Source organism: Adiantum capillus-veneris, chromosome 21 (assembly GCF_014529385.1).
Source record: "Adiantum capillus-veneris isolate H3 chromosome 21, ASM1452938v2, whole genome shotgun sequence".
NCBI classification, from domain to species: domain Eukaryota; kingdom Viridiplantae; phylum Streptophyta; class Polypodiopsida; order Polypodiales; family Pteridaceae; genus Adiantum; species Adiantum capillus-veneris.
This window is the reverse complement of record NC_140951.1, coordinates 21,857,818-21,929,906: the sequence shown is the minus strand read 5'-3', so window position 1 is coordinate 21,929,906 and position 72,089 is coordinate 21,857,818.

Sequence of the window (72,089 nt, the reverse complement as noted above, 5' to 3'; positions counted from 1 at the left end):
GAAAACATGTATATAGTATCTGTATTGAGCGTGACTATAGAAACTTTGATGATAGGTCCGTAGAATGGCAAAAATGCAACTTTATTGTACCTATTTTTTTTGCCCAAAAAAAAATTAGTGAGGTAAAAGAAACCATATTTTTTGGTCACCAACTCATTGAAGTTAACGGGGCATTTTATCTCATGTCCTACAAAAATCTCCACTCTTATTTATATGCAATCAACCGTAAGAAATTGCTGTTTTGGGCAAAATGCATTGGTCCATCAACTTTGGAGGCTTGTAGTGACCAAGGGATGAGAAAAATTACAAGTTTCTCATTTTTTCCATATGTAGTAGTTATTGAACTATAAGCTCATGAAAGGATTTTTCAAAATGAGTGGATCTACTATGGTTTTGGAATTTTTTCCCAAAACCCTGAAAGGACACTTTTATGTCCTGTTAAGTTACCATTCTAGTGTTAGTGCTAGTACACATAAATTACAAAGAGGAAATCCAAAGGAACCATGAGGCATACAATCCTAACCCATCAGTGATCATGGAGTCATATGACCATGAGAATATTTCTTTGTCCTCATGTGATCCTAAATCAAGAATAGAAAGCCTATCTAAAAGAAAAGGCATTTCATTGGGCCCGGGAACACTAATGTTCATAGACAATCAAGGAAAGGCTAGACAAAATGTGTATCCCTAGATACCATGTGACTAACAGCTAAAACAACAAAGAATCCTAGGACCTAGTTTCAAATGTCAAGGAGACCATTTGGCTAGAAGTTGCCTAACAAACCAAATCGATGATCCAAAAAAAGTTCCTAATGTGATTGCTAATGCTTTCCAAGTAGGAGACACTGCTTCACATGGATATTGTGATGAGTGTGGAATTCAACATTTGTATCCAAATTGCCCTTTGAACATAGACAAAGAAGGGAAAGCGACGGTGAACATTGTAGAGGTCATGCCCTCTTTAAATGGTTTTGGTTTAGATGAAATAGCTACATTGAAAGCGGTAACAAGAGTGGAAACAAAGAAAAAAGCGACAAGTGAGAAAATTAGTGATGACTCTAACAAATCTGTGAGTGTGAAATCAACAAAGAAGGATAAAAGGGGCAAAGTTAGAGCCGAGTACCATAAGAGACTAAAGGTTGTTACAATTGAGTTGTCACAAGCTCAAGAGAAATTATCAATCAACAAAGCCTTCATCTAGTGTGATACTACAAGAAGTACCCAAAGTAGTACCAAAGCCGAGTGGAGTAGAGCCAAAAGAGGTTAGTCAACAAATAAATTGTTCCTAGTCGATAAGAGGTTAGAGCCATTAGAAGAAATTCAGAAGGCATATGAAGAAAGACTGGACCATGGAGCATTGGTGGATGACTTCTCCTAATGCAAAGAAGTTAGAGCCATTAGAAATTCAGAAGGCATATGAAGAAAGACTGGACCATGGAGCATTGGTGGATGACTTCTCCTAATGCAAAGATAGAAAAGTTGAGGTTGGAAACATGCAAAAAGTTGATTGAGACTACTCAAGCACTTATGGGATCTCCACCAGACATGTTAACTTAGGCTAGGATAATACCACAACCACATGTTGATTGTAAAAAAACAAAAAAGGGAGAGTGAATGACGTGACTGAACAAGAACCAATGAAGGAAGTTGAGGTTTTAGTAAAAGATGGGGTTCACAAAATGAACTCGAATGAGAGAGATGGGAAAGTCAACAAAATATAGACCCAACATTCTCAAGGGATTGGGAAAGTGATTACTTGTGGAGAAAGAAAAGCCAAACAAGTGTTAGCAAACACAACAGATGAATCCATTTAGCATATACCTCCTATTGTGTTAGAAGTCAAAGATGATTGGCCTGAAGAACTTTGGGATGTAGTTAAGAAGGCGAGAGATGGCAGTCATCGCAAGGGGAAATCAGCACTATTGCAAAAGTTGACCTCAACAAAGACATGATAGACTTTGAGATGCAACCCATGTATGATAATCAAGGAATGGAGAGATCATATGATAGTAGAGAAGAAAACTTTAAGGAGATTAATTCCTACTTAGGACCTTCTGAGGAAAGATCTGATGTTATGGTCTTTCCATCTCAGAGATAACTCATGAACCAATTGTGGAGTCTCAAGGATTGCAAGAATTTATGTCAACACCGGTGACATGCACAGTGAAATCAAATGAGCTGTTATAAGTTAGACCTCGGATAAAGAGAGATGTCCAAAGATATCTTGAGAAAACGGGAATAATGAATCCTATCAAGATAATAGGTTGAGAAGTGGAGGATTCGAACAAAACCAAAAATGAGGAGAAACCGGCTCCTATACACAAAGTTTTTAATTATTGCAAAGGTGAAGGGTGTAAGAAATGCAAAATACAATAAGGATCTAGTAGCAAGGAGAGTAGAGAGAGGTACAATGCAAAGTAGATTAGTGGAAAATCAAAAATTTTAGATTAGCATACTATTACAAAGTGATGGAATCATCCACCCATGCGCTCTCAAGGTAGAGATTAGATGGAGATTTAGACAGCTAGAGAAATTAGGAGTACAAAGAAATAAAAATCCTTTAACAAACATGTACGTATGTGCATTAAGTATTCACACCATTCACCAAATTACTCATGAACATGCCTCCTTATATAGATGTAAACGCCCATGTGTAGCTGCCCTTCAATAGCCAAAACCAACTAGAAATCCATGTATCCATGTGTGTTGTTGCTCTTGTGTAACCAAGTCCAAGAAGGACTCTCCCATGCACCCATGTGTAGCTGCTTATGGGTAGACAAGTCTGCCTAGAACTTGAACACCAGCCCAGGAAATCCGACCACCGGCCAAAGACTAGCCACCAGCCAAAAACCACGGACAACCAGCCATCGACCATCGAACGACCATTTTCTAACTATCTTCCACCCATCGTCTGGCCCAGATATTCCGACAAATCAAAAGTCTCGGGGGCTTATATCTCCAAGGCCCCCAAAGGTGGCCCTGGAATTATTGTGTACCATCCACCATTAGAGAATATGCACCCCAAAAGGTCCCTATAGGGTCAAAGATGCTTTTGGAAAATACTCTCTACACCAAAGAGAATGGGCTTGTGGCCAGGATCCACCACATTTTTCATTCTTTCAAATGGACATACCTTAAGCATTTTAACTTCAAATTTGTCAGACAATAGTGCATCTGGATCGCATTAGCAAGCTCTTTCCATAGATTTGTGACATGATATAGTTTTGACGTACGTAGATATAGGCTATCCATGTCCCCCCCTTTTATGTCCTATTGTTGACTAAAATTTGATTGGTTGCTCTTACAAGGACCCTTTGGGTTTCATATTTTCCCTAATGCGGTCACAAATCGAGATCTCATTAGCATGCAAAGCTGAAATCCACCAAATATATGTGCACAATTGGCTTCTCCTCATATGGGGACGTTACACATTGTGCATCATATATTGTGGTGGAAAAATTGAGGGAGGTGGGCATTGTAAGTATACCAACAAAGATCGGAACACCTCATAGCCCATGGAGTATCAAAGAATAGTAACCATTGCTATTTTGGATAGTGATGCAAGAGCTGCCATTTCCACTAAAATAAATTGGGAGAAATGTGGAAAATCTACCCTTAGAAAAACACAAATTAAATTACAACTAGTTGACGGCTACATTGGAAAGCCTTTTGGTATATTGGAGCAGGCGGTGACTGCTTCTTGTGGAATTGAGTAGGAACATACATTTACAATAGTAGATTTTGGTATCAAGAATAACTATGATGTTATTCTAGGGAGAACATTCATGTGCCAATTGAAAATGGTTCAAGACTAGGGCTATGACTATATCTATTTGTGCCACATGGAAACCACTAGTCACATCAATTTAAGAGACCATAGCTACAGAGACATATGGAGGACTCTGGTAGAAGATTTTGATATGGTGATTGTTGCAGAGTTTGAAGTACCTATGTGGTTGAACTGTAAATCTCATCTATGGATGTGTGGATCTTTCAATTGTGAGATTCTTTCAAAGGAGGAGGTTAAAAGGCATAGGTCCTTTGAAGATCTTGATTATGTACCTGAACCTTTCCCAGAAGAAAGAATGGAACCCTAGAGTGGACTCAAATTTTGGCCACCTTAGATGTGTGTGTGTCAATGAGATCACCCCTAGGATGCTTTGTGATGAGGATGGCTATGACATAACTCCCTATTTTATGATAAAGTTGTTGAAGGAAGCTAATAAAAATTGTGATCAGAAGTTAGAATAGGTGATACAAACAATGTCATAACCTATGAGGAAAACACAAATTTAGGAAGCAAAGCAACCACAAGAATATGCCATCATTGACATACCTAAAGATTCAACAACAGTTGTTTCAAAGAAGTGGACTTCACAAAAATCACGAATGAAAGCAGGTAAAGAACCAAGTTTCACATTGGATGTTCAACAAACTCAAGATCAAGAGAAGGACAAGGATACAACAAATATTGATTGTCTTCTACGGCGATCAAATTCAGCATATGTGGAGAAACGAGACTCAAAATCACATGTTCAATGGTGATCAAACCTTACACAACAAAGAATCTACTGACTTATGTCACTTGGATAATGATGGAAAAAACCCCAATCAAAGAGCTAGAAGAAACAATGTACACAAGCTAAAAAATGCCAATACTTGTCTTTGATATGAGAGAGTCCATACTCAAGTTGGGTATTGGGGAGTTCAAAGAGCTAGAAGAAACAATGTACACAAGCTCAAAAAATCCAATCCTTAGCTTTGGTATGACAGAATCCATACTCGAGTTGGGTATTGGGGAGTTCAAAGACACTTTTTACATAATTGACTCCCATCACATCAAGGAGAGTTTAGCTTTGACAATCAATGGATCTCTTCTTCCAACAACAAGGAAAGATTCAACAACAACATCACCAATAGTCCCAAATGCATCTCAAGCCCATGCAAAAAAGAAACAGGTCGCCAAAGTAGAAAAAGGTAGTTTTAAGAAAAACACAAAATCATATCAACCTTGCAAGTCAACTTTACCTTCAACGAGTCTCCATCAAATTTCTTGCGTAGCCTCTACATCAACAGCCAAATCATCGGCAATGCAATGGAAACCTAAGAAAAACGTTTATCAACCAAAGTCTCCATCGCAACAAAGCCTCCAAAAGAAGTAAAAAAGAGTCAGCCAAGTGTTAGTATCCAAAGAACACATCAAAATCAAAGATCCAGTTTGAATACATCAATCACAGAGTCAACCTCAACAACCAAAGGTGATACAGTGGGTAGCATCCAACGAGTCAATCACTGCTCAAGGCTACTTTCAAGGAAACATTAATGTTTGGGCCAAAAGGCCTAAAGTAACAGTTTGGACCTACTTCTACAAAGAACAAGGCAAGCTATCAACGGAAGGCCAACACCTCAAGCAGGAGGAAGAACAACTACAAAGGGAAAAAGAAACCAACTTCATGGAAATAAGTGATTCAACAAGTATGGGTACCAAAGTCAAACTTCTACCAAGCTACCCAACAAAGATATGTGAAGTAGCAGATGATTCCGATCAAGATACTCAAAGTGCAAGGATTTTTTGAAGGTAATTCTCAAACATGGTTGCCAAAAATAGTATCTCAATCTGGAACAACAAAGACCAACTATGTCACACAAGGCTCTACCCCAAGGAAAGCAATGACAACTAGGAGCCAATTAAAATCAATCACAGTGAAAGGTAATATAACCTCTAGGTGGATACCATGTATTCAAATTCAAAAGCAAGGATTTACAACAATAAGAATCAGGTCTGGATACCAAAGCTTAGTGTTCATCCATTCATCAAGCAAAAGGAGAAAATACAAAAGAGTCACACAAAGAGCAGTAACAAGGTGGGTTTCGAAATTGAAATTGGAAACTCCATCATAGATAACCCACACACATATACAACCACTTTACATGGAAGATAAAGCACAAAATTTAGTCAGCATACGACAAGCAGAACAAAAGGAGCATAACTATGCCAACCTACTGGACAAAATGATGGCATCCAAACTCCATCCAAAGACCAACAAATTGAAAGAGGCCTCAAACTTAAGAACATATGGAATTGGGATTCGGGCCTTGAACAGGTACATCTAAGTCACCAATAAAAATACATGGCATAAGAGTCAGAGTCGAGCAGATAAGCTAATAAATGATTGAGGTGTTAGTCCCAAAGCTTCAAGTAATATTTTATGTGGTCTAAGAGTCTTAGATACTATGGGTACTACTCAAGCTAGAAGAGTTGATCATATTTATATTGTGTCTCTCATGATGGTATAGGTGAGCATAAGAGTCAAAATCTATGGATTTTATGTCTGGCAAAGTGAAGGAGGAAGTCCAAAAGACACTCATGCACAGAGCACAGTGAAATATGAGTGGAGAATCTTCTACATCTAAAACCCTTCTTGAAAATGTGGAAGCTATAAGAGACATCATTTGATGTCACATGTGCTTTTGTTTAACAAATTTATCATTTGCTTATAGCGTGTCCCATAATTGGCACTTGCATTAGACACTCTTCCTTTGTTTCTCCGAAGCACTCATTTTGCATGAATAGGTACTTCAAGTCCAATTGCTCAACTCCATTAAGAGCGTATACCAAAGGTATTTTTTTTCCCTTTGTCACCGAGGTTTGAGACCCTAATAACTAGCTACTCATCAGTATCCTCTTGTATATATTCCTTCTACATCAGCAATAAAGATAATGCTACCCACATCAATCGTCAAAAAATTGGAGAAACGGCTACAGTGGATATTGACCATTCTTGTTGAGAGAAACTTTGTCTTTAAGGGAAACAAAAAAGCTTCATCAAACAATGGTAGGTCAAAGAATGGTGTACAATGAAAAAAAATGACAATTTTAACAAGAGAGCTACCAGAAAAACCTGTATGTAGCTCCCACAAGGCTTAAAAGATGGTGAAATGCTACAAGAGAACTTACATTAAATTGGAACCAAAGCAAGGTCCATCATAAAGTCAACCATCCACAGAAGCTCAATTCCAACAAAGGTAGGGAACAATAACAACTATCTTCTGGCCAAAAGTGGCCACAAGCAGGAGATTGTGCAAGAAGAAGTAAAGTTTCCTTGACAATCAAACTCCAACCCACGCATTGAATAGCAGCGTGCAAATATGAATCACTCGCAGAGGGGGGAGAGCGTCATCAACCAACCTTGAAGACAACCTAACAACAACATTGCACATGGTCATGGCTGGGACGACATGAAGTAGGAGGGGGAGTGTTGGAAGATTCCAACAATAGATGCCATTTCCTAATTCACGAGAAGAAGAGGCTCAAGAGGTTTTTTGAGCCCTTGTAAATAGAAAGTGATTGTAGTTTCTCTGTAAAATAAAAAACAATAAGGTCTTGGATCACTTTTCATTTATGTGGAATCTAGGGCTATGAGCTTCCAAGATGTATCATAAGTTAGATAAGCTTCTAGGATAGGTCAATTTTAAAAAAAATAGTTTTGGCCTTTGTACATAAAAGACCCATAGACAGGTATAAAAGGAAACTTTGTAAGATTTTGAGAGAAACTTCATTATTGATAAAAAAGAGATAATGTAATCTTTGTATGTCGTGAGCTCCCTCTAACTGTTAAAATTTCACCTCTTTGCATTACACCGCATGGTTATCGTATTGACAAAGCGAGAGCATCATTGCATTAACCTCAAGGAGCTCTTCTTGTTGATATCTACTATTACAAGCGTCTTGCAAGATCCAAGCATTGACTCCCACGACCTTCCAAACAACATATCTCGCTATTTGAGTGTTGTTTTGACATTCCATTAGCTACATTGGATTCCCAACGCTTAGGAGTACCTAATAAGTGTGTTTGACACCATTTTCGACGACCTGTAATTTTGATGCTATAGAAAATTTTGATTTTTGTAAGTCTGTGTATTTGAGGTTTGCTGGTCCAGAACTGATTCTTACCTAGTAACAAATGTGTTTGTCAAGTTTGGTGTTGATTGGAGTTGATTTGCTTCTGGTTTTGCACGTGGTAGAATGATTGGACCGAAGAGACAGAAATCAGGTTTTTTGCAGTTAGAGAGTTCATAGCTCATATTCATGGAGTCTATTATGTTCAAACAAGGGATTGACAACCTCTTGGCATGCCTCCATGCCCTAATGGAGTCACTTGCTTCCAAGATTGACATTTTAGTCTTGGTTCCGTGTCTTTCTGAGATATGATAGGTGACAACATTGTGGTCTCCCAGACAGGAGGGAATGTGAGATGAACAACCACAAGCCAGGGGCTAGTTTGAACCAAGCTTGAGGATTGCCTATATAAGGGGTACACACTAGTAGGAGAAACATGTTCTAGATAGCCTGGTCTCACACAACTCATAGTGAAAAATGTCAAATATAAAAATTGTGCATGTGCAGAGGTGTTGCCCATAATTGTTGGACAAAGAACGTGCATATTCTGACAATCCTCTCCTTAGGCATGGACTATACTAAAGCAATTTGTGTCGATACTTAATGCCACATAGACTACGATAGTCACTTAGACTATAGTCATACAAACTAAAATACATCTCAATTGGGTCAAGACTTATTTCCACATAGATTAGTGGTCAAACACAATTGAATAGTTACTTCGAATATATTTGGGTAAAAGCATGAGTAAGTGGTACACTTTTCACGATGGGAAGCTAGTTCTCAATAGCTATTTTTTCAAAAGTTGAAACTAGTAGAATTTTTACAAATCAATTCTAGATTGTCTGTTGATTAAGATTTAGATACTTCTTTTGTAGAGCTATCTAGTAATATATAAGATGCCCTATATTTTTTTGTTTTGGTCAATCATATTTGGTGAGACACTCCAAAAATGACTATGTCTTAGACATAGCTTTTTTGTCCACCCACTCATGCTTTCACGCAATTACACACACTAAAATAGTTCTCAACTTATACTGTGAAGCAAGCTGGGATGAGACTTAAAGAAATTCAAACTAGTAGTCACACATACTAGGATTACTCACCTAGACCATAGTCACACAAACTAAAATAGGTCTCACTTATATGATGTGGCACAAACTAAAGAATCCTCCCCTTAATCATGAAAGACGGAAGACCATCCATATCTACAGTACATCAGTAAACTTGCAATAGGAATCAAGGGTGGTACAAACATGGAGACAACTAGTTTTCCTCCTTTGATGCTAAATTTTCTATAGAATTTATTTTTGTAGTTGTCTTCTCAGCGGGGGGGGGGGGGGACGGACTAAATGTTGCATTCAAGGACTATTTAAAAACTCCCTTGGCCATAAATTTTTTACCAATAAAATGGACCTTTTTTTTGTTCAATCTATCAATTTTTCTTTCAAGATTAATTTTTTAACACCATTTTGTATGTGAAAATGTAAGAAAATATAGAAGAAAATAATCCCTACTATTGGACCCACGTGATAAGCAAATTGTTTTATTGTACCCCCTCCCCCCCCAACCCCCCCTAGTAGTCTTTGGAAATATGTCCTAATTTATTGCACTCACAACATTTTTTGTTATTCATCCTAGCTTAGTAAGTTGCGTGCTTACATGATGATGCGATAAAAATCCCTACATTGGTTGAGGTTGTTTTTGCTTGATTTTTCTTTTGTTCAATCAATGCATTGATCACATGTTACAAAGAGGTGTAGGATCCTTATGTTCTAGCCCTGTGACAATATTGTCAACATTTTTGAGAACATCACTTAAAAGCACAACAAAGGCCGTTCAATTGATGAAAATCTTGATCTTCAACCATAGCACTCACGAAGCATGAGAGAGGGGTTGCCTTGGTAAGGCAAGAGCATTCTTGAAGATTGATTGAATCAATTTGAAGCAATGCTCTCAATGTCCCGTGATTAAGTAAGCTAATTAGTGGCTTTGAAGAGCACTAATCATGTTGTAATATTGATAAAAGTTTGGCAAATGGGGTTTCTTTGTGATGTTAATAGGATTACTAAGATTGTGGTGTTACCATGACTCAAGTTCCAAAGTACAATAAATAATAAACTAGCATATGTCATGTATAGAATAAGATTTATATATATATATCTAGAGATAGAGAGAGAAGATAGACTCAAGTTGCAAAGTGCAAGAAGTAATATCATATGTTGTGTATAGAATAGGCTTTATTTATATAAATCTAGGAGTATATATTGGCCTGATATCTCTCCAAGGAGCTTACGACTCATAGTAACATCTCAAATATTAAAATGATACATGCATAATGGTGCTTCCCATAGTCATTGGATGAAGGAAGATCCTATTCCAACACTTTGAAGGGTGAAAGGTCATCAGATACTGTTGTAGTTAAAAAATCTGTCTAATTCAAAAAGGAAGATTTAAAGACATTGTTACATTCATTCTCTCTCTCTCTCTCTCTCTCTCTCTCTCTCACACACACACACACACACACACACATTGATGATACAAGAAGAGTAGATGATTAGGTGTAATCCCTTTAACCCCTTCCAACCGTGTTTCCATCAATTCATGTGCACATTTGTGACATAAACCCATGTGCTCTCTCTATTATTTACTCGGATTTGTACTCTCTCAAAAAATATCTTTGGATAAGTACCTTACATTGATCAAGTTTGCCTACAACACCACCACTCAAGCTTTGGTGAGAAAATCTACATTTGAGATCATTGAGAGGACTCGTAAGGTTACTACCCATTGTACATACAAAGGACAGAATTTTCTAGGCCCACAAATTCATTGAGGACTTTGAGACTTCTTACACCACCGTCAAGAAAAAATTTAAAATCACAACCTAGAACTGGGGTGATAATTGAAAACCAAGGCCCCCACAAAGTGGCCAAGAATGCTTGGCCTGACAACATATCACCACCACCCAAGTCGATTACACAAGAGATGAGTCTCACCAGGCCAGGCACAGCCACATCCACAAGGAAACACTCTCTCCCCATGCCTTGACTGCATCCAAAGTACGTCGCAGATCGTGAATCCCTTCCCACTTACTGAGAAACCTATTCGCCGCATCTTTATTGTGCTCTCTTTCCTCTCCCTAAAAAGTTTGCGGCTTTGTATTTTTCAACAAATCATCCACCTCCTTTTGGGTGAGAGAATGTAGAGAATTTAAAGGGGGACCCTGTTCTTGACTGGAGCCTTGCTCCTCAATATGTGTATCAGCAGATCCCTTGGCCTGCTTTTGCATAAATTGCACTACTAAGGTCAACAATTCAGCAACATTACCATTCAAAGATGCAAAATTTTCCTTTATCACAAACATGCATGCTTGAAGTGCTCAAAACTCTTGAATATCAAGCAATTCATAACTATTATCCCCTCCCATAGCCATGCGGATACCCTCCATGAAAGTATCCGGCCGTGGGCCATCATTGGGAGGTTTGGGTTCATGATGCTCAAAATCAAACGTCATGTTGATGTCGAAATCCATGGCGACTATGTGTAGTGCTAGCAAGAGAAGAAAAAGTACCTTGGCTCAAGAGGCCTGATGAAAATTGTTCGTATCCACAGAAATCACCGTAGACATGTCAGGAATTGGACTTGATAATCACTTTGTCAAGTCATAAACGCTTGTAAAAATCGATGTAATCAAATTTTTTTGTTAAAACTTGTTACCATTGAACCTCCCATCGAGATTGTTGCCGATGAAGAAGATGCTAATGAAGTAGATGCTACTACTTGAAGCTTCGTTGGAATCCTTCCCTCCTTGCAAAGTTCAAATCAGAGTTTTTTGCTAAGTTGAGGTTTGATAGCTTGAATTGGTTTGAATACTCGCTTTCTTGGGATTCTTTGTAAATTTCAAAAGATCATTGAGATATTCACACCCATCATCAAATTCACTCTTGCTGAGGTTATCGGATTCACCCGATTGAGCTATTTTCACATGCTGGGGAAGTTGAAGGGGTGAAGGGTGTGTGTGTGTGTGTGTGTGTGTGTGTTTTTTTTTTTTAAAGGGGGGGGGGGGGGGGGGGCAGTGGGAACCCTCCCTTGATCCAATTAATTTTCCCTAAGGCCTTTGGCCTTGGGTGCTTGAATGTGAAAAAGATCTCTTAAATAGAGATATGGCGACGAGCAGCGCACGAAGAGAAACGAAGAGAAGAGAGAGAGTGCTTGTGGCCCTTTTTTTTCTTCCCAACCCTTGTGACATGACATGAACTACTCCCCAGCCTAGTGCAACCCCATTGAGCCCCTCTACATAGGGTTTGGTGCCGATCGACGTCACCTCAGGGTTTGTTGCACACGTCGGTTACGGCTTCAATATCTCCACGGTTCTTAAGTGTCTCAAGTGCATGTATTGCATGCACATGCAATGGAAGAGGACTACACCCTTGGTCCCAAAATTTCTATACTCTAATACCAATGTAAAGACCCTGGGAAACTGCTTAGCTGAATCCTCCTCCCTACCTCCCTATTTATTGGGGTGGTCCCCTACCCCCAATCGTACCTAGCTAGGTATGCGGTGCCTCTCGAGCAGAATCTCTTGATCTATGCATTGCATGAAAAACATTGAAAAAGACTCTGTTTTTCTACATGAGAAAATTTCTAAATCTTCTTGTGTTTCTAAAGTGATGATCAGAGCTTTCTTGAATTCTTGGGTTGACGAGGTTGCATCTGCACGGTAGCCTCAAAAGGAAAAATCCAAAAATTCCTTTCTGAACACATCCTTGAAGGTTATCCAAGTCTGTGGTATGATGGCCTTTTTCTTGAACAACATCCACCATTTGTAGGCCTTACCATATAGTGTCAGTCTTATTTGTAGTACCTCCACTACATATGGAGTGCATCTATGATCGTGATCCCATCTCGTTAAGAATATATTCATAGTAATTGTTGTGCTCCTTTTTCTCTCCTCTAAAAATCATGTCTTGGTATTGTTTAACAAGTCATCCACCTAACCTCTCTAGAGTGGAACCTTGCTCTTGCATACCAAGTGTGCTCCCACCAAGCATGAGTGTTGCAAAAAGCCTACTCTGCTCATTAACTTGACCCTTGGCTAATTGTTGCATGAATTTTACAAGCATATAAAACTCCTAGTGATAATCACATTCAACTATGAAAAATCAAACTCTAAACCAATCATACGTATTTGCGGTGCTCTAAACTCTTAGATGCCAAGCAATTCGATGCTATCATTTGGGGTGTCGTTGCTGTTTGGGCACCTGCACCCTCTAAGAGAGTAGCCGATCATGGGACAATAGTAGAAAGAGCTGGTATAGGATTCTATAAATCAAATGTATGTTGTATGTCAATATCCAAGAGGTTGTGTGCTCTTGGGACGCTGTTAGCGACAGAAATACATTGGGTTTTTATAACCCCCGGCGTCGCTAAAACCGTCGCTACGAGAGCGTCGCTATATGGGTCTCTATAGGCGTCGCTATAAGCGTCGCTATATAGCGACGCACATAGCGACGCTCATAGTGACGGTTATAGCGACGTTTACACAGAAGTCTATAGCGACGCTCATAGCGACGCTACAGAGCCATTAATAGCGACGGTTATAGCGACTTTCGAGAGAAATTTTTTTTGGTGACAGGGCATTGAATGCCCTGTCACCCATCAACCATATTTTACTTGATTCACTTTTTAGAAAAAGTGCAAGGGTAGATAATAGACCCAAAATAGTCACCCACAAGACGCATTGTTTGCAAAATTGACAAGCGTAAAATTGACAATTGTCCACATCATAGGCAAAATGAATTGATTGGCAAATGTAATAATGACAATTGTACAACATCATAGGCATAAAGAATTGATTGGCAAAATGAACTGCGGTGACAAATGTAATAATATACATGGTTCAAAAAGGCGTATTGATGCCGTCTCATGATACATAAGCTATGAGAAACCCTAAACTAATGCTATCTAGCTACGGCTAAACTGACGTCGTCTAGTCAGACGTCTCATCGCGTCCAAGCGGCGTATCTATCGGATTCTACAAAAAAAGACAATAAGACAGCTTTCAGTAAGTATAAACATATAACGACATTTATAAAACAATACAAAAAATAGAAAAGAGTAAACCCTAATACTAACCATGCCGCCGCGAGAAGTGAGAATGTCCATCAGGGCGTTTAAGCCCTTCCTGCCTGCGTACTCGCGCTCGTACGGTGTGGGATCACGTCCTGTCATCGACCACTGTCAAAACATACAAAGATTTCATTATGTTAGAATTAAAAAACTCATAAACCCTAAACTATCGAACATAAAGAGCAATGCGAAAACACTTACAAAATCGGCCTCAAATGATGCCCATCCACCGCTCCCCAAGTGGTGCGAGCTCCCTTCCTCTACTCGCGCTCTGGCTGCATCCTTTTGTTGCTTCCACTTGTCGGGATTCTCGCGCGCTGCTTTCTTCGCATTCTTCCAATCTTCTTTGGCCATCCAATCTGGCCTGTTCCACCCATGCTTGATTGCTTTTTGCACTTCGGAACGCTTGTGTTTGCAGTATTCGCGCATTCGAATCTTCATCAGGTCTTCATTGAAGCGCTGATCCCATGTTGAAACGGAAAACTCATCATGAAGTATGCTGATGACTCTGGCTTTTAAATCACTTGGTACTTCACTCCATTTGTTTAGTATGTAGTGTCTAAACAACTAAGAGCAAAGACCACGCATGCGCGAGATCACCTTCTTACCGTCATCATCCATGATGATGCCGCCGCTGAAGTCGACGGAGTAAGGCAAGCCCTCTGGCCGGTGACGCGTGAACCTAGGTGTCCCGGCAGGGGTCTCTAGCGGCGTGTCGATGGGGGTACGGACGTCAGGTGTCTCCACCGGCGTCTGGGCCCCGAAGCGAGGAGTGTCGAGTGGGGTGGCTCCTGGCGGAGTAGGTAGAGGTGTGTAGCAGCTAGGAACAGTCAGCCACGCAAAACCTGGCGTAGATGGCGATGCTGTGGATGGTGTGGGGGCGGGCAAAGAAGGGGAGGGTAAAGAGCCTCGTCGAACACGAGGCGGTGTGAAGGCATCGGCGGCGGAACCCCCACAACAACCGCCACCGCCACCACTAGAGCGCCGGTGTCTAGACGAGTGTGAAGATCGTCTGGTCGACACCGAAGCTTCGGAGCGCGCCGAATGCTTCGAAAGAGAGAGAGATGCGGATGGAGTAGGAACGCGCAATGATGCGCCAGAGCGATGACACTCCACGTACCACTGTCTCTGCTGCGGTGACAAAGAAGAAAGAAACTCCTCATCATCCATACCTACATTAAACACACGAATATTTAAACTTAATATTGAATGAATAGAGTAGACAATGACGCAAAGACCATTGAATACAATGACGTAATGACGCATATAAATACAATGACGCAATGAATTGAGTGATAGAAGAGGCAAGTCGAAAACTCAGAATTTTCAATCAAAAGATGTGAGCGCGAGTAGAAAAGAGCGTTATACATCATGGAAGATACTTAGAGAGACAGAGCTTTTACAACACGGAGCAAAATTGTTCAAATACAATATTTGTGGCTTTAAGAGATCTCTCTCTCATCCTCGCATAACTCAGCATAACTTCCTATATCTATATAGAGCTCTCCGTTTAAACACATATCCTCTGTTTCATTTTGTCGCTCCTCCGCATGCACCCCATATAGAGTAGTAGGATTTACGCCATCCATAGCCAGGCCTAAGCACAAATTTCGAGCTTCCCTGGCAAAATCCAACCATGTTCCATCTATATGTTTCCAGGCTACGCAATCTGCAGGAATTCGTAGCACACCATCCGAAGATTTATTCTCCTCATGCCATGATGCTAGGGCGGCCATGGACTTACATTCGAAGAAATGCTTGATGCGAGGAAGCAGAGGAAAATGTCGCAAAACCTTTTGTGGAATTTTTATCCCGTGGAGATCTACTCGATATCTTTCGGAATCACATTTCGGACACTTCTTCGTGTCTATGTATTCCCCTCTGAAAAGAATGCAGTCATTAGGACAAGCGTGGATAGAATTGTAATCCATCCCCAAGTTTCGCAAAATCTTTCTTGCTTCATCTCGAGAATCTGGCATCACATTGTCAGCTGGTAGTATGTTCTCTTTAAGCAATCTACACAACATAAAAATACGATACAGTCGTGTAAAAATCTATCAGATCATTATACATTTAGAGTTTTATTAAAGTAAACTAATTGTAATAGATCACCTGAAAAGCGCTGTGACGCTAGTGTCACTCCATCCAAACTTTGCCTGCATGTTGAGAAGAACCAGGAGTGCTTTCAATCTAGACATACGTGCTCCATTATACAATGGCGTATCGGCTTCACTTTTCATATCATCATAGATAAGCCTTTCTGAATCCATGATCGTCTTGATCATTTCATCAATCTCGGGCTCAAACATTGCCTCGTTGGGAGTGTGCTCTGCATGATCATCCCCCGAGCTGTCAGAGGCTACATCTTGTGGCCTCACATATGCTGCTTGACCAAAGCGCTTGCGAACACATCTATTGGGTTGCAAGATTGCTGCTTGTTGGCCAGCGTCAGAGTCCGACGATTTATAATTGGCAACAACTCGATCTATAATAGATGGATCGAACTCGCCAAATTCGCGAACGTGCTGCAAAGAAACACGTCTTGTCCATCGCACAACATGCTTGCATTGATTATAAGGACATAAGACCCTCGTTGAGAGATAGGTGTTTCGGTTGGACGGTCCCACATCCTCGTCACTACTCATAATGAGGATAAAAATCTTATAACCTGGACAACAAATTTAATATTCTATTGGCATTCTTCGTCTTATCTCTCTCTCTCTCTCTCTCTCTCTCTCTCTCTCACATTCTCTAGTCATGTCCAATCCCCGCACACCTCGGTCTAGAGGTGCACGGAGATCAGAACCACCGGGTTATAATCTCGTCTTTATTGGTCAATACCTATATTTGTGGGTACAAGAAATCTACAGACCCACGTCTACATGATACTGCATGTAGTGGACAAAACCCCTTTGCCTCTTCTCTAGCTGTAGCACTTCACAGCATCTTAACATCTTTTCACAGTAGATCTTTTTACTGTTCGTCTAACTCTAAACCCTAAACCATAAGTAATTTTTGCGTGGACTTGATCTAACGCAAATAGGCGTAAATCTAAATAAACATAAATCTAACTAAAAATAAACCTAAATCTAATTTAACGTAAGTCTACATCTAACCTAATCTTTAATGTCTTTTGGGATAGTTTCCTACGACGTTAAAACTCTCTTCTTCTTGTGTGTGTGTGTGTGTGTGTGTGTGTGTGTGGGTAAACCTAAATAAACCTAAGTCTAATCTAATATAACATAAATCTAAATCTAGCGTAAATTATATTATATTAAAAACAAAGAACTAAACTAGCAGGGATTATAAGAACCTTAAAACTGATTTAACACATAATTTTTCACATAACTCGGTAAGAGTTGGCATTCTCATCACTAAAGATGTGAGAGTTAACTTCCGGCGGTGACGCTGCCTCATCTCCATCCACATCTGACGACAGCAATTGGCCCTTTGGACCGTTCTTGCTCTTGTTACTAACTTTGAAGTTGCTGTTGAATGACTAGAGGTTGTCTAGATGGTCATTGTCGGGGATGTAGTGACTCTTGTTGCCCTGAAGATCCACCTTCTTCCGTATCTTCTGAAGACATTTCACCAGTACTTTTGGATCGACGGAGCACACCATGAGTGAAGGCATCAATACCCTATATTCCATTAAGGGCTTTCTTCACCCGCTTCATGCAGGCATCGCAGTCTATGGAGACCTAAATCTAATCTAATATAACGTAAATCTAAATCTAGCGTAAATAAACGTAAATCTAACTAAAAATAAACCTAAATCTAATCTAATTTAACTTAAATAAACCTAAATCTAATTTAACGTAAGTCTACATCTAACCTAATCTTTAACGTCTTTTACGATAGTTTCCTACGACGTTATAACTCTCTTCTTCTTGTGTGTGTGCGCATGTGTGGATGTGTGTGCCAATAAAAAGAGACAAATGGTATAACCTTTCTATCACCCATGCCAAGTATGATAGATTGGTTATGCCATTTCCCTCTTGAATAATAGGTCTTGAGTTCAACTCCTTGTCGGCTAGATCTTTAGGTCTTTTAATTTTAATTAGTTTCCTACGACGTTAAATTAGTTTCTCTCTCTTTCTCTCTCAATGTGTGTGCGTTTTTTTGTTTATGCATGTTTTCTCTCTCTTTTCCTCTCTCAATGTGTGCGTTTTTTGTTTATGCATGTTCTCTCTCTCTTTTCCTTTCTCAATGTGTGCGTTTTTTGTTTATGCATGCTCTCTCTCTCTTTTTCTCTCTCAATGTGTGTGTGCATTCTTTGTTTATGTATGTGTGTGTGCGTTTTTGTTTATGTTTGTACTCTTTCTCTCTCTCTCTCTCTCTCTCTCTCTCTCTCTCTCTCTCTCAAAAACACTATGTGTGTGTGTGAGAGAGAGAGAGAGAGGGAGAGAGAAAGAGGGGAAGGGAACATGAGAGTGAGGAGAGGGAAGGAGCATACCTGGCTCTCCTTTCTCTCCTCGTGTGTGTGTGTGTGTGTGTGTGTGTGTGGAGAAGAAAGAAAGAGAGAGAGAGAGAGAGAGAGAGAGAGAGAGAGAGAGGGAGAGCGTTACCTGCTCCTTGCTTGAGGGCGCCGAAAAACTCAGATCTGAGATCTGAGTTTTTGGGCTCAGATCTGAGTTTTTCGACGCTCTCTGTTATTTTTTTTAGCTCAGCTGGCGTCGCTATGAGCGTCGCAAATTTACTTGTAAATTTGCGGCGCTCATAACGACGTCGAGAATTTTTTTTTTGAGCGTCCCTGTGTGAGTGTCGCTAATATGAATAGCCTCTTGTAGTCGACGTAATGTGTTATGCTAGCCAAAGAAAAGATGTACTTTATAGGAAAAGTCACCTACTACAACGAAATTGTAACTAGCTATGAGTAGTCGCAACTAAAATTGAATAGCCTTGCTAAATTAATGTCGTGAATTTATAATCAAGCGTCGATTTCAACCGCAAAATCTGAAAGTCACCAAAAAAACTTACTAAATTTTTGCTTTGTACTCTAAGGACGTTCCTTGAAAACTGTCAACATCCATGCCTTGTTTGATAAGAATTCTTACAAAGATTTAAGCAAAAACAATTCAAATTCTCAGACCTTGGTAGATAATTTTTTGATAACGTAGAAATTATGCAAGCACCTTTGTGGTACCTCCCGTTGAGAGGGTGACCCTTTGCAAACAAGCTCGTTGCTGAAGCTACAATTGCCAGTGAGTGTGCACATGCCCTTAAGCCTTTTAATTTTTGGGGTTGGTCCCTTGGTGTGTACCCACCAAGCTCTCAACTATGGCAATAAGAACCTTGCACTTAAACAGCTTAAGATGAAATTATGAATTCAATTTTGGTGAATCCATCATTAGAAGGGTTGATAGCTCAATTTCGCTTCAAAAGACAAATGTTTTGTTTACCTAGGCCTTAGGAGAGCGATCAATGGCCATGGAGCTTCTCAAAGATTTCTCGATTGCAAGTCATCGGCTCATAATTTTGCATGCAAATGGCGTGTTGCTCAAGAGTTATTTTGCAGTGCCAACAAATTCACAAGAAGATTGAGAAAATTTCTAATGTAGGAAAACAGAGCCTTTTTTAGTATTTTTCATGCAATGCATAACATCAAGACCTTCTGATCGAGAGGAACCACATACCTAGCTAGGTACGATCCCACCGGGCCGGTGGTCCCCTGCCCCCAATCGTACCTAGCTAGGTATGCGGTGCCTCCCTCACATAAGCTCATGATGTTGAGGTCAGTCACAATGTGGGAATTATTGTGAGAATTTTCCAAAACTTCTTGTGAAATATATGGAACTTGTCCTTCATACATGGAGTCACACCCCAAGGTGTCCCAAGCTCTGTCATCCACATAGCCATTGCGTCGTAGGGATCAACCTACCAGCTGAGGCTTGTCCATGGCCATATAAATGCACTACTTAGTACTTCTTCCAAATTTCCAATTTCCAAATTATCTAATGTTGATATGACTAGTGACTACCCTAGCCTCTATATGCTTCTAATTAACTCATGAAAAACGTCGAGACTTGAGTGAGGGAGTAGTTCAATGTTCATTGTTCATGAATCAGAATTCCTTGTTCAACTATTTCAATCATGAAACACCATTGCAGTACTAGCTTGCTCCCAGCTCGAGCTCCGGTACTGCCTAGCACCCAGGAGACAGTATACACTGTAGAAAAATATTTATGCATGCTTCATAGCCTCCCTCACACAAGTGTACTTGCTCATGCACACAGAGATGTGTAGACATACAATGAAACACAACTACTCGATTGATTATTATGAGTGTACATTATTAATCGTTGCATGTGCCCCTTCCTTCCTAGGCAGCTGGCAGTGCAATTGGTATTGACTTACCAATTAAGGCTAATTGCGGTTCTAGAGAGAGATAATTGCGACTAGAAAATACATGTGTGTTCTTTTTTTGTAGTTTTCGAAAGACCACCATGCGGTGCATAATTAGAAGAGATACAAAGTCGATGTAGAGGCTATCGAGGGCTCATGAGATCCTGACGAAATAAGTGGCATCATCCTATGTCAAACATAGCGTTGAGGATGGTTGAGTCTCACAACATGTTTGTTGTCATTCTTTGATCAGCTTCGACTGTTGCACATCGATCTTGAAGATTTGCGACATAGATCTTCATCTTTTGACATTTCTCATCACCATTTCTCCCGTCATTGGAACATCACTGCATGAGTTGGACAGACTTGGATTCAAGCTCGAGTGATGATCAGAGCTTTCTTGAACTCTTGGGTTCACGAGGTTGCATCTGCACGATAGACTCAAAAGGAAAAATCCAATCATAATAGCCACTTGGATCAAAGACTTGGACTTTAGGTTCAAGTGCATCTTCTTCTTTGTAGATGAATGTCAAGCAAAGAAATGAAGTTAGTTGTTGGGACGTGTTTGTAGGGAAGAGAGGAACTTTCTAGTATCACGAAAGAGCGTAGTGTTATCTTCGTGGGAAAATTACCAAAATACCCCTCTAATTTGTGGAAATGCCCAAAATACCCTTCAAATTTCAAAAATTCCCAAAATAACCCCCCCCCCCCCCCCCCCCCGCCCCCCGATATTTTGTCATAATTTCCCAAAATACCCCTCAAATTTTCCAAATTTCCCGAAATACCCCCGGTTGTGAGATTAAATTTTTCCAAAGATAAAAAAATTTGTACCTTTCATAAGAAGACTGATTGTCTATCAATACAAGATACTAAAACTAGAATTTGAGTAGGTTATGTAGGCTTTGGAGATGAATTGCTTCATTATTTTTAGATATAATTGCCTTTTTTTGCGAGGTAATTTGTGACAAATTACATGCTAAGCACTCAAAAACGGATCTTGATTGTCAAAAAAGAATAAAGGAATGATAAGCTTGAATAATTCAACCAAAATAGATACAAGGGTATTTTGGGAATTTTTGAAATTTGAGGGGTATTTTGGGAATTTCCACAAATTAGAGGGGTATTTTGGTAATTTTCCCTATCTTCATCTATCTCTTCCGCATCTTGGCCTTCGTCTCCTTCTTTTTCTTCTTTGAGGGTGAGTTTGTCTCACCTTGTCCTCCTTCTTGTGTTTGAGGGTCAAAGGGTGGGATTATCTTCAGCTTCGGATTACCTTGGCCTTCCTCTTCTTTGTGAGGCTCAGAAGGTACGTTCTGCTGCAACCATCCAACATGGCCTTGCTCTGCATATGTCTGTATTCCTGCTTTTGTTGGCTGCGCAAGGGATTTAGAAGGTGTGAGAATCCCCTGCACACATTGACCATCGCCTACATTAACTGCTACAGCGCTGAACTCATTTTCTGCATGCGGTTCAGGAGGCTGGCCTTTTCCAAGCAATTAGAGCGAGAGAGGGAGGCAGTCGAAAAGTTGGCGGAGAGCGGGAATGTGGCCACCATGTAGAAAACCATTCAACCATGCCCTAGCCTAACTCTACGGACAGGGATATCCGAGAGAGACAGAGCTTTATGTTGTTTTGATTCTCCAACCCGAGAGAGCCGTCCTTTGCTTTGCTCCTCCAACACCCTCTTGCAACTCCTTCTTGGTTAGGTCCGAGAGCGAGGTCGAGAGTCAGAGATGGCGAGCCTCTTCTTCCTCCGACTCCCTTGCATACCCTGCTCTCCTAGCGTATTCCCGCCTCCCTTCACTTGCTTCCTCTCCAATCCCTATTCCTCTCCAGCTTGTCGTGGCTTGAGAGAGAGAGCATCTCCCTTCCGTGTGTGGCTTGAGCGAGAGAGACAAACCCTCTTCTCCTCTCGTTGCTTGCCCTCGAATCTGCAACCCTTTTTCTCTTAAGCACTCGTCGATGCCTTCCAATTTTAACCCACCACGCAGTCACGCCGACATGACTGACGTGGTGCGGGAAAACGTTCTTGATGATGTGGCAGTCGGCGGATCGAGCAGCGCGAAATCCGGCGACTGGGGCACTGCGCGAGGAGACTCTAAGAAGGTTTCGTTTCTGCGGCGAGGGCATCTGAGGCCCGTCTTGGCTCTGCGCCGTTCTCGCTGCCTGCTGCTTCTCGCCACACCTTTTTTTCCACTTCACACTTAAACCTTTTATTAGTTATTAGTTATAGGTGACCATTTTGGCCCTTGGGCGGCCATTGCCTCTTGGGCGGGCCTCCACCAAGTGCTTTGGGCGGCCATTTAACCTTGTAAAGGCACCACATTTGACATGCATATCCCTCAAAGCTTTGATCCGCAAAAAGAAGGCATCAAATTTGGTGTACATGTTGGCCAAGGCAATGCCCTGACTAGCAATATCATCGTGAATTTTGTTGCCCACTCTAGTGTATTGATTTGGTGAAAGACCTTCCCTCACATTTGGTTGAAAGAGCTCGGGGCTTCTAAGCCGCAACCCTTTTTGGCATAATCCGCAATTATTGAGCTCCAAGAAGCAGCAATTTTGGACTTTGAAGGCTCATCAAACTTAATGTACTTCCGTACGAGCACCACATAGACATTAGGGGAATTTTGAGGTCACTTTTGTGCCCTGTAAGAATATGTAGAGAGAGAATATATACTTTATTTTAAAAATAGTGAAATGTTTGTAAAAAGGTGAGTTTGCGTCCTTTTTACCTCCACCGAAACATGTCATTGTCAAATCTTTCTAGGATCTTTCGTATTCTAAAAAATACTCCCTCCAAAAATAACAAAAACGTCAGTTCCGACCCAAAATTCAAAATTTCCAAAAGCTGAAACAAACCTTTTCTGTGTCGTCTTCTTCCTCGTATCTGCACAGCTTTTTCCTATAGTACTATCTCTGACAAATACTGTTAACAGACTTCCATGAGGAAGAGAAGAAGCTTATACCATCTACACATTGAGCTAAATGAAGAATATTGTCCAGTGCGCAAGAGAAACAAATGTGCAGAGGTGTCCTCGTCCATATTTGAAGCAATGCGGCAAGATAAAAAAAATCACATTGATCTCTGGACTGATGGAAGATTGTATCCAGTGGACCCAATGACAAAGAGCACTCCCCCATTCTCAAATTGTTCTTCTTTGATAAAATTTGTGGGTGATGGTCAAAGAGGGTTGCTGGGTTATACACAGAGTCTTGCGGCAGAGAGAGATATTCTTAAGTTAGAAGATCATTTGACCAAACAAATGATAAATACTCTTAAACAACAACTTGAGGAATGTAAAGAGAGCAACGAAAAGCTACAAACTCAGCTCAAACAAGCTAGAAGCAAGAATACAATGTTAGGAAACAGACAAAGAGAAAAGAAGTTAAAGAACATTGAAGCCTTGAGACGTGGTGGAGGAGGTTGCAGCAGGAGAATCAGAGCAGCAAGGTATTGTTATTTTATATGATTCTGCTTATGCTTATTTTATATGATTCTGCTTATGTTAGGTTGTTAATCTTTTTGTTAAGTTGTATTGTGATTCTTCTCCACATTATTATGCTTATGTTATTGTTATTATGCTATTGTTCTTTATTAAATGATTAATATTCAGTTAACTTTAATTTAGTTTGTTTATTTTGTTGGTGTCATTTGGACAATAATCAGTTAATTTTGTACCTTTTGATTTAGGACTTTGCTACAACCAAACTCTGCATCAAACATGGAAATGGCAGCTAAACATTATTGTGATGTTTTACCTCTCAAGGTTGCCAAAAATATTTTCACAGAGAAGAAGTTTAAAAAGGCAAAGGAGCAGTGCATTGAGGGATTTTTGCATAGCTCTTGCTTGGACAAGGAGGATGTGCAATATACTATGGATAAGGTAGGCATTAGCAGAGATGGTTATAGCAAGCTGTTCAGAAATATGAAGTCAAGGTTAAAGCAATGTAAGGTCAGGTCCTCTTTGCTTCCAAAGCCATCCATTGTGCAGCAGGCAAGGAAAAAGATCAATGAGAGGATAATGGAGATGTTGGGTGAGCCTCACCACATTCATGGTACCTATCATGGTAAAAAGAGGGATCTTCAATTTGACGAGTTCAATAATATTTTCCTTGACTTGAAGACACTTCAGAAGGAAATGATCAGATTCTATGAGCTGGAGCATACATAAGCAAATGGTGTTGTCAGTTTTGTGATAAAGCTTGATGAATGTGAGATTGTTAAGAACAGAAAAATTGAGAGGATTTCCATAACTTTAATGAACAGAGCATTGAAACCGAAGGATACCAAGTACTTTAGCGTGAAATCGGAGAAGAATGTCTGGTGGCTAGGTGCTTTTGAAGTAGAGAGTGAAGACTTTGATGTTCTGGATTGGGTTTTCCATCAAACAACAATACCCGAAGTCATTAATGCACAAGAATTAGGGGAAGAGCTTGAAGTTGAAGGGTTTGGAAGTTACAGGGTGGAATGGCACATGGGAGGAGACCTTAAAATCCTTAAATGTATGTACAATGTCTCCAAAGGAGCTATGGCAAAGAGCCCTTGTCTGTATTGTATGGCATCAGCAAAAGAATGTAATCCTGCAAATTGGAACAAAGCACCCAATAGGCATACTCAAGATCCAAACTTCAAAGCAGTTTTAAATATTCCACTTGCTAATGTCCACATATGCACTCTGCATGCTCTTTGCAGAATTGTGGAGAAAATTGTACATCTCTATGTGGGGTTTGCCTGGAAGTTACAGCCAAAAGCAGCTAGAGATGCTGCAATCAAATGTATTGAAACGGTTTTATCAGAAATTGGCCTTCACAGTGGTAAGGTTAAGATTGAAACAGACCTAAAGAGGTCTTCAAATGGAAACAATGTGCCTAGAAAGGTATCTGTTGGTGGTGTGAAGGCCAGAGCTTTCCTAGGGTTTCATGGCAAACTAGGAAAGGTAAATGCCAAGAAGGGTTCATCCAATGTGAAGTATAACCAGTGGAAAGCTCTCCACAATGCCATCAAAGATCATGGTCTTGAAGGTACATCAAGAAACAAAAAGGCAGAGGTATGGGAATCACTAGACAAAGTATTTTCCTACTATGATAAGACATCCTGGGGAAAAAATGATCTGCCAAATTTCAAGAAAGTGCTCAATAACTTCAGAAGTGCAATGAAAGATGCTTGGGATCAGGAATTCACACATTACATGGTAAGTTTTTTATTCCTTTTTAATATGTACATACTTTTAGTTTGGAAGCATATGATTAATCTCATACTTACTAATTATTGACACACTTTTACTTTTCCAGCATATAATTTACAATCACACTCCCTGGTTTGTAAAGAGATGGGGCTCCCTGTCCATATGGTCTACACAAGGCATGGAGAAATCCCATTATCAAGCAAGAACCAAGTTTTTCAAGCATACAAGACATGGAGGAGGTGCAGTGAAGGCAAACAGCTTGCTTGAGGTTTTCCAATGGTTCTATAGACAAATATGGCATAGAACCAGATCAAAAATGACAAAGAAAGCACTACTGAACTCAGATTTAGCAAATTCCTTACACAGGAACAAGCAGAAAAGACAAAATTCATATAATAGTTCATCTGCAAATGAAAAATTCTTACAATGGCTAGCTACAAGAGAGAGACAAGGTAGAAAGTGGACCAAAGTACATGTATGAGCAAAGTCAGTCTTTTGATGAAGGTACATCAACTTCACCCCTAAACTTCAGAAACTTCTGCTTATTGTAGCCTATCATTTGTCTCTTGAGGTCCCCAGAGTGGGCAAGCACATAGGATGCCATTGTTGCAAAATAACCAGCTCTAGAACCAATAAGGCCAGGGAAGAATCCAAAAATTCTGATGGCTTCCTCCTTTTCCACCAATATTAACTTCTCTAACCCTGGAGGAAGCTGGCTCAAGAGATATGTTAAACTCTGTCCGAGAGCGGAATTACCTACGCAAGCACGACTGATGCTACCAACAACCTTTGCAAGTGCTTTAATTGCAAGCATTGGCAGCAATGGTTCTCTTGTAAACTTGTTATGGAATATAATGACAGTCTCTTTGTTGAGCTTCCCAATAAAGTGTCCCAAGCTCTGGTTCCTTCCTAAATTTAAGGATCTGGAACCCTTCCCCCTGCCAAGGAATTTGTCTGTGTCCAGTATTTCAATCTGCAAAAATATGTCTTGGTTAATTGTTCAGCACATTAATAAGACAGGGCAAAATGGTCATTAACATACCTTAGGAGACTCATCCTCCTCAAACAAGGCAGGTTCCCATATATCAATGGATCTAGTTGGCCTTACTTCATAATCTCTGGTCTTTTCCTCTCCCATATGCTCTATTTTAAGCATTTTCTGGATCTCATTGAACTCCTCTTCAGAAGGTACACCCTGTTGCTCATATCTCAGAACAATGTCCTGCACATGCTTTCCAACACTTGAGCTGTCAATAAAATTTTCTGCCTCTGTGTCCAAGACTGCTAAGGGGCAAGGTGAGTAATGAATAAATCCTATGTCATTAGATCCCCACTCAGCCAAAACTGCCAAAGCATAATCTTCCCTTAGATCAAAAAGATGCTGAATGTCATTCAGCAAAACATATTCCTTTTTGTTAACTTTGTATGTGGGAAATGTTGCTGTGCAATGCAAAGGATCAACATCTTCATCCTCAATGTCAATATTCTCCACTTTAGTGATGTTTTCTGCTTTAAATTTTGCAATGTCCAGCATCTCAGTGCTTTGTAGCTTCTCTTCCTCTTCATGGAACTCCATCTCTATCTCCTCTTTCTCCTGGTCCTCCTCAGCCTGGGAAATCTGCTTTGGAATCTCTTTGCCCTCTGGTGTTGGGAGTACACTGAAGAAAATGATAAGTCCAAGGTCATAATCTACCAACTGGCAATGCATATTACCATGAAATTTGCAAGGCTTTATGATCTTTTGCCAGTCTGGATGAAGGCTTGACCACTTCTTTGCAATACCTGTCCTTGACAAGCTACCTGCTTTGCATATATCAACAAAATGAACAAGATTGTCAAGCGTGTGATCTTTGATCAATTCTGTATATATCTCTTTCAAGTTACTAATTTGTGTAGAGAAGCCATCCACAAGTGCTTGAAGATCAAAGGCAGCATTAAAAATCTGCCTCCTTTGTCATTTCGCGTACGGAGTTTCAAAGCAATGTGTTCCACTATGTCCACAAGTGTGATCATGTTTACGATGTGTACCGAAATGTGTGCCACTATTTTCACCATGCATACAATATGTGTCTGAAGAGGTTTAAGAGGTTTTCACCGCTTGGGACTCCCGTCACCCCGTGCGCGAATTTGGTAAGTGAGAGGACTGTGCTCCCTTCGCAATTTCGCGTACGAAGTGTCACCGCCTCTGTGTAATGCTCCGTCACCTCGTGCGCGATCACCGTAAGTGTGAGGACATTGGTCCCTTTGTGATTTCGCATATGGGGTGTCACCGCAATGTGTTCCACTATGTACGGAAATGTGTGCCACTAAATATACATCGTTTACGTTTTTTACTAATGTTTGTTGTGTAACAATCATTCCTATCCCTTTTGAAGATGGCAAGGACCAAGAAGACTGCAAGGAAGGTTGATAAGCCGGTTGATAAGCCTCTATCCAAAGATGAAGAAGAAGCTCAGCCTAGCAAAGCTTTAGCTGGTACTTCAAAACCAAAGAAGAGCACATCTCAGAGGAAGGACCCTAAACCAAGCACACCTGACCCTCAACCAAGCAAAAGAAAAACTACACATCAGAGGAAAGCTTTCAAGCCAGTGCAGCTTAAGCCTCTCCTTACAAAGAGAAAGTTCAAGCAGGGGGTCAAATGTCTAAGAGAGATAAGGAAGGCCATTAAGGCCATCAATCTTGCAATTCCCAAACTGCCCTTCCAAAGACTATGCAGACAATTTGCAGAGGAGTACAAGATTGACATGAGGTGGACTAGAACTGCATTGGCATGTATCCAGGAGGCTTCTGAGGACTTTATGATTGAGCTTTTCCAAGATGCCTATATCTGTGTAGCTCATGCCCATAGGGTTACTTTGATGGACAAAGACATGATCACTCTCAGGAGGCTGAGATACAGGTTTTCAAGAATGTTGGAGCCTGTCCCTATGCATGATATTGAGGCCTTTAATATTCTCAACATTCCTCCATGGAGGAAGCCCAAGGAGCCTGAAGTAGGAGTAGTTGATATTACTGAAGAAGAGGAAAAGGAAAGGAAAAAGAGAGCAAAGGAAGACAAGGAAATTGCAGAGAGAAAGGAGCTTGACCTGTTGGAACCTCAACTAGTGCCCCTCTTGAGGAGTGTCAATCCTACTGGTTTTGTTGTCGCTCTATTCAGTGAGGAGGATCCTAGGGAGGATTACAATTCACTTGACTCTGAGACCTTGGAAATTCTCAAGGACTGGACCAAGGAGATCAATTCTCCACTCCTTATCACATGCCTCAGGTTGTTTTTGTTTTCCTATGTATTTTTGTTTATAGCAAGAACTCTTTATATAACAATATCTTGTACCAGGTTAATGATGCATACATATGAGCCAGACCTTCAACAAAAGGTGGAATTTTTAGACCCTTCTATCTCCCACTTTCTCAGGACAGAGAAAAATATTAGAGAGCTCACAAAGTGGTTGATTCATGTGGACTTGGAAATCTGTGAAATTTTCTTGATTCCTTATCATGAGAGGTAAGTTTCCTACCTACACCTTGTGAAGAGAATTTACTAATTCATGTTAGAAGGCTAACTGAGGCTTGTTTTTATAGCTCACATTGGAGTTTAATTGCAATTGATATTGTGAAAAGAAAATGCTACTTTGTCAATTCTCTTGCTGGAGTACATGGTCAAGCAAAATTGTAAGTATAGTAGCAGACACATTTTGTAAACCACAAGAAGAACCTCAAGCACATACTTTTAATAAAGAATTTTGGACAGTGTTGCTACAAGATTTATAGAGACACTGGAGAATTGTCCACCCATGCCAAAGATGCTGACTGAAATCCAATTTTCAGTTGTGAAGGTTGGAATTCTTTATGCTTTGTTCACTTCAATGGATTATCCTCAAATATTTTTTCCCATAAATACATGTAATGAGTTGCAGGTTCCAATCCAGCCTGAAAGCCATTCATGTGGATGGAGGGTAGTGACAAATGCCAAGATCCTCTTGGACTTCATATACTGCAATGACAATCAGAATATAGAAGTATAGCATATTTCATATTTGCTAGCTGTATTTTTTCTCATTTTATTGTTCCTAAAACTTGCTTTCTATTGCCGTGTATAGATCAACAGAGAGTACTATAGTGAGAACCATGTATGGTTGACAAGAGCAAAGATTATCAAGTATATGATTGAAGCAAATGGACGACTGCAAGAGGTATTTAAAGATGATGATGCTGAAGAGAAGGGGAAAGCAAAGCTAGAAAAGGCAAAGGGGAAAGCAAAACTAGAAGAGGAAAAGGGAAGTGAAGAGGAAGAAGAGAGTGGTGAGAAGGAAAAGGCAAGTGAAGAGATGGATGATAAGAGAAAGAGGAAGCAGCCCTCAAGCCCTCCTGCCAAAGAGCCCACAAGAAAATCTCCCAGGACAAAAGAGCCCACTGCAAAAGCACCAACCCCTAGGGACAGGAAAACTCCTGGCAGAAAACTATTCTAGCTTTTTGTAGCCCACTTGTATCAAGCTTCCCACTTGTATCCAATTGTCTATTCTATAGCCCTTTGTATCAAGCTTGTATCAAGATTTTTGCAGCCCACTTGTATCAAGCTTCCCACTTGTATCTAATTGTAGCCCACTTGTATCCAATTGTCTATTCTATAGCCCACTTGTATCCAATTGTCTATGTAATTGCAAATATTTGAAATTGAATACATTTGATCACCTTGTTTTAAGACTCTGTTACAAAATCAAATCATTGAAGTAAAATCATTGATGTTTGGAAAAGTTGCATTTCAATAACAAAATAAAGATCCTTTAGATCTTTATTTCAATAAGATCCTTGCAGGTCATGTGATACAAAACAAGATCCTTGCAGGTCATGTGATACAAAATAAGATCCTTGCAGGTCATGTGTTACAAAATTGCCTTAAAGGATGTTCAAGGCACCAAATGTACAATGCCATCCAAGATGTCCTTGCACTGTAGCCTCTTTTCATTCCTTTTTGATACCTACAAAAACAGCCCAAGTTAAATAAAGAACCAATAAGAGAACAAGAGACTTTTAGGGATAACAATTACCTTTCCACCATTTATTTGAAAGCAGAATGTTGTGAGCAGTTCAATTTCATCATTTTGGAGGTCCAATCTCAATTGATGTAAGCTACACATGCCTCTTATCTTTACAATTGACAGATGCTCATTGTTTACCCATATATCAATGTCTTCTATTGGGCTGTCAATGAAGTCCTCCATGTCTTGATCAAGTGGAGTTAGCTGACCACCAACATAGTGCCATCTTCTGTAATAAAATAATATAATGAAGTTTTGTGTCCCTATCATGTATTTGCAAGCAATTGAGCCAGCTTGCACATTACAAGTGATTCCATTCACTGTTTTGGTGTTCCAACCCTCATCCAAAAATTCAAGTACATTTGCTGAGTCTAAAGTCTTCACTGAAAACATTGTTCTAGATTTTCAGACTTCAGCATTAGAGAAGAAGTCTACAAAAACTGTAATGGGCATGAATATAGAAATTCTACTCTATTTGCTTGCTATGTTTGCTTTCAAACACTTTTGAATCTCACAAAACAGTTTGCACCTGTAGCCCTCACTTGTATTTGAGCTAGGGAGTGACCATTCTCCACTTTTGAAATCAGGCAAGTCTAGCTTAGTTGTGGCTCCAAGTTCTCCAGTCCTTCTAGGTGGAACATAATAATGGTCAAAGAAGAATATTCCATTCTCTGCCAATGAACCCTTAGTCCTTCCCTTGTATATTTCTTCACCAATTGATCCATGACACACATCCAGAATATTTATAACACATTCTAGTGGCTGCCATTCCATAATGTTTGAAGGATACAAATATGTACAACAAATAACCTTATACAACATGCATTACAAATAAGAATTTAAGTTAAGAGACTTACAGTTTGGTCTATGTAATGGCAAATCAGAACTCTCTGAGTCAATATGTAGATCTTTATGCATGTACACATGCTGCACCAGCACCTCTTTGATTGATTTTTTGTTGTCGCCAAAGCTGAAATCTTTAACAATGCCCTTCCAACCCGCCAAGAAAGAGTTTTTGGTGGAAGACTTTATTCTCTTGTTCTGTTGCATCAGTATCCACGTTCCTTTGTGTATAGTTATTGGAATCCATTCTCCATTTTGATCAGTCGTGTTGTAAGTGACAATGGCTTCAATGGAAGTTCTTGGTCGTTTTGATCGTGATGAAGATTCCATGGTGAAAAAAGAAATGAGCAGAGAAGTTTAGCCTGAGTTCAAGAGAAGAATAAGAAGAATGTGCAAAAAACGGTTCAAATCTGGAAAAGATCATGAGATAGAATCCAAACGTTGTTTTATGATGACGACGTGCAAAATGAAAACAATATAATATGAGAAGTACGTCTTTCTAAAAGCGATAGCTATTGAATGCCTTTGCACTTTTACTTGTTTACATTGCTATTTACCAGCTCAAAGTTGCGATAAAGATAGAATATTTGCTTTTTTTGTGAGTTTTCAAAAATAGAGGTTCCGTAACGGAAGCTCTTCAACCATTGGTTGAGAGCACTCTCTCTCTACACGCTAAAAGGCACAAAAATGACCTCAAAATTCCCCTAATGTCCCTCCCGACCAATAACTATCGTCAATTTGAAATTGCCATAACTTGCCCGTCCAAATTCTGTTTGTCATGCCGTCACTTCCTATGGCCTTCATATGTTGCATAGAACACACATGTACTTGGCAAGGCTCCAAAACCCTCAGTTGGAACATCGATCGAGCAGACCGGACTCGTACAGAACTGGCCATTGGTGAATGTTTAACGGCCAATATCTTGGCAACTGAAACTTCGATCACTGATCTAAAAAGACCGACACGCTCCACAAAGTGAGCACTTAAGGCCCGTGCATTCACTTTATTTTTGTCCCCTCAGTCGTTGCCCAATCCGGTACGGATCCGCAATTGACTTAAACTTCAAACTGCCATAACTTTCGCACTGTAGCTCCAATCGATGAGCCGTAAAGATGGGCCGGTAGAGCAAATCAAGCACTGCAAATCTAGATCACAATCTCTCATCTGTGCTCCCCGGAGAGGTCACCTAATAAAAATGTAACCTATCATGTGAGTTCAACAGAAGGGTATTTAAAGTTCTTGAAACTTACATAAATATATATACAGAAGGGCATTACTTTTTCATATTTGAAAAAAATTTATAGATTTTAAAAGAAAAGGGTACATTATATTCTTAACAAAATTCACAGATAAGGGGTTTTACAAACATGTCTTCAATACACGTGATATGGTACTTTCACACATAGTGAACCCCTCGAGCTGTGCTCACTTTAAGAATACTCTCATTTAGCATCACCAAGGCATCAGTTGGCCTTTTACTGCATCTGCCATACATTCGTCATTAAACTTGGCCTGTTACCAAGCCCTGAACACTGTCCATTGATCAAGTAAGCTTCAAATAAGCTTGACGTGCATTTTTCTGGTATCTTTCTTGGCCTGGAAGCGGAGATGTATGACATCGGTATGCTAACTAGCATACATGAACTTATAATTATCATCCTGCAAATAGTAGAAGTATACTACATAGCATATAGGGTATCCTAGTTAGCATATTGAACATACCAACTACCATATTTGATGTCCCAACTAAGCATGCTTGGAGGTATACAGGGCATGTTTGCTAACATACTTGTTATGTCCTAACTAACATAATGGGTAAGCTAACTAGCATACTGGTTATGATAACTAACATGTTGAGTATGCTAACTAGCATACATGGAACTATAATAAACATTATGAGCATAGTAGTAGTATGATATAGAGAATACACGGTATGCTACTTAGCATATCTAACGTACTTACTAGCATATTTGGTGTGCCAACTAAGCATGTTGGGTGGTATATCGAGAAAGCATACTGGGTATGCAAACTAGCATATTGGGTACGCTACCTAACATACAAGACATACTGGGTTTGCTAACTAGCATATTTGGTATGCTAACTAACATATTGAGCATAGTAGTAGTATGATACATAGAATTTTGGGTATGCTAGTTTAGCATATCGAATATTCTATTTAGCATATTTGTTGTGCCAACTAAGCATGCTTGCAGTTATACATGGTATGCTAACTAGCATACTGGGTGTGCTAACTAGCATACTAGGTCTGCTAACTAACATACTGGGTATGCTAACTAGCATACATGGAATTATAATTATCATTCATAGCATAGTAGTAGTATTGTACATAGCATAATTGGTATGATAGTTAGCATATTTTACATACTTTCTAATATATTTGGTGTGCCAACCTAGCATTCTATTGGGTATGCTACCTAGAATTTAGGGTAAGCTAACTAGCATATTAGGTATGTTAAGTACCATATTGAGTATGTAAGCTAGCACACTCGGAATGCTTACAAGGGTGCCCTGTATGCTAATTAGCATACTCAACAAGCATACTTACTATGCTAACTAGGAGAATTGGTGTGCTTACTAGGATACTAGTTTTGGGATTGCATACACTATATAAATACCGACCATACACAGTACTGACAATTTCTAGTATGTTTACTAGGGTCAAGCATCTTCATTGCTAATAATTCTCAGTAGCATACTCTCTAGGCTAGTTAGCATAAAAATGTCTTATCTTCTTTGAAATAATTTGTCTTTCTTGCCATTAAAGCAATTTTTAGCATTTCGGGTGATCTGAGAGGTTTTAATTAAAGGATTTTTTTTGCAGGTATGTCAAGCCTTTCAATGATGTGGGCCGCATGCATTACAAGAAACTTGGCAAACAAAAGATTGAACAAGACAAGCCCTTTGTTGAGGAGTTGGATGAGCAAGACAATATGAATGAAGGGGTGGATGTTGTAGCACAACATGTAGAGAATATTGGCGGTGGTGTAGACAATCAACCATATGAGGAGGATGATGACTTTTTCATGGTTTGTCGTCCATATGATAAGCCTTCTGCAGCTCAAACAATGAGCACCTCAAAGAAAATAGTGGGTAGTGCTTTTAGAGAAAATATTGAGGACTGACATCCCAGGCAATGCACAAGATGTTAGTGACAACATCCCTTTGAGGAGTTTTGTGAAAATTGCAAAGTCGAAGAGGAAAGTTGGCATTGAAGCGGTACCAAGAGAGGTTGCAATGGACACTTTTTCTAACCCTAATAGGATTCTGGAGGACACAACACAAAGCACCAAAGGTGGAAAGAAATCCCCTCACTTTGCTAAACCTCATTTTCCCTGCCCAAAATCTATAATGCTAGCAAGCTAGTGTGCCCGTAATTGTTATGCCCTTACTGAGTGTGCCTAATCATGTTTTCATTATGCCCATACCCTCATATGTAGCTTATTGCACCTCTTGTGGCATCATCTAATTGTTTGAAAAATTATAATGAAGGAGCACTTTTTATAGTAAATATATGTATGCAACAATTCAGTATATTCTGCATGTCCTTTATGCTTTCTCATTCGATACCTTTGTTGTGTAGTAGGGGAAGAGAATTGAGCATTATTGCCTTGCATGATTTACATTTTTCCCTTGAATGCAAAAAGCTACAAAAAGGTGAATTGCCAAGGCCAAACAACTTAAAGGAGAAAACCTTGAGATTGAGAGGCACCTAAACCGCTACGATCTACGACTCTCAAAAATTATGGAGTACCTAAACTATGTTCATCCCTCTGGGGAGGCTATATATGTTGAGTGGTATTCTCTACCATACCTGATATGGGGGCCAAAGCTTCTGGTAGACGATAAGTGGGCTGCCATACTTGATTTGAATGGCCTACTGGTAAGAGGGTCTGTATGACAAAAATCCCCCTGCATATGCAGATGAAATGGTTAAGTACACCATGGGCACGACAAAAAGGATCAGCAATAGAATGTCCCTTATGTGTATTGTTTTGTGATGTAGCTTTATGGAGTTAGTAGCAACACACTCTTTGTAAAATGTAAAACTATGTCAAGTCATTCAAGTTGTAATATCATGAGGATATGAATCACCGTTTCAATGGCCAAAGCTATTCTGACTTACATTTGAGATGTTAAGAAACAACTTTTGTGGTATTAGATTCTTTCATTAGGGAAAATTTGGACTCTCAAAGGGGCCCTCATAGGGAGATTTGACTTTGCCTCTCTTGTCCAAAGTGGGAAACCCGGTGAAGTACATGAACTCTTTGTCAAAACCCTATCAACCAGCATATCATCGGAAATTTCTTAGAAAGTAGGTTCTAAATCCCCATACTAAGACAGAATTGTTACATCAAAAAATGGAATCTTCTAGAATATAAGGAATCTAATGGCATGCTATATATCAATGGATATTCTCGATAAATAAATTCTAAAGCTAAAAGGTCCAACAAGTTTTCATTTCATTTGTAAAATTTGTTCTGTGTGTCCATTTTCGACAAGAGAGGAAAATTCAAAGTACTTATTGGGCCCATTTGAGAGTCCAAAATTTCCCTAATGTGTGATCAAATTGGGGTTTCTATGTTCTAGCATAATGGGTATGCTAACTACCATATTGGATATGCTAACTAGCATACTAGGAATAATAACTAGCATATTGTGTATGCTAACTAGCATGTTAGCCTATCATACAAGGTATGCTAACTAACATACTCGGTATGATAGCTAGCATGCATATAATTATAGAAAGCATTCATAGCACAATAGAACTATGCTACATAGCATACAAGGTGTGCTAGTTAGCACATTGAACATACTAACTAGGATATTTGGTGTGCCAACTAAGCATGCTTTGAGGTATATAGGGTATGCTAACTAGCATATTGGGTATGCTAGCTAGCATACATATAATTAAATAAACATTCAAAGCATAGTATCAGTATGCTACATAGCATTCTTGGTATGCTATCTAGCATATTGAACATTCTAACTAGCATATTTGATGTGCCAACTAAGCATGCTCTAAGGTATACATGGTATGCTAACTAGCATGCTAAATAGTATAATGGGTATGCTAGCTAGCACCTAGTACACTAGGTATGCTAGATAGCTTACATATAATTATAATAAGCATTTGGAGCATAGTAGTAGTATGCTACATAGCATACTCGGTATGGTAGTTAGCATATTGAACATACAAACTAGCATATTTGGTGTCCCAGCTAAGCATTCTTTGAGGTAAACAAGGTATGGTAGCTAGCATACTAGGTATGCTAACTAACATACTAGGTATTCTAGCTAGAATATTGTACATACAAGCTAGAATATCTGGTGTGCCAGCTAAGCATGCTTGTAGGTTTACTAGGTGTACTGACTAGCGAGTGACTAGCATACTTGGACTGCTAACTAGCATACCCAATATGCTAATTTTCACAACAAGAGAATACCCATTATACATGTTAGCTTAAATATCATAATGTATAGCATACCAAGAGGTAGCATAATCAGTATGGTAGCTAGGATACAATGTATGCTTGTAAACTGACTCTCCAACAAAGTTGAGAACTTGAAAATGCTAATGCTGGTTTATTATTGAACATGGCTATAAAGATAGTTGTAACCAGCATACAAGGAAGTTATCATTATTGGTTGCGATAAATACCATATCCATATACACACACAAGAGATAGGGAACTGAGAGAACTGCATTACCCGCAACATAAATTATGTTGAAAATTCTTAGGCTACAACTTACAAAATGAAGGGAATGCTATTATAGATTGCATCATAGCTTTCTAGGTGATTGTGTACATTCTCCTTCTCTTTGGGATGTGTTGAATAGGCATTTTGATACATCATACTAGATGTGAAAGTATGTGGGCAATGGGTTGTGCACTATCTACCAATGAGTTCCTTGTAATACAATCCTTGCACAACATACAAGCCTCTATCAATTACATTGCTCCATTCATTGGTGTATCGCTTCCCTTGCTGCAACACACTTGACTATGTAGAAATCCACATCCTCAGCATTGGTCGAAGAATTTGGAGCTACCGCAAATTTGTCGCCAACACATAGAGCACTACTTAATGCATCATGATGGCCTCCGTACTTGAAGTCATCATAGCCATTGACTTTGCCTACTGGAACATCATTTGTCGGCTCAAAATGATTCTCAACCTCATCGGGTAATGGAATCAAAAGATGATACTCCCAAGGTTTCATGTGAGATTTGTTGATGTAGTGATTCCAATTTGAGTGCATGCATGCATCATAGAAGTATGATATAGAAGGAGTATATTGTAAGCCTTAGTAAACCGCAAGATAATTGGAGATGTGAAAAGGTAGCCTGATATTCAAAAATCTATATAAAGAGTATCTCTCCTAAATATTATGTAATTGATGTAACTGAATTCTTGAAACTATAATATGAATGTCAATCGCCACCATCACTGTGTATTCTTAGTGTTCTGAGTATTCTGTGGGTTCATGAGAGTTTTTTTATTATTCAAGTATGAGGGAGAAAGTGTATTGTTCTTTATATTGATTCAGAGAATCAAAATTCAGTATGATTGTATCTTCTCACATTGGGTTGGGTATTTATCAAATTCCATCTGTATGTATCTAGCATTTGAGCCAAGATACACATTAACGATCCTGCGGGTTCCAATCTAGAAGTTGAGATTGTAGAATAGGGAAATGTGTGTGATGAATTGGTGTATGCCTGTCCAAAAGTGATAAATCAAGAAGAGTTTCTAGGGTGTATTTCACAGGCAGAAGAGTTTCTTTTCTCAAGAAGCAAGTACTAGTGCAACACCTAGTCCTCTTCAAGAAGAGCATGTATAGCCTGATCCATTTCAGTATGATGAGGCTGCAAAAATATCCATCAGATTTTGACTATGAGGATTTAATTGTAGGAGAAGAGGGGACAACGATTATTAAAGAGCAAATTCAGAATGAAGAACAAGGGGTGCCACCTAGTACAATAGAGGAGTAGCCATCAACATATAGTCAAAATCAGCATGTGATAAGTCCTTTGTCCTCTGAAGCAATTTTCGGTACATTATTTGCTCTAAGGGCTAGAAGGAAATTGCAATTTAATCGACTAGGGTAAGGCAGAGAAGACCAGCAATTATGTTAGGGAACCCAAACCCAATAGTACAACCAACCAATCTCATGGTTAAGGCAGCAAAGTTTAAAGGGAAGTACAAGGAGGACACTGAATGAATGTGGCTCAGTTCCAAACCAGATGGGTGGCTAGTGGATATCATGGGATGTATGGGGATGCAGTTGAGTTATCACAATTTGCTGCAACATTGGAAGGAAATGCTATGAAATTGTATAGTCAGTATAGGGTTGGTCACTTTGCTAACTTTGATGCGTTAATAGACGCCTTCTTATCTAGATTCAGAGAGGAGAAGACACCCAATGATGTTTTGAAAAAAATTAAAGAAAACGAAGTAGGAGAATATGTTAGTTGAGGATTCTACTCAGCAATTTATGGTGATGATAGCAAGGTTGCAACAAGGACCAAATAGACCAGCAGTGGAAACCTTGGCATGGTTTTTCCTCAAGGGTCTAAGATCAGATATCAAGACAACAGTGGCTAATGTTGATTTGGCCAATGGGTTGCAGCCATTGATTACAACTGCAACAAGAGTGGAAAAGAGTCTTTGACTAACTAAGAGAAAAAAGAAGGAGAGTTATTATTTAGATTCAGATAGTAGTTCAGAGTCAGAATTGGATACAGAAGAGGATTTTGAATCATATTCAAATTCAGAGGATGAGAAGAAGAAGAAGAGGAATCATAATTCACCTTCCTCTAGTAAGCAGAAAAAAGGGAAGTCAAAGAAGGCAAAGGGAGTAAAGAAGGGTAGTTGTTGAAGCAACTTAAGGCCTTAGGTTATCCTCCCAATCATCCCAAGGACAAACCTTTTTGTGATATATGTCAGAGAGAAGGACACCTGACCTCATTTTGTTGGTATAACCCAAAACATAGGGGGAAGCCTCATTCTTTGAATAGGAAAGGCAAAGTTGTGGTTCAAGCAACTCAGGTATACCCTGTTAATCAAGGCAGAGGGAGTTTCAGAGTTAATAGACCCATTCCAAGACTAGCCTGGTAGGGTTAGGGGCTTGCATATAATACAACCCTCATGAAATGTAATTAATGCACCAAGGAGGTCACAAGGTGGGACCTGGTTGTGAGTTGGTGTATACACAGAGAAGAAAGAGGCATGCCTGTAGTGAGATATGGGGGTCCAGTCAGGAACTTACAAGAGATAGCTCAAACGTCCTTTAAGCCATTCACTGATACTAATGTGGTCTTAGTTGACATGGATCATATAATTATAATTAGTTCAGGACATCACTTGAAGAAATGTCAAGAGAAAGACAAAGCATTGGTATTTGAAGGGGGGTCAAGTACCGAATGTGATTGTTCCAGTTGCATTATTGTTGAAGATGTTGAAGACAGGGGATCATAGTTCCCATTATGGATGTGGCAAGGTCTAAGAAGAAAGGTCTTATCCCATGGAAAGATCAACAAGAAGTCAGAAAGACAGTGACTAATAAATTGTAGGAATTACCTCCATTTATGGAGGAAGTTGAGAAGCAATAGGAAGGTGGCTGGAGTTTAGAATCTAAATTTCCAGTGGTAGAAAGGAATCCCATCAACAAAAGCTTAGAGGAGTTGATGCAGGCATATGTGAAAATTCCACTAGATGAGTTGTTGAAAGTTGTGCCCAATTTTAGAGAACCCTTGCTTCAAAAATATGTGGGACAAGGAGCACAATTTAATGAGGAGCTGGAGGCAACTTACATTGGAGCTCAGGAAATTTCACAAGATGAGGTCGATTTTAAAGTATCAACTATTCAAGTTGGATTTGCACGAAGAAGTCCTTCTTGATGGGGGATAAGGAGTAAATATTTTAGCAACATCTGTGAATTACAAGCTGGGAGATCCTAAGTTGGAATTTTCTCCATTTCACATCAAGATGGCTGATCAAATAAGATTACAACCAATGGGGATATTGAAGAATCAGGAGATTGTGATAGCATCATTAAAATTCAGGGTTAATCTTGTGGTGTTAAAGATGGAGTTTGACAATGATTCATATCCTATAGGTAGACCTTAGTCTATGAAAACAAAGTTGAAATAGAACTAGGGATCCAATGAGGTGAGAATTAAACAGGGTAAGAAGAAGGTTAGATTGCCTATGTTCAGGGAAGTGAGGCTACAACAGTCAAATAGACCATTGCAAAAATAAGCTATTAGTTTGGCAGCTGAAGTGGAAGATTTGGAAGAAGATAAGTTTTTGTTGACAAATCCTTCTGTGGAACCTGCATTTGATATCTATGTGTTAACAACATTGGGACTGAAGACAAACATCTCAGACGGGGAATTAGATCGAGTGTTGCCAAGAACAATGATCACTAAGGATAATTTTCAGGTTTGAGGAGCAAATGTCAAAGTCAGCTAGAATATCAGAAGAGGGACTTCAAGAACTGAATTTAGGGACTGAGGAGGAACCACAAATGATCAGGATAGGGAAGAATTTGAAGGGAGAATTTGTAAAGTCATTGAGGAAGGTTTTGATGGAGTTTAAGAATGTTTTTTCTTGGGACTACTAAGATATGAAGGGTATAGATCCTATGTTTGCTAAACATAATATCAATATCAAAGAGGATGTAGTTCCTGTTATATAGCAGAGACATAGGATAAATCCAAATTATTCAAAGCAAGTAAGGAGGAATTGGACAAGTTACTACAGGCTGGGCTCATTAAATCTATTCATGAAGCAACATGGCTAAAAAGGAGGAATTGGACAAGTTACTACAGGGTGGTAGTTCCAAAAAAGAATGGGAAATTGAGGGTATGTGTTGATTATAGGAAGCTAAATGCATCCACTATATCAAATCCTTTTCCATTGTCATTTACTAATATATTTCTGGATTCAGTGCTGGAAATGAAATGTATAGCTTTTTGAATGGGTTTTTAGGGTATAATCAACTTAGCATGGCACCAAAGGATCAGTATAAGACTATAACAGAGTGGGGAGCCTTTGTGTATATAGTGAAGAGTTTTGGGTTGAAGAATGGACCTTCATTTTTTCAAATATAGCAAAAAAGATGCTTGATCCCTATCTTACATCATTTATGAGGGTGTTTCTAGATGACTTTATTGTGTTTGGAAAGAAGTTAGAGAATTTGAAGCACCTTTGGAAGTGTTTGGAAAGATGCAGACAATTTAGGTTGTCTTTGAATCCTTTCAAGCCAATTATTGCTATCACAAAGGGAGAACTAGTAGGATACATAATTTTTGAAGAAGGTTTAGCTATTCATCCAAAGAAGATTGAGGCAGTTTATAAGGTTCCAATTCTTGAAAATCTGAAGCAGTTGAGCAGGTTTGTAGGATAGGTGAAGTTTCATGCTAGACATTTAAGGTATCTGTCTGATATTAGATAGCTGATTTTTTGAGTATAGTAGAGACGGGTGAACTTGCAGTGGGAATTCAGAGATGAGTTACCTGATGCAGAATTGTTTGCTGTGAAAGGATCGATTTCATATTCTTTGTAGATCAGATGTCAACCTTTTTGACTGATGGACTGATGCGTGATTCTTTTACAACAGATCAGAGAAGGAATTTTTCTTTAAGAAGTAAGCCATTTTTAGTGATTGTAGGAGCACTACATTATGAAGAGGATGGGGTCTAGGAGGGCCTCTTTATTTGCCAAGAGATTATGGAGGTGATTAGCATTTTGACAAATAGGTTCATGCCATGTGTGTTAAAGAATATGATGTTAAAGAATATGTCCATTGTGCTATGGGCGCCCGGACACTGACTATACTATGTTGTAAATATACTTTGGATAATAGTTCAAAAGTGAAGAGCAGCTCGTTGAATGGCTGCTGTTGCAGGGTAACGATTGTGTGTGTGTGTCTTGATGTGTGTTGGTGTGTGTGCGTAGTCTTCTTTCCTACCTTCTCTATCACCTACGCACTCTACAAAGTGGTATCAGAGCCAGTTTGAAGAGCTACAATCAATACACAGGTTTCCGCAGCTCTGGAAAACAACAAAAAAGAGAGGTTTTTTGGTCATAACTCCCTCACCCGAACTCGGAATACAGTGATCCAGGAGTTTATCTTTATGTTTTTGGGAATTCCGGATGCATTGGCATACTCAGATTTTCCAAAATCTTCAATTTTCTGCAGCAAAGAGCCAGCTTACACAAGCATAGGAGATGTCCAGTTTTGTACTCGATAGTAGATTTACACGTTACATGTGAAGAATTTAGCATTTACACAGGTTTTGGAGAGCAACATAGAGCTTTTGCATCATGATATTGTGTTATTGAAGATTATGTTTGGTTGTTGTGGGTCCGTTATGGACAGCCGCCTATGTAAGAAAGGTTGTGGGAAGAAGTTGAGGCGGTTATATTGTCAGATTGAGTACTTTGTGGTTATGTATGGATATGCGGTCAATGTATTTTGGAAAACTGCAGCCTTTGTGACGGTCAAGTGAGGTTTTTTGAAGCCTTGCCTTGGGAGCTTTGGTACCTTGGCAAGGTGGATTAGGTACTGGAGCGAACCCCCGACTGGCCCCGCGAAAGACCTCATATGTCGTTTACAACTATGGGAAGAAGATGGATGTATGGATATGTGGTACAGGACAGCGTATGGATTGCATTTGCATACAGGTCTATGTGGACATTGTTCTAGAGTATTTATGCATAGTACTGAGTCAGTCTGTGGCAAAGTGAGTCAGTGGATTTTCCCTTGGCAATGAGAGATTTTCTGTCAGTGTTTATGAGCACTTTGGTTGAGATTGTCACTTGAGATATTGTCCAAATACAAACGAAACTCTGCCAAAATTTTGTCAAAATCCTTTGGAAGAAATTGAGAGTGTGAAGATGGCAGAAAGTTCAACTCAAGTCACACAGATTGTTGGAGAGAAGCTCACCAGAGAGAACTACAACATATGGTCTTACAAGATGGAGAACTTTATCATGGGCAAAGGTTTATGGGATTATATTACAGGTGAACAAGAGTGTCCCGAGGTTTGGTTGGAACCAAATAGAGAGAATGTTGAAGCACATAAAACATGGCAAGCAGGAGTAGAAGCTTACAAGAAGTGGATCGAGAATTCAAGGAAAGTGATGCATTGGATTTCACTATGCATTAGTGACTTCTTTATACCACATGTGAAGAAGACTCAATCTCCAAACGAAGCATGGGAGATACTAGCAAGAATGAACAGTTCCAATACAGAACCATGAAAAGTTCACTTGAAGCAAAGGTTACATTGTGTATGGCGAGGAAATAGATCCATATTAGATTATGTGACTGAGATAAAGCAAATACAGGAAGATCTTGCGAGCATTAATGTTGAAGCTCCAGATGATGACTTAGTTTCAGTGACATTGAATGGTTTGGGACCGGAATACAAGTCATTGGATACATCTATATATGTTCGAGGACACATTCCTGATTTTGAAGAGTTAGTAAACCTTTGTTTGCAAGAAGAGGTGAAGTTAGGCAAGTCAGGTCCTTCTACATCAAATAACAATTCCAGAGATCATGTTTTTTTACTCTAGAGGTCGTGGAAACAATAGAGGTGGAAGAGGAAACTATGGTCGTGGAAATAGATCCATATTAGATTATGTGACAGAGATAAAGCAAATACAGGAAGATCTTGCGAGCATTAATGTTGAAGCTCCAGATGATGACTTAGTTTCAGTGACATTGAATGGTTTGGGACCGGAATACAAGTCATTGGATACATCTATATATGTTCGAGGACACATTCCTGATTTTGAAGAGTTAGTAAACCTTTGTTTGCAAGAAGAGGTGAAGTTAGGCAAGTCAGGTCCTTCTACATCAAATAACAATTCCAGAGATCAGGTTTTTTACTCTAGAGGTCGTGGAAACAATAGAGGTGGAAGAGGAAACTATGGTCGTGGAAACAATGCTGGAAGAGGTCAATGGCAAAATCAACAAAGTCAAAGTTACAATGATTATAGCCAAAGAGGCAGGGGGAGAGCCCGAATCCATGAACGTGGAGGTGGACGATTTGTACATCCTCTAAGAGATGGATATTGTAACAGATGTGGCATTTATGGTCACTTTGAAAGAGAATGTTACACAAGGCTAAATCAAAATCATGATCGTGGTGGAAGAGGCCGAGGTTATGGCAGACATGGAGGAAACTTTGCTGGATACAATCCTCATGATCAAAACATATATGACAATAGATCGAGTGGACATCTATTTCCTATGGAGCATGTTGTTGTAAGCATGGTGGAGCCACATGTAAAGAATGAGGATGCAAGAGAGCTACACAAGACAAGCACAAAGCACAAAGAGATGGAAAGCTTCTTCTTCTTCTTCACAGAAAAAAGAGTACAAAATAACTAAGTGCTAAAGCTGAAAAGTAGCACATATGTACATGCGGTCACTAAGTGTGAACTCGCTAGAAGCGTACTAGGCTGGCACTATAAGTGTAGTCCAGCTGTAGAATCACTGGCAGAGATCCTCCGCGTCGGTCACCTAACGCGCCAGTGAGTAAATGCCGTAAGCGGCCAAGACCCGTAGTGGATGCCAGCTCAAGGTGTAGAGCTCGACATCTCAACACTCCCCCTCGAGCTCTGCATGTCGCAGAGTCCAAGCATAGTCCGAAAACGTCGAAGCTTCTCAGCTTCGAGGGCCTTGGTAAAGATATCCGCTATCTGCTCCTCTGTGCTGACGTAGACCAAGTCGATGTCGCCCGCCAACACTCGCTCTTGAACGTAGTGGTAATGGACCTCTATGTGTTTGGTCCTGGCATGGAACACTGGGTTCCTAGCCAACCGCATGCTGCTGAGGTTGTCACAATGGATGAAAATCTGCTGGCCCACCTGCACTCCCAAGTCTTCAAGTAATGTGCGTAGCCAAGCTACCTCGCACGCCGCAACTGCTGCACCTCTGTACTCGGCCTCTGTGCTCGATAAAGCAATCGTAGGCTGCTTTTTGCTGCTCCAAGTAACAACAGCACTCCCAAAAGAGAACATGAAGCCACTCGTAGATCTCCTATCAACAATGCTACCTGCCCAATCTGCATCTGTATACCCATACAATGCTAATGGTGCATCTGCTGCATAGAACAATGCGTAGTCAAGAGTACCTTGCACATACCTAAGTGTGCGTCGTACTCCATCCAAATGTGGCTTCCTCGGAAGTTGCATGAACTGACTCTCCAAGCCTACTGTGTAGCTCAAGTCTGGCCTCGTGATAGTCAAGTAGATTAGACTACCCACAATCTTCCTGTACATGTTGACATCCTCAACAACATCACCCTTCTCTGCACTCAGCTTTGCATTCACATCCAAGGGAATAGAAATTGGCTTACAATCAGCCATACCATACTTTGACAACATGTCCAAAGCATACTGTCTCTGTGATATCCATACACCCTCTGGAGTCCTGATCACTTCAATGCCAAGAAAGTAGCGCAACTCGCCTAAATCTTTCATTTCAAACTCCTGTTTGAGAAGACCCTTCACATGGTCAATCTCCATAGCATTGTCACCAACAATAATAAGGTCATCTACATATATGGTAATGACCACAATCCCCACATCACTCTCACGTACATAGAGTGAATGATCAGCATGAGCTCTCCTAAAACCAATACTGACAAGATACTTGGCAATCCTGTCATACCATGCTCTAGAGCCCTGCTTCAAACCATACAAAGCTTTGAGAAGTCTGCATACATAATCTGGGTAACCTGGATCGACCTAACCAGGTGGCTGATCCATATACACTTCCTCTTGCAACTCACCATTCAAGAAGGCATTCTTTACATCCATTTGATGCATAATCCATCCTCTAGATGCAGCCACTGCTATGACAGCTCTCACTGTCGTCATCTTTGCCACTGGAGCAAAGGTCTCCTCATAGTCTATGCCATACGTCTGTGCATAACCCTTTGTGACCAGCCTTGCCTTGTGACGCTCAATGTTACCATCAGCCTTATGCTTGGTTTTATACACCCATTTGCAACCAATAGCTTTCTTGCCACTTGGCAATGGCACCAACTCCCATGTGTCATTTGCTTCCAATGCAGCCATCTCTTCATTCATTGCATCATCCCAATGCACATTTCCAACTGCATCCTCAAAACATGTGGGCTCCACATCCTGTATCACCTTAGCCATGTAGGCTTGGTGATGCGCTAGATACCCATCATAAGTCAATTTCTGAACTGGATTTCTGACTCTATTAGATCTGCGCGGTCCTGGGTCACTCCTTTGCCCTCTAGCATCTTCTTGTACTTTCCTTACACCAGGTGTCCTGACAGCCGGAATTCCAAATTCCCCATCAAGACTTTGTTCAGAACCATCTGAATCCATGTCTACATGTGAAAAACCTGATGATGCATCAACCATAAAGGGAGGTTCATCAACCTTTTCCTTTCCTTTTCGTGATACATTCCCTGTACCTGTTGGTGGAGTAACCTGCGTACGTAGTCTACCATTCCATGGTTTCTCAATAGAGCCACGAGAAGAGGAATTTTGTGGTCCACTCAAAACCTGTGACTGTGGCCTCATATTTTGTACAACCACATCATCTTTTACATCAGCCCCAATAGTGCCATGTGCATTACTGTACCAGCTGCTCATCTCATCAAAGACTACATCTCTGCTCACTCGTAATTCTCGTGTAGTAGGATTGTAGCACCTGTACCCCTTTTGTTCAAGGGAATATCCCACAAGAATACATTTCTCTGCTTTAGGATCCAATTTCCTACGCAACTCATCTGGTACATGCACGTAAGCTATGCAGCCAAACACTTTCAAGTGTGCCAAATCAGGCTTTGTACCTGTAAACTTTTCCTCAGGTGTTACATCATGCACCGCAGCTGTAGGTGTCCTGTTCATAATGTACACAGCTGTATTTACAGCTTCAGCCCAGAAATGATGAGGCATGTTCTTCTCATTCATCAATGCACGTGCAACCTCTGCAATGTGCCTGTTTTTCCTTTCTGCGACCCCATTCTGCTGTGGAGTATATCTGCATGTAAACTGCCTGTGTTTACCATGCATTCGCAGAAAATCTGAAAAATCATTGGAGAAGTACTCTCCCCCTCCATCTGACCTCAATGTCTTGATTTGCATATCTGTCTCCTTCTCAATCATGACTTTGAAGTCTTGAAAGTGACCAAACACTTCACTTTTGTTACGCATGAAGTAGACCCATACTTTCCTTGTATGGTCATCAATGAAAGAGATATAATACCTGCAACCATGTATACTTGCAGTATCGGTTGGACCCCAAACATCTGTGTGCACCACCTCAAGTGGCTTTTTACATACATTGCGCTCATGTGGAAATGAGCCCTTTGACTGTTTTCCAAACTGGCATGCTGCACACACTTTATGCATACCATCCACCTTGAATTTGGGCAAACCTTTTACAATCTGTTTTGATTGCATGCTGCGCAATCTCTGCTCATTGACATGGCCAATGCGTTTGTGCCAAATTTCAACATCATCCACAACACCTGTGCCCTGTGCAAATAATGTAGCTTTTACCTCAAGCATGTCTACATTCAGCGTAAACATTCTGCCCACACATTTGCCCTCTGTGATCAGCTTACAGCCATTCTGGAAATCTTCTACATAACAGCCATTTGGATTGAAGCGAACCTGCAAACCCTGCTCAACCATTTGTCCAACAGAAACAAGATTCTTTGTAATGTTTGGGACATGAAGTACATCTGCTAAGTACTTTGATTTCCCACTCTTCGTATTTAGAGGTATGTCCCCTACATGAGCAATGGGGTGAGCTGTGTCATCTCCTGTCTGCACATAGCCTGACACATCTGGTTTGCGCATATCTCTAAACCACTCTCCACGAGACGTCATGTGATTAGAGGCACCTGAATCCACATACCAAACATCATCTTGGGTGGAATTCTCTGCAGTCATTGTATTCATTACATGTTGCATAACAAACATGCGCTCGTTTTTGCTGTCATCTGCATCTCTACTAGTAGATGCATAGTTGCCCTGTTCTCTCTTTCTACTTGCTTTTCCCTTTGGACAGTCACGTGACATGTGACCTCTTTCACCACAAGTCCAACATTCTCTACTATCTTGAGACTGGTTTCCCCTGCCACCTGTCTTGTTTTGATTTGATTGACTCCCCCTGCCTTGAGACTGGTTTCCCCTGCCACCTGTATTGTTTTGATTTGATTGACCTTCCAGAAATTGGCCCCTGCAACCCCTTGGGCCTCGACCACGACCTCTACCTCTACCTCTGTTGGAGTTAGAATAGAAGGCCTGTTCAGAATTATTTCTGCCATGAGAAGAAGATGTGTCAAGGTTCTTCTCCTCAAGAATAAGCATAGAAATCAAATCTTGGAACACGGGGATGTCGTCTCTTGTATTCATGGAAGACCTAAAATGTACATACTCATCTCCTAGACCATCCAAGCATGCACGGACAATGTCATCGTCTTCCACTGAGACTTTAATAGATCCAAGAGCCTCAATGATACTCTTGATCTTCAAAGCATAATCATTGATGGAGAGGTTGTTCCTCTTAACCTGATCTAGCTCCGACTTTAGTTGAAGCTTCCTGGCCTTGGTGTTCACCTCGAACACTCTGCCTAATTTTTTCCATGCAATGGCGGGGGTTTCAGCATCCTGTAGATAGCCCATCATGCCATCTGTGATGCTCATAGAAAGCCAATACATCACTTTGCTCTGGCCTTGTTGCCAGTCCCTCAAAGCTTTCCTTTGTTCTGCTGTAGCATTTGCCTCGGAAATCTCTGGTTTCTTTTCATTGTCTCCTTCTACATAGTCCCAATAACCTTTTCCTTTTAGGAAATTTGTTATTCTGAACTTCCATGCAGGGTAGTTATTTTTCTCAAGCTTCTCAGTAACAATCTGACTGAAACCGTCAGACATCTTGAAGCACTAAGACAAAATAGCTGCAATCTGCAAAAACCTGCAAATCTGCTGAACCTGCTATCGTGGTTCCTGTAACGCTTTCTACACTCAACGAGTGTCCACAATCAAGCGTACATACAACCATTGTACTTGTACAGTAAATCTCTGTATACTACACTTTGGAGACCTGGATTGCGAACGAAGGGATTGTGATGCTCTTGCTCTCTTAGCCTCTCTTGCTTGCACCAGGCTCTGATACCATGTAAAGAATGAGGATGCAAGAGAGCTACACAAGACAAGCACAAAGCACAAAGAGATGGAAAGCTTCTTCTTCTTCTTCACAGAAAAAAGAGTACAAAATGACTAAGTGCTAAAGCTGAAAAGTAGCACATATGTACATGCGGTCACTAAGTGTGAACTCGCTAGAAGCGTACTAGGCTGGCACTATAAGTGTAGTCCAGCTGTAGAATCACTGGCAGAGATCCTCCGTGTCGGTCACCTAACGCGCCAGTGAGTAAATGCCGTAAGCAGCCAAGACCCGTAGTGGATGCCAGCTCAAGGTGTAGAGCTCGACATCTCAACACCACATCATACAGATGATTGGTATTTAGATAGTGGTGCCACAAATCATATGACATATAATGGTGAATGGTTTGACAGAAAAGAGAAATTAGAAGAGGATGAGTTTGTCGCTACAGGTGACGATACAATGCATCGGATTACACATGTTGGTTCAGTTCCATTGCTAGAAAAAGACGGGACATACAACACATTGGGAGATGTTCTATATGTGCCTTCAATCACAAAGAATTTAGCATCAATTGGACAAATGACAGATCAATGGTTGAAAGTCTGTTTTAATCGTTATGGCTGCTTCATAGAAGAGTTTCACAACGGCAGATTAGGCAAGATATTGGCACGTGGAAGAAAGAAAGGTCGCTTGTTCTCATTGGAAGTTGGAGATTCATGTTTACAAAGTGGTATGTATGCAAACAAATCAGTCACTCAAGATGATTGGGCAGAGTTATGGCATAAGAGGATTGGTCATGTCAATTTTACAAGACTAAAGCATAAGCAATCAAATCAAATTGTACGTGGATTGCCAAAATTTGGCAGATTGAATTTTGATCATGTTTGTGAAGCTTGTCAATTTGGAAAGCAATCTCGTTTACCATTTCCAAAGAGGGGGATAATTAGCCAAAGTCCTTTGGAAATTGTTCATTCAAATATTTGGGGACCTTGTGATCATGCTACGCCAAATGGTTGTCGATATTTTATCACATTCACGGATGATTACAGCAGAATGACATGGGTTTACTTTCTAAAGGCAAAGTCAGAGGCATTTGAGGTATTCTTGGAGTTCAAAGTTATGGTTGAGAAAGAGAATGGTTGTCAAATTAAATGCCTACGTACAGATGGAGGGGGAGAGTACATGTCACACAATTTTGATGATTACTTACGTGAACAAGGCATAAGAAGACAGATTACTTGCAGATACACACCACAAAAAAATGGAGTTGCTGAGAGAAAGAATAGAGTCATAGCAGAGATTGCAAGAGCCATGATGAATGAGATGAATATGCCATTAACATATTGGGCTGAAGCAGTTCATACAGTAGTACACATTATGAATCGAACACCAACAACTGCAATTCATGAAATTTCACCTTATGAGAGACTTTATGGGATCAAGCCAACAGTTTCCTACATGAATGTTTTTGGATGTGTTTGCTATGTTCATGTGCCAAATGAAGCAAGAAAGAAGATGGAGCCAAAGGTAGTGAAGTGTATATTCTTGGGCTACCCAGTTGAAAAGAAAGGTTACAAGTGCTATGATCCTATGACAAGACAAGTTTATGTCAGTAGAGATGTCAGATTTTGTGAGCATGAACCATGGTATAAACCAAAGCCACTGATGATAGAAGATGAGTATGAAGAGAAAGAGAATGTGCATCATGTTGTTGATAAGCCAGGACCATCAACAAGAACTATTTTAGGACCACATATGGCAGGGGAGAGTACAGGAAGTGTCAACCCATGGAGTGGTCGTTTGCGAGATAAGAAGAAAGATGAGAAAGGCAAGAAGAAAGTGGTTGAAGAGAGTTCTGGAGATGAAAGCCTCGATGAAGAGCATGGTTTACCACATTTGAGGACACCTGGAAGTAAGCATATTGAGAAATATGTACCCCTATATGCAAGAGTTGAAGAGAAGAGTGCACCGCAGTTGAGAAGATCAGAGAGGGTGCGTTATCACTACAAGAGGTTGTGTGCTCTTGTGACGCTGTTAGCGAGGGAAATACACTGGGTTTTTATAACCCCCGGCGTCGCTAAAACTGTCGCTACGAGAGCGACGCGTATAGCGACGCATATAGCGACGTTTACACAGAAGACTATAGCGACGCTCATAGCGACGCTACAGAGCCATAAATAGCGACGCTTATAGCGACGCCCGAGAGAATTTTTTTTTGGTGGCAGGGCATTGAATGCCCTGCCACCCATCAACCATATTGTACTTGATTCACTTTTTAAAAAAAGTGCAAGGGTAGATAATAGACCCAAAATAGTCACCCACAAGACGCATTGTTTGCAAAATTGACAATTGTACACATCATAGGCAAAATGAATTGATTGGAAAATGTAATAATGACAATTGTACAACATCATAGGCATAAAGAATTGATTGGAAAAAGGAACTCCGGTGACAAATGTAATAATATACATGGTTCAAAAAGACGTATAAAATCCGTCTCATGATACATAAGCTATGAGAAACCCTAAACTAATGCTATCTAGCTACGGCTAAACTGACGTTGTCTAGTCAGACGTCTCATCGCGTCCAAGCGGCGTATCTGTCGGATTCTGCAAAAAAAGACAATAAGACAGCTTTCAGTAAGTATAAACATATAACGACATTTATAAAACAATACAAAAAATAAAAAAGAGTAAACCCTAATACTAACCATGCCGCCGCGAGAACTGAGAATGTCCATCAGGGCGTTTAAGCCCTTCCTGCCTGCGTACTCGCGCTCGTACGGTGTGGGATCACGTCCTGTCATCGACCACTGTCAAAACATACAAAGATTTCATTATGTTAGAACTAAAAAACTCATAAACCCTAAACTATCGAACATAAAGAGCAATGTGAAAACACTTACAAAATCGGCCTCAAACGATGCCCATCCACCGCTCCCCAAGTGGTGCGAGCTCCCTGCCTCTACTCGCGCTCTGGCTGCATCCTTTTGTAGCTTCCACTTGTCGAGATTCTCGCGCGCTGCTTTCTTCGCATTCTTCCAATCTTCTTTGGCCAGCCAATCTGGCCTGCTCCACCCATTCTTGATTGCTTTTTGCACTTCGGAACGCTTGTGTTTGCAGTATTCGTGCATTCGAATCTTCATCAGGTCTTCATTGAAGCGTTGATCCCGTGTTGGAACGGGAAACTCATCATGAAGTATGCTGATGACTCTGTTTTTTAAATCACTTGGTACTTCACTCCATTTTTTTAGCATGTAGTGTCTAAACAACTGAGAGCAAAGACCACGCATGCGCGAGATCACCTTCTTGCCGTCATCATCCATGATGATGCCGCCGTTGATGTCGACGGAGTAAGGCAAGCCCTCTGGCCGGTGAAGCGTGAACCTGGGTGTCCCGGCAGGGGTCTCTAGCGGCGTGTCGATGGGGGTACGGACGTCAGGTGTCTCCACCGGCGTCTGGGCCCCGAAGCGAGGAGTGTCGAGTGGGGTGGCTCCTGGCGGAGTAGGTAGAGGTGTGTAGCTTCTAGGAACAGTCAGCCGTGGAAAACCTGGCGTAGATGGCGATGCTGTGGCTGGTGTGGGGGCGGGCAAAGAAGGGGAGGGTAAAGAGCCTCGTCGAACACGAGGCGGTGTGGAGGCATCGGTGGCGGAATCCCCACAACAACCGCCACTGCCACTACTAGAGCGCCGGTGTCTAGACGAGTGTGAAGCTCGTCTCGTCGACGCCGAAGCTTCGGAGCGCGCCGAATGCTCCGAAAGAGAGGGAGATGCGGATGGAGTAGGAACTCGCAATGATGCACCAGAGCGATGACGCTCCACGTACCATTGTCTCTGCTGCGGTGACAAAGAAGAAAGAAACTCCTCATCATCCATACCTGCATTAAACACACGAATATTTAAACTTAATATTGAATGAATAGAGTAGACAATGACGCAAAGACCATTAAATACAATGATGTAATGACGCATATAAATACAATGACGCAATGAATTGAGTGATAGAAGAGGCAAGTCGAAAACTCAGAATTTTCAATCAAAAGATGTGAGCGCGAGTAGAAAAGAGCGTTATACACCATGGAAGGTACTTAGAGAGCCAGAGCTTTTACAACACGGAGCAAAATTGTTCAAATACAATATTTGTGGCTTTAAGAGATCTCTCTCTCATCCTTGCATAACTCAGTATAACTTCCTATATCTATATAGAGCTCTCCGTTTAAACACATATCCTCTGTTTCATTTTGTAGCTCCTCTGCATGCACCCCATATAGAGTAGTAGCATCTTGATGCTCGTCTGGCACCACCGCAGCGGCTTCTGATTGAGCATCTTCTCTGATCTCCTCCATTGATGTCGTTGTGATTGGCACATGGTAGCCTTCATACGTCCTTGCACTACGAGGGGCTACCTCTATGACGTACCACCAGTTTGATGTAGACTTTGTAGGATGAAATATTACCTGCCAGAGCCACATAACTTACATGAGAGCTTTCAAGCACATAACTTGTAAAAGGGGGATGTTAACTATTTACATACTTACTTGTTCACAATGCTCAGGTAGTACGAAAGTGTCTCTTAGGTCAGTCCATTTCTTAGTAGAATCCACTTCAAGAAAACCAGACTCTCCTCTACGCACAGTAGCGTTGCGACCCTCCATGATTATCTTGAACCATTGCACGTCGAACAAGTCGACAAAAAATCCTCTGTAATCGATCCTCAAAATCTCTTGCAGCATGCCGAAGTAAGTGAGTTCCGCCACCACAGGATCTGCATCAGAGGAACGTCGTCGACTAGACTGTTCAAATTTTGCCATGATTCCACAATCTTGAGTAAAACGCTTTTTGTCGATTCGTTCCACCCTAAAATATCGACCTTTACACCATGCTGTTGTGTATGACTTATACTACAACGAACAAAGATTATGAGTGGCCGTTCAAACGTTTATAAATAAAGTCACTTGCTAGTCGTACATTGCAAACTTACCTTGGTCGCGCAACCCCGAGAGTACTCCCACTCTTCTTCAGTCACTTCGTCACCGCATTGTTGTGCGCTTTTCAATTGGTTGTGCAACCATCTTAAGCTCATGAAGGTTGGTAGGCTCTCCAGAACCGCTGGATAGTGCATCGGTGGTCGTCTTCCCCGTCTCCACTCGATTCGTGCCCTTTGTCGCTCTTGCTTTGCATCCTCATATTGTGAAATCCACTTTTGCATCACTGGATTGTGAAGCATGCAAAATCGGTTGATTTTAGCCTCTAGATCTTCCGTCATCTTCTTCTCAACACCGAGATTGCACATGACAATCCCAGATATGCGCTCATCATCAATGGTTCGCCATAGCGTGTCTCGGGATTTATCAAATCCGTCTAGCCACTCTCCAATGTACACTAGGGACTCTGATACCAACCAACCTTCTGCCATGCTACCCTCCGGACGTGCCTTTTGACGCACATATCCCTTAAGCGTTTTCATGAAACGCTCTAAGAAGAACATCCATTTGGAATGAACTGTGCCAGCTATTTCCACCTCATCAACTATGTGAACAAGAAGATGCACCTGAATGGTTAGCATTGTAGTAGGAAAATGTTTCTCAAACATGCACACAAGCTCCGCAGCATTTAGTTTCGCGAATGGTATGGAGTCTACGTTGATCTCCTTTTGTGAGATCCATTGCACCAGCTTTGCAAGTTTGTAGATTGTGTTACGGATGTCGAGAGACAAACATCCCTCAATGGCAACCGGTAAAATAAACTGTAAAGTATGTGCAGCAATGATATTAAAGTCCACATTTTATGCAATGATATTAAAGTCCACTATGAACGTACCTGACACATTTTATGCCAATCGTGTGACTTCAAACCGGTAAGCTTTCCTTCTTTAGTAAAACACGTTCGGAGCGAGTGCATTATGCCAGTGGGGGTCCGCAAAGATCGAATGGTCTCTTTTACTTTGCGTTCTTGGGCTCCTGTGAAAATCCATGGTGCTTTAGGGAGTTTTATCGATCCATCAGATGCTGTTTGCGGCCAATATTGCTCCATACGATCCACATTTCTAAGGTCAACTCTGGCTCCCAAAGTATCTTTCTTGCCGGTCAGATGGTCCCATAGTAGATTACCCACATTCTTGAATATGTGCATTGGATCGAGCAAGTGATTGATCATGAGTCGGGGCCAGTATGGTAACTCGTACCATAGAGATAGTCTCTTCATCCCTGGAGGCAATCCGTCATCGCACATCTCCTTCTGCTCTAACCATGCTTGTGCAGAGATCCTTGATGGCTCTCTTCCCAAAAAGCCGTCGCGTAACACATGATTCTCTGGAAGATACGCTTGATGACCTTCGTAGATTTGCTTCTTCAGTGAGGGTGCCCTACGTGCATTCAGTCTAGGTCCACATGTGACACATGCTCTGTATCCGCTTGTTTGAAGCCCTGCATGTATACACATGATAATAGATCAACTATGGGAAAAAACAAGATTTACAGTGTCTGAGTGAGGAGTGTCAATAGATCACCTGAGCATTCTGTTAGCCCGGGATAGTCATGCATGGTCCACATTAGAATGCCTCTGATCAAAGCATTCCGTCGTCCTGTGTGTCGGCTCATATCCACCACCTCTATGCCAATCCACAATTGTTGTAGCTCTTCCAATAGTGGACGAAGATACACATCCATTCCCCACTTTATATCGCCCTGGCACAATCAAGCTTAGCCATAGGTGCCCCTTCTTCGTAGTCAACCACGGGGGAATGTTGTAGTTGACGATGACAACGGGCCATACACTGTAAGATGTTGATCTTTGACCAAATGGATTTACGCCATCCATAGCCAGGCCTAAGCGCAAATTTTGAGCTTCCCTGGCAAAATCCGACCATGTTCCATCTATATGTTTCCACGCTACGCAATCTGCAGGAATTCGTAGCACACCATCCGAAGATTTATTCTCCTCATGCCATGATGCTAGGGCGGCCATGGAATTACATTCGAAGAAATGCTTGATGCGAGGAAGCAGAGGGAAATGTCGCAAAACCTTTTGTGGAATTTTTGTCCCGTGGAGATCTACTCGATATCTTTCGGAATCACATTTCGGACACTTCTCTATGTCTATGTATTCCCCTCTGAAAAGAATGCAGTCATTAGGACAAGCGTGGATAGAATTGTAATCCATCCCCAAGTTTCGCAAAATCTTTCTTGCTTCATCTCGAGAATCTGGCATCACATTGTCAGCTGGTAGTATGTGCTCTTTCAGCAATCTACACAACATAAAAATATGATACAGTCGTGTAAAAATCTATCAGATCATTATACATTTAGAGTTCTATTAAAGTAAACTAATTGTAATAGATCACCTGAAAAGCGCTGTGACGCTAGTGTCACTCCATCCAAACTTTGCCTGCATGTTGAGAAGAACTAGGAGTGCTTTCAATCTAGACATACGTGCTCCATTATACAATGGCATATCGGCTTCACTTTTCATATCATCACAGATAAGCCTTTCTGAATCCATGATCGTCTCGATCATTTCATCAATCTTGGGCTCAAACATTGCCTCGTTGGGAATGTGCTCTGCATGATCATCCCCCGAGCTGTCAGAGGCTACATCTTGTGGCCTCACATATGCTGCTTGACCAAAGCGCCTGCGAACACGTCTATTGGGTTGCAAGATTGCTGCTTGTTGGCCAGCGTCAGAGTCCGACGAGTTATAATTGGCAACAACTCGATCTATAATAGATGGATCGAACTCGCCAAATTTGCGAACGTGCTGCAAAGAAACACGTCTTGTCCGTCGCACAGCATGCTTGCATTGATTACAAGGACATAAGACCCTCGTTGAGAGATAGGTGTTTCGGTTGGACGGTCCCACATCCTCGTCGCTACTCATAATGAGGATAAAAAACTTATAACCTGGACAACAAATTTAATATTCTATTGGCATTCTTCGTCTTATCTCTCTCTCTCTTTCTCTCTCTCTCTCTCTCTCTCTCTCTCTCTCTCTCTCTCTTTACCTCACATTCTCTAGTCATGTCCAATCCCCGCACACCTCGGTCTAGAGGTGCACGGAGATCAGAACCACCGGGTTATAATCTCGTCTTTATTTGTCAATACCTATATTTGTGGGTACAAGAAATCTACACACCCACGTCTACATGATACTGCATGTAGTGGACAAAACCCCTTTGCCTCTTCTCTAGCTGTAGCACTTCACTTCATCTTAACATCTTTTCACAGTAGATCTTTTCACTGTTCGTCTAACTCTAAACCCTAAACCGTAAGTAATTCTTGCGTGGACTCGATCTAACGTAAATAAGCGTAAATCTAACTAAAAATAAAGCTAAATCTAATTTAACGTAAGTCTTATGACTAGAGGTTGTCTAGATGGTCATTGTGTCGGGGATGTAGTGACTCTTGCCGCCCTGAAGATCCACCTTCTTCCCTATCTTCTGAAGACATTTCACCAGTACTTTTGGATCGACGGAGCCCACCATGAGTGAAGGCAGCAATACCCTATATTCCATTGAGGGCTTTCTTCACCCGCTTCATGCAGGCATCGCAGTCTATGGAGACCTAAATCTAATCTAACATAATGTAAATAAATCTAAATCTAGCTTAAATAAACGTAAATCTAGTTAAAAATAAACCTAAATCTAATTTAATGTAAGTCTACATATAACCTAATCTTTAACGTCTTTTAAGATAGTTTCCTACGACGTTATAACTCTCTTCTTCTTGTGTGTGTGCGTGTGTGTGGATGTGTGTGCCAATAAAAAGAGATAAATGGTATAACCTTTCTATCACCCATGCCAAGTATGATAGATTGATTATGCCATTTCCCTCTTGAATAATAGGTCTTGAGTTCAACTCCTCGTTGGCTAGATCTTTAGGTCTTTTAATTTTAATTAGTTTCCTACGACGTTAAATTAGTTTCTCTCTCTTTCTCTCTCAATGTGTGTGCGTTTTTTTGGATCGTGTGCATGTTTTCTCTCTCTTTTCCTCTCTCAATGTGTGCGTTTTTTGTTTATGCATGTTCTCTCTCTCTTTTCCTCTCTCAATGCGTGCGTTTTTTGTTTATGCATGCTCTCTCTCTCTTTTTCTCTCTCAATGTGTGTGTGCATTCTTTGTTTATGTATGTGTGTGTGTATTTTCGTTTTTGTTTGTACTCTCTCTCTCTCTCTCTCTCTCTCTCAAAAACACTATGTGTGTGTGTGTATGTGTGTGTGTGTGAGAGAGAGAGAGGGAGAGAGAAAGAGGGGAAGGGAACATGAGAATGAGGAGAGGGAAGGAGCATACCTGGCTCTCCTTCCTCTCCTCGTGTGTGTGTGTGTGTGTGTGTGGAGAAGAAAAAGAGAGAGAGAGAGAGAGAGAGAGAGAGAGAGAGAGAGAGAGTGAGGGAGAGCGTTACCTGCTCCTTGCTTGAGGGCGTCGAAAAACTCAGATCTGAGATCTGAGTTTTTGGGCGCGCTCGGTTATTTTTTTACCCCAGCCGGCGTCGCTATGAGCGTCGCAAATTTACAAAGAAATTTGCGACGCTCATAGCGACACCGGGATTTTTTTTTTTGAGCGTTGCTGTGTGAGCATCGCTAATATGAATAGCCTCTTGTAGTGTATCCAGTTGATAGATTGACATACAACGGTTACATGCGTACACATTATGCATACATGGTTTCACGTGTGCAACATAAAGAGCCTACATGTTTTCAAGAGGCAATTCGAAAACCAGAATGGGAGTCAGCTATGAATGATGAGATGGATGCTCTTGTGAAGAATGACACTTGGGATTTGGTTCGCTTGCCAAGTGGAAAGAAAGCAATTGGTTCAAAATGGGTATACAAAGTCAAGTGCAAGTCAGATGGTAGTGTGGAAACAAAAGGTTATGCACAAACAAAAGGTCTTGATTATGATGAGACATTTAGTCCAGTTGCAAAGATGACAACAGTCAGATTGGTGATAGCAATGGCAAGTATGTTTGGTTGGAAGTTACGGCAAATGGATGTGGATAATGCATTCTTGAATGGTGACTTGGAAGAAGAAGTTTATATGATACAGCCAGAGGGTTATCAACATCCAGAGTTTCCATATTATGTTTGTAAGTTGAAGAAAGCATTGTATGGTTTGAAGCAAGCATCTAGAGCTTGGTGTGAAAAGATAACCAGATTCTTGAAGAAGATTGGATTTAAACAGTCTACTGCTGATCACTCATTGTCTTTGAAGCATGTTGATGGAGAGATCGTCATTATTATTATCTATGTTGATGACTTGATTCTCACTGGAAGTCATGATGAGAAAATTTTGCATGTCAAGAAGAGTTTGTTGAGAGAATTCAACATGAAGGACCTTGGTGAGTTGAGATATTTCTTGGGAATTGAAATTGTCAATACTTTATCATGAATTTGGATGATACAAAGACAATACGTGTTGGATATTCTTGAGAAGTATGGAATGACAGCGTGCAAACCGGTTGATACACCTCTTGATCAAAATGTGAAGTTGTTTGATGATGGACATTACATTGAGGATGTCACTATGTACCGCAAGATGGTTGGAAGCCTCATTTACTTGACAATAACAAGGCAAGATTTGAGTTATGCAGTGGGTGTTGTGAGTCAATTCATGCAAAAGCCATGTAAAAGTAATCTTGATGCAGTGAGATGGATTATGAGATATGTGAAAGCCACTGTCAGTTATGGAATGTTTTATGAAAAGAATGGGAAGCTTTGTCTTTATGGTTACACAGATGCAGATTGGGCAAGAGATTTTATGGATAGAAGATCTACAAGTGGTTATGCATTTTCCATTGGCAATGGTATGATAAGTTGGAGTAGCAAGAAGCAATCAACTGTAGCATTATCAAGTACAGAAGCTGAATATCGTGGAGCAGCTTTGGCAGCATGTGAAGAGTCATGGTTGAGAGTACTTATGGTAGACTTTGGTTTTGACTATCTTGACAGTGTCATTATATATTGTGACAATATTAGCAGCATCATGTTGGCAAAGAATCTAGTCTACCATGCTCGCACTAAACACATTGAGGTACATTATCACTTCATTAGAGAAAAAGTTTTGGCAAATGAGATTGATTTGGTGTATGTGAAGACAAATGATCAAGTTGCGGATATATTCACAAAAGCTCTTGGAAAGGAGAAGTTTTTCTACTTTCGTGAAGCATTGGGAATTCATCATATGCAAGCTCACTCTGAGCTTGAGGGGGAGTGTTAAAGAATATGATGTTAAAGAATATGTCCATTGTGCTATGGGCGCCCGGGCACTGACTATACTATGTTGTAAATATACTTTGGATAATAGTTCAAAAGTGAAGAAGAGAAGAGCAGCTCGTTGAACGGCTGCTGCTACATGGTAACGTGTGTGTGTCTCGATGTGTGTTGGTGTGTGTGCGTAGTCTTCTTTTCTACCTTCTCCATCACCTGTGCACTCTACAATGTGTGCAAGAATGGTGGGTGTGTATGAGAGGTGCACCCCCCCCCCCCCCCCCCCCCCTTAAAAAAAAAGTAAAAAAGAAAAAGAGGGGAACAACTTTATAATTTTTGGTCTTCCATAACTTCTACATCCTATCTCCGATTTGAGTGGAGATTATACATCCATAATCTACACGTCGAGATCTTTCCATATATATATATATATATATATATATATATCACACGATATGGTTTGCCTATTAGATTTTGAATTTCATTTTGGCGGGAAAATGTGAATTCAAATAAACTAGCCATTTTGCTTGGTTGAATTTAAAACTGTTCTTTGATTGCTTTCTTAATACTAGAGGTTTTACTCCCTTAATCTTCCAAATAAAGAGGCCCTCCTAAACCCATTCTCTATATAAAAGGCATAGATCAGATTATCAGGAGGTGTGTTCCTAATGAAGAACAAACAGTGGTGTTGCAAGAAGCACATTATGGAAATGCAAGTGGACACTTTTCAGAAGAAATAACAGGTAGGAAGATTCTTCAAGAAGGGTTGTGGTGGCCAACAATATTGAAGGATGCTCATACTTATGCAAAAGAGTGTGTATTGTGTCACAAAGCGGGTAAGCCTTCTAACTTAGATAGGATGCCTTTACTTCTTGTGTTACCTCTACAACCATTTCAGAAATGGGGTTTTGACTTTGTTGGACCATTCAAACCAAGGGCAAAGAATACAAGAAATAGGTACATCCTGGTGGCTACTGATTATTGCACAAAGTGGGTGGAAGCTGTGGCATTAAAGGACAATGCAACAAATTTAGTGGCTAAGGATTTGTATAAGAATATTATGACTAGATTTGGGTGCCCTATCGAGTTAGTCAGTGATCAAGGTGATCATTCTGTGAGTCATGTTATTAAAGAACACATATGATTTTTCATAAGAAATCATCCACTTACCATCCTCAAGCTAATGGTCAGGCAGAGACTTTCAATAAGGTGTTGGTCAAAATTTTGATTAGAATTTCTAACTAGCAGACACAATGTGTTTACTAGCATACTATGTATGCTAACTGGCATAATAAGAGAGAGGAGTTTTGGCACAGATTTGGGGACCAAAAGCCAAAAGACGGAGTGGTTGTAGCAAGAAAAATCAGAAACTTGTGTTTATAAGCACCTTTAAGCTTTAAATTTTTCTATGAACACATGCACATGATGCTGATAAGTAGAGGAACTTAAGGTAGAAACATATCTAAATTCTGAGACAGGAGACTTCATATGCGTATGAAGTCTCCAGAGTAGATTTGGGCAACATCTTGCATGTTGTCAGCACTAAGTCATTTGGGAGGGTTATATAAGCTTGACTACAAGATTCCATACCTGTTAGTCAGCTAAATTTACATCTAGAGAGAATTTTGCAAATTATAACCAAAAACAAAGAGAAGTGGTGAATTGGTGAATCATTGGCTTCAAAACTTGATTTTGAGCACATATGCTTGGAGTACACACAAAAGAGAACCTTGGGCTGAGGTTTAAGTTCATTTTGGTCAAATAGACTTTATACACGTATAAAGTTTAGCAGCTAGAATAGACTCAAACTGTACAAAGGTATACGCCCAAAGTTCCTAAACCCTTGGCGAAGTCCATAACTCATATTTTATTGCATTTGGACCAAAACTAAGCTTAAAAAGATCAAGAAACAATACAAACACTCTACAGACCCCTTTTTGGCCACAAATTGAACAAACTTGATTCCAAACTCAAGTCAGAGAATATTTGTGAAGTCCCTAGCCTGAGTGTTGGGCTACCTCTGGATCAAGTTTCATGTCAATTGGCCATCAAAGACTTTATACGCGTATAAAGTGTTTTTGGTGCTATTGACCATTATGTGAACTTAAGACCATACATGGAGCGTCAGCACACAACTTTAAGCACAATCTAATCAAACTAGTCAAAAAGACTTTATATGCATATAAAGTCTTTTTGACCCTGTTGACTTTCAAAGTTGAACTGGGGCATATCATTGCATCCTAAGGGACCTTAAGGGGCAATAGCCAATATTACACTCAATTTGGAAAGAATTTGAGTCTATAAGTGCTAGAAAGTAGAAAAAAATCCAAAATCAATCTGCATACTACCCACCAAAGAATGTCGGAGCCATGGAGGATAATTGGCAATGTTGGACCACCAACCGCGGCACAGGCTGTACGAGAAAGTAGACATAGTTTGGACAAAGAAAATTGCTGCTCATAGCCAATGGAGGTTTCAATGGACCAAGACTAACTTACCAACAAAGGAGTGCCCAAGGAGCTCCATGACAACCGTTGGGACCTTGCTATAAATATGGGGGTGACCATCTTATGAAAGACTGTCCTCATTTGGAAATTGTATGAGTCAATGCATATTGTCCAGATTGCTGCATCATTCATTTGATTGCCGATTGCTCAAAAAATCCAAACAGAGTAGTGAAAGAGACCATAAATATTTTGGAGGCTATCCCTTCAAGCAGTGGTTCCGAGAATGAAACAGTAATACCAATACATGTCATCACACAAGCTCAGGCTCAAAAAGCAAAAGGGGGACTTGAAAATGAAGAACCAGTTTGTAAAACACCTAGCATTGAATGGAAAAGTCGACGAAACACATGGAAAGCTAGAAAAGTACGTGTAGAAGTGAGGAAAGTAAGAGAACAAAATGTCATAAAAAAGGAAGATTAAGCGAGCAAAAGACTGACTAGAAAAACTTGAAAGACGAGCACTTCAAAAACCAAAAGCACCAACACATATTGAGCTTGAGAAGAAAACAAAATTCCAAAGTGTGGGATTAGGCAAATCTGTGCTAGTGGAAAAAGTAAATGAACATCAAGACGCACTCTTGAAAGCATGCGACTCAAGGCTTAAAATTGACCAAACTCGGGAACAAAAATGGATGACATATCCCTATGCTGAGCTCGAAAACCAGAGACTGGAAATCCTTCAAAAGATTATCCAAATTGCACAAATATTACTAGAATCCACTACAAGGAAACAAGTAGAGGAGGTAGAACTTCCAGTACTGATATCGAGGAACCCTCTAACACACGGATCAGAATGACTAATTGTTAGTCCAAAAATTATATTAAAACTTGATCATTCAATAGAAAGACCTGGGATGGTGTTGAACACAACAGATGAGGGCTTAAATGATCTTTGGAGACAGATAAGGGAAGCCAATGAAGTTAATGAACTAAGCCAAAGGGTTAAAAAAACCAGTATGAGAGATGATGACTTCCTTCCTCCTATTAAAGAATTTGAGGAAGGACCTCAAGCGGATCTAGAGATGCACTCTTATAGGGGAGACAAGGGATTTGTGAAATCTTGGGATAGCCAACCGATATCTTTAAAAATGTTACCATCTTATATGCGAGAGTATGAAGAAAAGTCAGATGTGAAAGTTGTACCATCACAGCAACTTGTTACAAGAAGGGTATGGACTCCCAAGGGTTGATAACACTCTTATTGACTCTAGTAACTTGTACTATCTCTAGCAGAGATTCTCAGATTCAGACCTAATATGTGGAATAAGGTAGGAAAATTTCTCAAAAATTTGAAGTACGGGATCCGAATTCACGAATGTAGGAAGGAATCAAGGAATTAGAAAAACCCCAGGTAAACATGCAACCAGTGCCTTTAAACAAGGTAGGAGAATACTGCAAAGGGGAAGATGGCGATACCACGCTGTCGGTTGAATTAGATGGTGTTACCACCATGTCTATTCTTGATAGTGGAGTGTGGCCATCGCGACAAAGGACGTATGGAAGAAATGGGGAAAACCAGCTTTGAAAACCACTAGAACGAAGCTGCAACTAGATGACAGTTATATGGAGAGACCCATAGGATTTTTGGAGAAAATAGTTGTTAAGTCTTCCGGAATCGAGTACAAGCATACATTTGCTATAGTGGATTTTGGCAATAAAAATAACTATTACATAATACTTAGACGACCCTTCATGAGACAATTAAAGATGGTCCCGATTGGGGCTACAATCACATATACCTCAGACACATGGAGACTACTACAAGAATAAACCTTAAAGACCATAGCTACAAAGATCTCAACACAACCCCGGTAGAAAAATTCGACTCTGCCATGATAGTAGGGTCAGAACTTTCCAACTTGTTAGCTAAAACAAAGGAGTTGTGGATGTGTGGGGCATTCAATTAAGGAAGCCTAAAACGAGAAGAATGTATTCTAGACAGAGCGATCAAGGATACGGAATACTTTCCAGAACCTTCTGTAGAAGAGTCCTTAGAACCTTTAGAATGGACACATATTCTAGCAACCTTAGCTATGTGTGCAATTGCGGAGGGACCAACAACTAAGTTTTATGACCAGGATGGGTATGATGTAGTTCCATATTACATGATTGTGTTAATAGAAGAAGATGATTACCAAACCTTAGATAAATCAAGAAAAAAAAACATAAGTAAGAAATGAATGGAGAGTTGTTCCACGATTCTACAGATCATCTTGAATGAGATGATGATGCAGATAATGAATGTTTTGACAACCCTAGCAAGCTAGAGGAAACGATACTTGATGTAAGGTTTTAAGATTTTCCAAACCAAAAACCTAGACGTCAAGCACATTACAAGAAATGGAGGGAAGCTCACAAGGCCATTATTTTTTATTATTTTTCCATAAAAAACAAAGAAAAATAGAAAAAACACGTAAAATGACAACTTGGCGACAAAAGAAAAATATAGGAGTGATCAATAAGCAATTGACTACTTATAATGAAGACAGGGTGCAAATATGTGAAAAAGTTGCGGAAAGCCAAATTGGCATATCTTTGGCAAGTTGACAAATCTTTCAAAAACAGAGTAACCAGAGTCCAAATGAAGAAATTTATGAGCCTAAAGTACATTTCACAACAAGATAGTAGCATATATCAAATTTGGTAAAAATTAGTCCAGGAACCCCGATATAAGTTCTTTTGGGCTAACTTAATAGCTCATTTTCATTATTCACAAGTGAGAGAGAGCTTGAGAGACCTAGAGCGATCAGATCTTCTGTGACTCTGTACGACACGGACGACACATCGATTGCCGCCGGATATGAGAGGTAGACTCGTTACCATGAGCTTTTCTTGTTCTACACTCTCTTTGTCGCAAAAAAATTTGAAATTGGTAATGTGACTCATGTGAAAGAAACTAAAAACGAGACTTGATGGGGGGTTAACCCTAAACTAAAAGAACACCTCTATGACCTCCAATGCCGGTTCACGTCAACCTGAAAAACCATAACCTCTTCAGGCACGACAAAGACGGATCGGGAACGAACCGTTAAAAAACGCGAAACTTGAAGAGAAGATACATCTCAAGCATGTCTATAAGCCAAGTAAGCCCTGTCCAAATTGACCATCAAAAAGTGGGTCAAAACATGGGGCAAGGCTTCGGGGCCGGAAAGGGTTCAGGTCAACCTGAAAAACCCTAACCTCTTTAGGCACGACAAAGACGGATGGGGAAAGAATTGTTAAAACAACGCAAAACTTGAAGAGAAGATACATCTCAAGCATTTCTATAAGCCAAGTAAGTCTCCATCCGAATTGACCATCAAAAAGTGGGTCAAAACATGGGGCAAGGCTTTGGGGCTGGAAAGTGTCATTTGGGCCTCACGGTTGAGATAGGCATCCGTTTGCCACCAAACTTCACAGGCTTCATTGACATATCATCAACAACCAACATGCAAGGTCAAATGTCAAGAAAAATGTCACTGATAGTCTTCTCAACAAAAGATGCTATTTGAGCGACCGATCGCCCCAAAAAGGGGCATCTTTGATTCCAAAGGATTCATCATAGCCACAAGAGGATGTCTAGAGACATCCACATGCGGGGGCATTAACGATCAAGAAGAATCTCTAAGAAAACACAGCCACAATGGATAAATCCCCTTTGGAGATTGAAATACCAAGTAGGGAGTTTCAAACCTGATCACTTGAATTTTTGAAGCGAAAAACAGCTAGCAAGCTTAAGGGCCGTTAAGGCACAATCACCAAACACCTCAAAGCATCAATATCAGTTTATCACTTAAGAATTCATACATGTATGAAATCTCACAAACAGTTTTTGCACAAGAAACACTCACATGAATTCACAACATCATTCTGCATACCCTCGAGATGGAACGTACAAAATTTCATTCAATTTGGAGCTATTATAGGCACCCAAAAACCCAAAAATGCAAAGTCTAAGGCTAATCTCAATATTTTGCTTTAGACTTATCAAAATGGCTCCAAATCATGTGAAATTTTGTACACAGCATATACCTAGCCCAAATATCATATGACTATGCTCAATAATGCATTCTGTAAAAATAGACTTCATCCGTGTATAGAGTCTAACTTTGCAATAAAGGAGTGCTGCTAACAAACTGATCATCCAAACTTGTAAAGCATATCACACCAAGCCTCTACACCAAATTTGGACCAAATTGTGAATGTATTGGTCATGTGACTCACTTCATTTTCAAAAACAAAGTTTCATAGCCTGATTTATAGCCTTAAGCTGTAAAACACTTACCCAATTTCATGTGTGCACCTAGCAAAGCCTTATAAACATCATGGACTATGTTTGCAACAAGTCTGGGTCAAGAATTCTAAAGAAGACTTTATACGCAAATAAAGTCTACCAATCTTGATATGGCACGCCAGATGGGATTTAAAGCCTTTAGCTCTTGCAGCACATTATCATCAGCCCTCTAGCACACATCAATCACAAATGGAGGTGATATGACCTTAATTCATTCAAAAAATCTAAACATGTGTAATGAAATCTTTTGAAGCCTTTTAACACAATTCACAAGTTCAAATTTATATCAAAATTCATGGACACTTTACACAAGCCATAGAGCACCAGCCTATGGAATTTCTAACTGTTTGGCATCAGGAGTCTTTGTACGCATATAAAGTCTAAACTATTATGTAGAAGACAGACCAAGAATTATTAGTACTGGCTTGTGCACCATGTTGTATACAATGCATACCTTCAATTTAGAAAAGTTTGGACTAGATGATGACCACTTGAAGCACAAAAGCAAAAAGTTCCTCCTATGGAGTATTCTAGACCCCATCCAATTAGGCCACATCCAACTGAGAATCAAAGTTGATAAGGGGAGTCCCAGCAACCAAAGGGAGCTACAGAAGAAGCCTAATAGGAAAAACTCAATGAAGACTTCATACGCATATGAAGTCTCCCAATGATTAAATGGAAGACTAGGGCAAAACTCTCAACTATCCAAGGCTTTTATCCCAACAATATTAACCCAAAGCTCAAGTCCCATCAAATTTTGTGGCCATTTACCCATCTTAACCCCAATATCGGCATCCCAAGCTCCATAAAAGAAAACTGGCTACACAATCAGGGTCCAAAATCCAATTCCACTGTCACAGATGGGTATCACATGCTAATGGCTACTTATACTAAAAGTCTGAGTCATTTGTAACAGAGTAGACTTAATATGCGTATAAAGTCTCACTGCTTTGAAGATCAACCTGGAGGTTAAATTTCACCAATCTACGCCTCCACAACAGAATTATGAATGAATCTACCCTATTTCATCCCATTTAAGCCTCATATACTCAAATATGAGCCAAAATCCAGTTTCAAGCCTACAGGGAGTTAAAGTGGTCACAGCTTGTCCAAACAACATCCAAATTGAAATCCATACATATATTCATAAAGTACATGATGAGTGTTGTGCTCATGTGAAATATCACTTTGTTTTGAGCACTTGGACATTATATGCGTACAATGTCTCACACCATCATTCAACACACAAAAGCAATCATCATTATATGCACTGCACCATTAGGCCCTAGTTAGCCTGTTTTTCAATTTAAAAGTCAATTGGATAGATAGAAGCTGAAAGAATTTGGATTAGCTAATTTAATCATTTGAACTGTTTGTTGAGATAGGTATGTACTTCTTGCTCCTACTGTGGGAAACACCTCTACATGTGCATACTATTTGCTATTGGCATTTGTCCTATAAGTTGTAAGCTTCTAAGAAGGGCCACATGGAGATTTATTAGCTGGATAGCCACTCCAGCTTTGCGCATAAATAAATCCCAACACTATGTTGTATATTACACTATGCTAAAAGTATTACTAGCTTTTGTGTATTGAGTCCAATTTTTATAAGTGTGTGTATTTTTCTGAGTCTAATTGTCTGAGCTATGGCTGACCTTAACCTTCAAACCACCTTGAGCCCATTACCATCATCCCTACAACTGGTATCAGAGCCGGTTATCATCGCCATTAGCTTAGCAATACCGCACACACTTGTTTTGAAGGCAATTAAAGCTAATAATCAGCCCCTATAGATGGTGCAATCACAACAGAAAACCACCCCTCCTTACATCCTTTGATCGAGCACCTACGAAGATCTTGCCGCCTCCATCGATACCAACAATTGGTATCACATTGAAGAATCGAGCTCTAATCGGCGAGCATCCACTGACGCATGCAACTCGGCAGTAGATTTGATATCCTGTCGTGCCAATTGCAATAGTTTACCACTGGTTCAATCATAGGCTACACTTATCGGCATCCTATTTGTGTGCAACCACATCAACTAGAAGCTATATCATGTGTGTGTGCATAGTACTTATACAATACAATCGAAGTTGATTGTGCAAGTCAGCATTAAATTGGATGGAGAATGCGAATTCAAAAGGCACACACATGGGCTAACTCGTGATTTGCTACAGCGCCATTTTCATACACACACACACATACAAGCATGTTCGTGATTCATAGTAGTGCATTTTATTCTTGGCACTTGAAACCATCTTTTGGTAGTCCACACACACACACACACACACACACTTGGCCGCTAAAGTCTCTTCTGACAACTCCTATCCAAATTAGACCTCGTGGATGTAAGCACAACAGCAGGGTGACATCAGCTGCAGCTTCAAGTCCCTCAAAAGCTCGAAAACACCATCGATCTTCTTTGGACGGTATCTGCTTGTTTTTGACAGATTCTGCTCTTCGAACTCATCAAAATCGTCAAGATTAAAAGATTTTTTGTTTTCAAACTACCACCCATCCCTTGGATCCCTTAAATCCCCTTAATCAGCGTGTCCCACATGCATTGTGCATTACAAAGTCCTTCGCAAAGAGAATCCTCATCTTGTGGCATCTCAACAAACTCCGCAACATAGCAACAAGCGACAAGCTTTTTTTTTGTACAAAGTTTTTAAAGCTTTTGTAAATTACCTACAAGCAGCTAGTGCAAAGAGGATATTCAAAGCTTTCCCTCGACTTCAAGGCTAAACCTTTTTTTTTTTTTTTGTGAAGAGTAACTTTGCAAATCCTACTTGCAAAGAGTGACTTCACAAATTAGGCATAATCCGGCAATCATATTTCCTCATGTAAAGGGCAAGACACTGCCGTGGAGATAGTATCTCTATTGGTAAGACCGAGACCCTCTGCGTTTGGAACCACTTTGCATCATGAGAGAGAAGGGGATTGAAAAATTCAATGGAGACAGTTTCCACACTTGGCAGACCAAGTTGCGAGGATACCTTATGAAAAAGCAACCATGGTCTGTTGTAAAACTGAGAATAAGCAAACCATCCACTTCTGTTGAAGGCACTCACTCGAGCCCAAATCACACAAGCACAAGCTAAATATGAAGAGTCACTTGGCATAATTATCACATCACTACATGATAATTATGTGCGTTTTATAGATAGTTGTACCACTGTAATCCAAGCATGGGATATTCTGGAACATAACTTCGGTGCTAAACAAAAGCAAAGTAAGATTTGCTTAAAGAAAAATCTTTAAAAACTTACTATGCTTCAAGAGGAGGATGTTTCAAGCATGGTTAACAGACTAATAAGCATAATAATGAAGTTTACTTACATTCAGTGCCAAGTCCCGAAGAAGATCAAGTCGCTGTGCTCCTGAGTGCTCTACCTAAAAGTTTTAACAACATAGTAACAAACTTAGGGCAAAAGTAACCCATACCTTCTCTGCAATATGTTACAGGGGCAATCATTAGGAGATTTCGGAGGTCTTTTGGAGGGCCTTTTGGAAGAGAGAGGAAAATAAGCTCCTCCAATGAGAGAAGAGCCTACGTTACGTAGAAAAATAGATTGATATTAACAAAACTATAAAAGGTGTCCCTCTCCTCATTTAATAATCTAGTGGTCCTTGAAGACGATCACTCTCTTTCATTTAATGCGAGCACCTTTTTCAGAAGGTAGATGCGGTGCATTTGATACGGCTTACGTCATCACTAGAACTCAAAAAGTTACAAAACTATCAAGTGGTGGAAGATTTTGAAACTTTTGATACTGTCAATGCATCCGGAACGCCCAAATATCCTAGAAATGAATGTCTAATTGCCTGGCTCCGACATCCAAAGAGGCAAAGAATGTCAAAAACCCCTAAAAGAACATTTTACTAACGGCGCGCGAGGGGGCATTCCAAAATTTTGGAGTGCCTCATCGCGCGCCGTTAGCAAAAAGCCCCTTTTTTCCTCTTTTAAGGAGCTTTTTGAGAGGAAAATGTCAAAAAATCTCTAAAAAGGCCTCCATCTATCACATAGGTTTTTTCTTCATCATCTTAGTCTTAGAGATCATAATTTCGGGTCTATAAGAGTGAGCACGCACACCCATTTTTACAATTCTACAAAGTGCATTTTGATTACACACACACACACACACACACACACACACACACACAAATACAACATACACACAAACACACAGAGATACAAATATAACATACACACACACACACACACAGACACACACACTCACAAACACACAGACACACAAATATAACATACACACACACACACAACCCCTCTCTCTCTCTCTCTCTCTCTCTATCTCTCTCTCTCTCTCTCTATACTAAAGGCGCGCGTAGAGAGGCACAACCGGTGTGCATGTCTCTATGCGCGCCTTTAGTACTGTGCATCCACCAGTGTATGTGTTTATGTGTGTATGTGTGAGTGTTATAGAGAGAGGAAGTAAGGCGGGGAA